Source organism: Leptinotarsa decemlineata, unplaced genomic scaffold, assembly GCF_025532065.1.
Source record: "Leptinotarsa decemlineata unplaced genomic scaffold, Ldec_3_MD MMD2_tig00000882_RagTag_RagTag, whole genome shotgun sequence".
NCBI classification, from domain to species: Eukaryota; Metazoa; Arthropoda; class Insecta; order Coleoptera; family Chrysomelidae; genus Leptinotarsa; species Leptinotarsa decemlineata.
The window spans coordinates 22175417-22247505 of NW_027412556.1; the positions used below are offsets into that span (position 1 = coordinate 22175417).

A 72089-nucleotide genomic window follows, 5' to 3' on the forward strand; every position below is an offset into this window, starting at 1 on the left:
CATTCGAAACGTCGTGAAGTAACTTGGCTTGAAATCTTTCAATTTTTCATTTGATTTTAATAGTTCAATTTTCAATTGTCTTGTATTTTATTTCATTGTGATTCCATCCAAGGTTTTATGCTTAATATAATTGTTATTTTCAGCTATTTATTTTAATTTTCATTTTTATTTGTTCTTTCAGGGATTTCAAATCATTTTATATCATATTAGACAGTAGAAGTCCGAACTGGTGAAATTCACAAAGAAGCATTGTGAAACACCTTCAAACACACATTAATTTCGATAAAACTTACTCGATAGTTGAAAGGAACTAACTTTATAGAAATATGGAATTGTTACGCATCTCTTAACATCTCCTCCTGCCGAGAAAATTGAATTTTTTTCAGAAAATCAAATTTCTATCAATTTGTTAACATAAAGTATAGTATTTGTAATTTAAGTTAGTAAACTTACGTTAAAATTGAAAACTGATGGATACCATAACAATCTGAAACATATTAAATAATTACATGGAATGACTTCATTTCTAAAAGATCTTGAAGAGTTTTATATTTTATTGATTTAAATTTTTACCAACTATTGATTATAATCGATTCCTTACTTGACCAAAAGGTTCACACGCACTATTCACGGGAAAACAAGAGAGACAGTTTTAATTCACAGAAATCAAATAAATGTAATTCTTCAAGCAATGCTAACAACTTCGACTTATATGTGTCTGGATCCTTCCTCTCTTGGCACTGTTACACGACACTACTGAATATGTTATAATACATCATACCTACTCATGTACTCCTAAAATGTAAAAATGGACGGCTAACCGCCAAAACAAAACAGCATTGACACCCATTCGACTTGAAATATAAATGGGGCCTACAACGATTTTTTCAGGATATATGTGTTTAGTGAATAATTACCCTGAGTAAAATAACACTGGTGATGATAATAATAGAAATGATTATTGATCATCATTTAATTATTATGGTCAGATATGATTTTATGGAAAACATTTCAGAACCAACATATCAAAATTATGTGTTTATACATAAAATCATTTGTTTGAAGGTGATTGACAATGTTTCGTGATGAATTTCACTAGTTCGGACTTCCATTGTCTACTATATAAAATGATTTGAAATCCCTGAAACAAGTAAAAAAGAATAGTATAAAAAGAATAGTTGAAAATAACAATTATATTAAGCAACAATAAACCTGAAATGAAATGATAGTTAAATAACCTACAAGTAAAAAAAAAAAAAATAAGGGATTTCAAATCATTTTATATAGTAGACAATGGAAGTCCGAACTAGTGAAATTCACATAAAATCATACTGTAACAGAAGTCAAATAATAAAACACTTGTACAAAGAGTCCGGAACGGTCAAAAATTATTGTTTATATATTTGATTGATTCGTAAAATTTTCATAAAATCTATCGATGTTGTGGCATTGGCCGCGGTGGTGGTGTGTCCGACTCACGATCGGAAGGTCGTGTGTTCGATCCCGCCTCGACCAGATATTTTTCTCGAGATAATTTATCTGGTTGAAGCTGGAATGATTCTGCAACCGTTTTAGGAATCACACGTTAAAAGGTAAGACCTCGTTAGTCCTTAGCTCGCACAAGTTTCTCAACTTCTGAGAGTTGTCGTTCGTATGGGGTGGCAGCTGATCAACGGAAAAACAGATTTGAAACAGATTTTTTTTTAAACATGATCGGCACATGTGTTTCAACAGCTAACAGGTTGTTGAAATTGATTTTCGCAAATTAAGTTAATTAATTGTTCATTGACAAATTCATACTTCGAAGTTTATAAAGTGATTTTTTGGTACCATGTCCGACGAATGCTGAAGTGGCTGATTTGGTTTTTGCATCTCCAACGCGTGACTCTTTTGCAGGGTCATTTGCGAATCTTTTCCGGCGACTTTCCGAAACTGGAAGCTTTGAAAGAAATTTTGCAGCAGGACGGCCACGGACAACAAGAATTGTGGAATCGGAGGAGGTGGTTCTCGAAGAAATTAGTGAATATTCAAAGACAAGTACAAAAAAAATTAGTCAAACTTCAAATATGAGTCACATGACCGTTTACAGAATTTAAAGGGCAATTATATATCCTTATCATATTGAGCGTATCCAGGCACTTACGTTACGTGATTTCCAACCACGTATCGAATTTCTTCAATGGCTCTTCAGAAAAATCGAACAACATCCCCAAATTTAATCGAAAATCCTCTTCACAGATGAGGCTAATTTTTCAAGAAATGGAAATCACCCACATGCGACAACGCAAATTCATTTCCATAACATATTATCTTTTAATGTATGGGTAGGCATACTTGGGGATTATTGAATTGGGCCCTATTTTCTTCCCTCACGTTTAAATGGAGTTGCTTGCCTAAAGTTTTTGGATTGCGAGCTTTCCCAGCTTATGGAAGATGTTTCCATTGGCCTCCGAAATCACTCTTGATTTATGTACGATGGAGCCTCTGCTCATTTTAATGTGATAGCAAAAAATGTCTCAGACGTAGCATATCCCCAAAGATGAATAGGAAGAGGAGGCACTCGGTATTGGCCCCCGAGGTCTAGGGTTCTCAATGCCGCCGATTTTTTTGGGGGACACCTCAAAATACTAATTTATGCCAGTACCATTGAAAACAAGGAAATGTTGAGGGATCGCATATCGCATCATAGCTCACTACGAGACGATAAGAAACACTCCCGGCATTTTCCAACGGGTACGGAATTATTTGATGAAGAGAGCACCAGCTTGTTTTGCTGTTGGGGGGTCGTCACTTTGAACAGTTGTTGTCATAGTTATTTCGTTTAATTTTCATATGTTTATTTGCCTAATAAATAACACAGGACTTCTCTGAATTGTTATTTTCACAAACTCAGAAATGAAGCACTTTCTAATAGAATAATTAAATTTGAAGTTTTTTTCAGTTTGGATTGATTAGGCAGTTCAATAATGATCAGTTCAGAAAAAATCTGTCTTGGTATACTGCCTATAAACTTATGACGAAAACTAAACAAATGATTTTTCGATAAACATTTTATAGGAAAAAGTTGTTTATTTTGACGAGATACAACACAAACTCATAGTTTTTGTAATATTCTCAGCAATTTCACTAAGCTCCTTAGGAGCTGAGTAATATGCATTGATATAGAAAATTGTAAATATTTAGAAAACGATCACCTCCAGCGTTGTTGAGGAAGTGTACCTTTTTCACTTGGAAGAAGTTGGGTTTTTTCAATAAAAGAACCGAAAGTCAAAAAAGTTGAAGCGATTTGAAATGAATATTACTGGAGTTTTTTCCCAACACCAAATCGTTAGTTTTAACACTTCGACACGTGTTTCGATCACCAAGTGATCATCTTCAAAGAGGAAGATTTAACTGCCAGTTTTAATCTTCCTCTTTGAAGATGATCACTTGGTGATCAAAACACGTGTCGAAGTGTTGAAAATAACGATTTGGTGTTGGGAAAAAACTCCAGGAATATTCATTACTACACCAAAGGTTCCAGACAGTGCATCATAAATTTGAAATAAATAATGTGCCCAAACGTGTGATCCCTAACACGCGTTGAAAGATATGTTTACATAAAACAATACACTAATAATAATGCATTTATTTTCCATCACCAGAAAGTTATTGATCAGAAATGGGGAGATATCTAGGTCTTTCAAGAAAATCAGAATTGTTAGGATGGTAAAGTTTAAAAAAAATTATTACAATCCAATGGATGGAACACAAATTGTTTTATCAACAATGATAGAAATCAGGATCGAAAGATTTTCAATACAAAAAAAATTAACTGTGATTACGATTCCAACTTGCGACTGAAGTCAAGACCCCCAAGCTATCGCAATGTACGAACGATTGATGTTGAAAATTCATATTCAAAACACTCATTCGAGGCTAAACTTCCATTCATCGTATCCATTTTCTCAAATGATTGTTAGTGATAACAAAATTCAAATATTGTCGCCAATCAAATTCGCGATGGTTTATATAAACGCATGAATCAGTGGAAATTCCCTAGAATTCATAAATGTTCATTTGTTTCGAGTGAGAACCGTATATCTATTCATATGAGTATACATGATTCAATTGACACCGAAAATCATTAGTGATTAACCACTTATATAACTAACTTTCACTAACTCACATTTCTGTACTAAAAATTACACTATCACAACTCTGATTATCGCATTGCGATCAATAAGTGCAATGAAATATACTTTTTTGCAATCTAAAAATTGTAATGAAAACATTAGTAGAATGTTTATTACTCCATAGTATTTTCCATTCTAACAATTATTTATAATTTTACAAAAAAATCAAAGAAAATAATTCTTAAAATAAAATTTGTGAATTTAAAAAACGTTTTGTGGAAAATTGACTAACGGCTTAGTGTAATTACAATACGTTTGAGAAAGATGAAAATTTTTGGTGAAATCACAAAGCACTATATAATTAGCAAACGAAAGTTGTTGAAATTCTGAAAGTATTTGTAAAATTTTAATGACTTCATAGTAATTCCAGTTGAAAAAATAGTTTATCAATTTACTAAAAATTGAAGTGGAAAACTTACAAATAATATTTGTGAATTTGAAGAAATTTTTATGAAAGATTCAATAACGGTTCAGTATAATTACAATAAGTGTAATGAAAATGAAAAATTTTTGTCAAATTACAAAGCACTATATTATTTGCAAACAAAAGTTGTTAAAATACTGAAAGTATTTGTAAAATTTTGATGACTTCATAGTTATTCCAGTTACAAAATTATTTTACTAATACGACTAATTACCAGTCCGTGCAAAGCTTATTGTTAAATCATCTGAAAATGGAATTTTTAGCAGGTGATGATCAACTGTATTGTCAAACATGCGCCAAACTAACTGACTGTTATAAGGAAACAAGTATAGCTGAGGCACCAGTCAATCTAATAATAACACTGATGATTTTCAAACAAGACTCAACCTCTAACGGAAGCAAGAAACTCTTTGGAAGGTTCGAAATAGATGAACATATCAACCTAGCAGACCACTATTATAATATCCATGCAGTCATTGTTCACTGTGGTTCTGGCGTTGAATTTGGTCATTATTACGACTTGGTCAAAGACGAAACGGACTGGTTTGAGTTTGACGATAGTCGTGTCACGAAGTGTTCTGGCGATGCATTGAATTTATTGGAGCCTCTGGAGACACCCTACATTTTGTTTTATGAGAGAGGGGACATTGTTGGATCAAGATCTTCAGATGATGTGGTGCTGCAGGTTTTTCCGGGTTTTCCTGCAGCTGAAAAAGCAAATGCGCCACTGGAATCAATGAAGTCGCCCCGGAGCGCCAATTAATTTTTATTGTTGTATTTATTTTATTTTTATCGTTGTTTTACCACATTGTAATAATTTTATATATAATTATTAATTAAATATATTAATTATATATATTATAATATATAATATAATATATTATAATATATAATATATATAATATATTATAATATATAATAATTATATATATTATATATATATTAATTATATATATTAATTAATATATTAATTAAATATATTATACCCCATATTTACAAAAAATGTAAGTGATTTAATTTTCGAATGATACCTATTTGTACATTTCGAAATCTCTTTGTGAAATATTTAATAACGCTTGAGTTTAATTACAATACGTGTGAGAAAAATGAAAATTATTAGCCAAATTACAAAGCACTATATAATTTGCAAACAAAAGTTGTTAAAATACTGAAAGTATTTGTAAAATTTTGATAACTTCATAGTTATTCCAGTTACAAAAATATTTCATTAATTCACAAAAAAATTAAGTGATTTAATTTACAAATAATATTTGTACATTCCGAAAAGATATATTTACATTGCTCCTAGGATTGGTCTAGCTTCCAAAAATCTAATTTATTTTCAAATAGATACTCTCATAGATATACAGTGCGTTCCATTTGAAACGAGCCACCCTGATTAACTTTCGGTACAGAAAAAATAAAAAATGACGTCAACCATAGTATACACGGGAACACATTTTGACATATTCACATTTGATTTTACTTTCCCTATCGCATCCCCAGAGCATGTCACCAAATTTTTTTTGGATCACCCTATATTGTTTCGCATTATCAGATACTCCATGATGGGTAGATTTCAACAAAGTATAAAACATATGGTCTGAAGCTTATGGTTCGGGAACTACAAATTATTTGAGTTGAAAGTGAGCCACCCTGAATAACTTTTGGAACAATGATTTTCAGGAAAAATAAAAAAATACGTTTCGGAATTATTGAACAAATTCATGAAAACTGGATCTGTTAACAATAAAAAGCATAACCGTTCAGGAGTTGTCAACGATGAAGCTATTTGTACTGCAGTTTTAGGGCACGTCGCACTAATGGAAAATTCGCAATATCTTACTAAGTTGATTTGAAAGGGTTATATTTTTAGGAGTGATTAATTTTTGGGAAAGAAAGTTTTTGGCTTTCTACTACTCCATCTGATACAAATAGGTGAATGAATGTCATTACGATGTCATCGATGACATGAGCAGATCAAGCTTATACCGTGACATTCAAAATCGTAATTCATGAATGAAGTGTGTGTATTTTCTATAATGTTATCCAATTTGGTACTGAAGAGCCTTAGGGCAAGTGTTTTAAGGCGAAACACGGTGTATACCAGTTAGGGTGACAGTGTTCCATGTGAGTACAATTTATTACCATTCATTAAAAGTAGAACTCATGTGAATGATATCTGATTCTTATTCCTCAACAAATGTTCGATATACAAACTGAATAGAGAAAAGTATCTTCTGTATAATTCAGTGTTCATATAGAAGTATTTGTTTCGAAAGAATTTTTTTCTTTCGTGTAATTCAATGTTTATATGAAAGTAGCTGTTTCAGGAGGATTTCTTTCAGTTTGTGTCTGAAAGTTACTTCTTTGCATGATCTACACATCCATGTATAGAGTTACTTATTTTCAAATTGATTACTTCCTTCCTTTCTTTGGAAGATTGTCTCATCCATTTTTTTGTATCAGATGGAGTAGTAGAAAGCCAAAAACTTACTAAGTTATTTCGATAATCAGGAATCAGTCGTACAAATGTTTTCAGGATCCTTAATGAGTATTGGATATTTGGATATGTTAGAGAATCGAATAATACCGTATATCAATAGGGCAATTGAGGAATATAAATTTTATCGAAAACGGAATAGTTTTTAGCAGGATGGTGCATCTCCCCATTATGCAGCTCCAGTGCGACAATTTTTGTATGATCATTTTTCTGGTCGCTGGATTGGCGTAAGAGGACTTGCACTAAGGTTTCCGGATCTAACTCCTGTAGATTTCTTTCTATGTGCTCATTTGAAGTCATTTGAAGTCATTTGAGAATATCATGAAGCATTACAGAGAAGTTTTCGAACATTCACTATAGACATTTTCCATTCCCATTGTCCAGTCATCAGATTTTGATTTAAGAATTACCAAAAAATCTCTTTTTCTGATTTCTTGCTTTCATATTTGTCTCTAGAACGAATATTTGTAGCTCCCGAACCATAAGCTTCAGACCGTATGTTTTATACTTTGTTGAAATCTGCTCATCATGGAGCATCTGATAATACGAAACAATCCCAACCAGCAAAGTTGTTTTATAATTCCATGGTATTGCAAGAGTTTTATTTTATTAGTATTTTATAATTACTTCCAAAATGCTAATTGATTGTATTAGATGATCGGTGAACACAATACAGTTGTAGGCAATAAAAGTGTTTTATAAATTTGTCATGGAAACGTTTATGAAATGAAATTGAAAAACCATTATAAAATAGTCAGGAAATTATCACAGAAACATTTTTACAACTAGCTTATGAAACTTATTTTTCTATAAAAGTGAATTGTTATGTAGCAGTTTTATAACACTTTTCTGCGAGATTTTTATGATAGTTATAAAACTATTTTAAGCTCATTTTATAACTGTTTCCTGTAGCTTTAATGAAATTATTTTATTTAAATGCTTTCAGACACAATTTTATTTTCATTACCATATTGTCACTTCAATGATAATTTCCCAACTATTTTATAGTATGGTATATTCACTACAATTCCAAAACACTGACATAACTGTTATAAAATCAAATTGCTTTTGCTAATATATATTTGCTGCCACCAAGAATAAAATGCAGCGTTTAAGAACAACCAGCTGGCATCGATTCCTAATCACAGCTTTGAAAATTCTTCAAAATTTTAGTTGTACTCAATAAGAATATTTTTGTTAAGTTATTCAAGTGGAGCACCATCGATGTCGTGGTGGAAATTAGTTCTTCAGCAACTTATAAATATTTGATTTTTATTGAATATAGGTACCCCATAAGTAAATTCAATATTTTCAAGGCATTGGGTTTATTATTCACAATTTGGAAGACTTTAAAATACAAAGGGTTTGCACTTTCAAGTTTCAATTTTTAGTTATCTATTTAGGAAACCTGGATATTTTGTTCTGAGTGAAGCAGTTTCGTGTTACAACACTTTAAATGATGACAAATTCAGGTACAGCAAGGTATGCTTCACAGACAGTATTCAGAAGTAACTCCTCGAATAACTAATAACTACTGTCATATAGACGGTGTCCCATAAAAGATACATAACTCTGGCTTTTTCACACTTTTTGTGACAACTTGTTTGGATGAAAAGACCCCGCTTGCTTTTTGGGTTGCAAAGAATTGATAATTTTTTCTTGTTCTGTATCGTCATTCTTCAGCATTCGTTCTAATAGTTCTACTTCAGCAATTTGGTAGGTCATCAAATGACTTTGTTTTAGTTTATACATCATTGTAAACCAACTGGCTTCGGGCATAGAATTGTGGTTTCGTATTAGCTTATCAGCATCAATTTTTGGCCTGAGAGTTGGTTATTATTTACCCATGACGACGGAACTATGGTGAACATATATACCTAAAATGTAGATAAAATGAGTCTAATCCAGCTTCAAAAAGAAACAACTATCAACTGAAAATATAGGCCTGAATTATCAAATAACTGGTCAATTATTGAAGCTAATTAAAAGATATATTCTGACATCAAAAACTTACCCGTCATTTCCACCAAACGCACGACAAATTAAATATCAACAATATTTAATCCGCGTTCATATAGGTTATGTCTAATATAACATGTATTTAGCATTAGACAACGAATATTCATCATAAAAAAGGTAATATGTGATGAATATAAGTAATTTATATTATAAGAGTCACCAAAGTGTCATTTATTAGCAAAAATGTTGCCAACTAACTTATAAACAATCATAATAGTTGTGTACCGACAGCAGAGCCACAGCGGAGCAGAAAGGCAAACAAATATAAATAGGGCCGTATTCTTAGTATTCTGTGTAAAAATACAATCAAAATAACGGGATGCTTAGTTGTGTTTCGAAAAAATATTTCATATAGAAATGAGTTGTTAGGGTTGGATGGGAGTTTAGTTTTAGCAGCTAAACTATACAAGGTGATTCACGGAATTTAATTCATTTGGGAGTATCTAGGTTTCCGATAATTTTGTGATTTGAGTGTATGCATTAGCGTTCAAATTCAATTGCTACCCGCTTTCTATAATTTATTCGTGACAGTGTTCGTATCCATAGGTATTCGTTAGTGTAAATGGCTTTGATGTTGTGATGTTGATTAACTGACGTATGATTAATTTTTGTGGTGAGTTCGAATACTCTATTTGTAACAAATATTTTTTTATAATTTTTTGTTCAGTGAAAAAAGGGATAATGATTGGTTTGGGTTAGTTTGGTTTTGTTTCAGTTATTTCAGGAAATCTCAATAATGGGTCTAGAACAGTTTGGTGGAGAAAACTCCAGTAATATGAGGTAACACTCTTGCAAAATACTTCCATATTTTTATTACATTGTAGCTTACGGCCAAAAAAATATTGAAAACTCATTTTTATAAATTATAGTTAATTCATACATTTTGTCAATAACTAATAATTAGTTTCTATTGTAACTGTATTCAATTCTAATTCATCCTTAATTTTAGACACTATGATATGCATATATTAGTGTATCAATTTATACTTTCAATTTGATAATAATTCCATTGTGTGGATACTGTAGTGAATTTTTCTGTTTGTATCCCGAATATATAAATAAAAATGAATAATAACTCGATGGCGGCCATTTTGAACATTTATTGGGGGGTATATAATAGTTTTAGATTCAGTTCAAGGTGCTTCAAATAGACGAAGAAATGACTTGATGTTCCATAAAAGAACTTTCTGGAAGCTTTTTCAGTCGCCCTGTATATTGGAAATACTAAAAAAACACTTTAAATTATCCCACCCAACCTAGTGCTTCAATTTTTTCTTGCGAAAATCAGGAAAATGTTATGATAATAGTTAAAACCCGTCGTTTAGCCTTTATAATCGATGAAAAAAACTTTTTAGCCAAAACATCAAAGACAGATAATATTTATCCAAACTATATGTGAGAAATCTTTTATTCATACTAGCACTTTTGTAGAAACCTAAAGCTTTAAAAGTAGTCCGACTCTGCCGCAATACCATCACTCCCAGAACTAAGTGTTTCTTAACAGTTTTATAGGGGTAACATAGTAGCTAAAATACGTTAAAATGCTTGCTACTGATATAGAACGACGCCATTTTCAATGATAGCGATCCGGGATACTGAAATTAGATGAGTTGAAAATATGAAATACCGCACATATAGTGATATTTACAGCTGAAAAGTACATAAATATTATAACATTATATTATTTAAAATAAAGTGAGTTTGCGACTATAAAATTATTACGTGGACAGAGTGAATTTTTGTATAATTAATAATTTTACCGAAAACATTTATAAATGAGTGGCGCGCTTAAATTTTGCTAATAATAGGCTATATATTTGTCAATAAAATTTCATTTGCAGTAAAAATATCAATCTTCGAAACATAAACAATGTCTTCAGCAGTTTTATGAGTGCAGAAGTGAAATTTGAAAATGGCTTCAACCTTTCTATTTGTTAGTTTTCAGTTGGTGACATATCTATTATATTTTCCTAGTGTCCAATACAAAATTACTTCTTGCGTCTTCAAGAAAACATTTTTAACACTTTTTTATTTTATTGTTTTCGGCTGTATTATATTTTATAACGCCTACTTGGAACTACTTAAAAACTCTTATAAAATTGTCTTCTGATTATTTTATAAGTATCGCTCAAATATGTTGCAAAAGTGCAGTAAGGGAAGTCTTTACAAAACTACTTTTTAAGAGCGTTAGACAAATTTTATAGTAACTGCTAAAATGTTTATAAAACTGTTTTGTAGTGTTTGTAAAAGGCCTTACAAAATATTGATAACAACTATAATGTTTTATAAAACGGTGCCAATTTCCTATTTATAGCAGTTTTATAAACATATTGAAAACATTTCTGGGAGAAATGCAGTTTTATAATTTGTTTCTTCGAAACGTTTCCGCAACTATTACAGAATACGAAATTGCTAGTTGGGAATATAGGGTGATCCATTAAAAAAAATCGGTGACATATGCTCTGGGGGTGCGATAGGGGAAGTAACATCAAATGTGAATATGTCAAAATATGTCCCCCTGTATTTTTCTTGAAAATCATGTACCAAAAGTTATTCAGGGTAACTCGTTTTAAATGGAATGCACCGAATATCCCATTTACTCTATAATTAAGTTTATGTAGTTGTGACTTGACACTAAAAAATTTGTATCATCATCATAATTGGTGATTTGAGAAGTTTTGCTGTCATTATTTACGATTTCTAAAATATCGTTCATGAAAATAATGAAAAGCATGGTACCGATTACACTTCCCTGTATTTCAATGTTTGAAGTACTCAAATAGCGAGTTGTTGAACGAAATATGTGATAGCGTGCAATGTCTTGCTGAAGAATATCTGAGAAAGCTACTTGTCTGTTTTTCTTGTTTCAACGAAGACTTTGGACAAAATAATGGTTTCTTTTTTTTCTGTTTCATTGGCATCAACTACTTTGGTCATTAGCCTCGAGTTCTGGTTAAGCAATGTTGAGAACTTTACGAGCCACCTAAAAAGCATCATGAGTATTTGCAGTCCTCAGTCATGTGACGTTCCAGAATCATTGTAACTTCAATTAATTACATTCTCTTTAAAAAAATATTTGGTCGAGGTGGGTGTTTGATATTCAAAATAGACTGTTCTACTTTACCTCCTAATTCTAAGCACTGTTGCCACCTGAACACTTTTTTCGAAAGTATAGGTGAACATTTGGCACGATGAACTTTTATTGGATTTAGCTCATTTCTAAACACTCAAACCATCACAGCTATAAAAAAAACAGAATCCGGATTGATATGCTGTAGTCGAATGGAATCTGAAGTACCCGAAGTTTCGTCTGTTACTGCGGAGGCGGAGGTTATATCTCGAAGTCTCACAGCGAGCTGACTCGTGAGGCTATGGTAGTGAGGCTATGGTGACTGAAGTTATGGCGCGGTGTCCACAAGAATGACAGCCTTCTACATTTGTTCGTCTAAGAATTCTGCCTCATTGCGGCAAGCCTGCATGATTTTGAGATTCGAGAGTAGGGGAAGAATTATTTCACCTAGGACTCCAATAATCAGAACAACCATCTTGACAGAGTGGCCTGGATAGAGTCTACAAAATTTAAAGAAAAAATTCCAAAGATTTATTCATTTTCTCTCCTCTATTCAGACGCTATTCGTCTCGCCAGAAGCTGAAAACTCGTCGATGAGGACTACATCAGGCCCGAGCTAACAGAGAAAATTAATTGTTCGAATAAATTTGGTACTTCTTGTTCTTCACAATGGATTTAAATTCCCCCTGGAGCGTAGGGCGAAACCTGTGTCTCGTCAATACCGTAGTTTGTAATGAAGTACTCTCAGGTCCGCGTTATGTCGAAGGATATAGGCTGAGACCGCATATGCTGGAAATACTGGCAGCAAGTGCATTAGGGTTTTATAATACCACAAATATATAAAATAATATTTCCTAATACCGAAAATTTCCAAGGAATGAACCAATTCAAAATTGATTTAACTTGTTTATGTCCTAGAAATCAAATATTTCTAGTGAAATTTGTTTACCAATGCCATAATAACTGCAATTGTTACACAAATACTTCATTTTGAAAAAGTGGAGCGATGAGATAAAACTCTCTCCAACGTTCCAATTCACAATTTGTTTCCCTAATTTCACTTGCAAAAGGATTGAAAGAAATCGAAAATAAATTAATCAAGCTGAGTAGGTACAGCAGCTTATGAATAATAAGGCAAAGCACTGAATACCAAACGTATACGGCACCTTACCATTCAGGAAAATATGACTTCATTTGTATTCGTGATGAAGTGCTAGCTCCGGATGCTTTTTTGGAGCGATTTACTTCACCAAATCAGAACGGAATTCAATGGTTTCTTGATCTACTTCCTTCAAGAAGAGTATAAAATGCTAGGGCATATACTTTTCAAGATCACTCTACATTTTCTTTCATGATGAAAATTTTTGGGACTTGTTTCTTACTTTGCATTATAGGCTCAGTATGTGCCTCTCCAGCAAAGGTGTCCTACCGGGAAGAGAAAAGTATAGATTTTGAAGATGACCCATTTGGGTATTTACAAGACCAGTTTGCCAGCTTTCTGAACAGGATTCTCGAAAAAGACAATTTTCAAGTAGGCTACGAATGCTTGCAAGTTACCACTTATCAATATCATTATTTTTTATAGGTATCCGAAGATACAGAAGTGAGTCGAAACGATATCAACGTCAATGATGGAAATATTGCCAGAAGTGGAGATGTTGAGGATAAAATTGAAAATTACATCAAAACGCACGATGTTACCATCAACTTACCAATTGTAGGTTCAGTAACATTAGGAGCAAAAAATCTGGATAATGAAGAATTGGACTTCAGTTTGAAGTTTGGTAACAGAGGTGTGGAGGAAGGTATGTTACCTTACTGATTTTTTTTTATTAAACATCGACTGAATATCTAAAATCCAATAGTTTGAGAAGAGGAACAACAAATGAAAAATTTGGAATCGATTGCAACCACCGTCTTTGGAAGTTTCATCCAGCATAATCAAAATGAAACAATTATCATGATTTCATATCTGGTGGAATGTTTTTCGAATGATCCATTCAGATAATCTTTTTCGATTATTCGTTATACCATTATTAACAGTTATTTGATAAATAAATTTTTCACTATATATTTCGAATAAAAATTATCAGTTATCATTGAGAGCATTTGTTAGAGATAACTTGAAGTAATTTTGCTATACGTAAATTGAAAGAGCAAGTTGAACACTCACTTCTCAAGAAATAATTCAACTATTATAACACAATTATTTTCAAGTTACCTATTGTCCTTACTTTCATATATATATGTTTGTAAAGATTGGAAAAATCGACAGAAAATGGTTGAATCATGAAATTTTTTAGGAAATTATGAATTTGTTTTCTCACCAAAACGAAATGATAGGTTTCAATTAATGGACGTTTTAACAAATCAAATCAAATGACTTTATCAATCCTGTAGAACTTATAGGATGGGACAAGTAGCATTTTGTATATACATAAAATAATACTTAAAATAAAATTGAGCCAAACATACATAAAAGATTGTCATATGCATACAATGATGGATGAACCATATCAACTTCATTCAACTCCAGCTTCATTAAATTTATGTAATAGAGAAATAAAATTACGGGCAGATTGAGAAATTTATCTATGGTATAAAAATTATGATCTACCTAATAAAAATATTTTGAGGGTGGTTTTTAAAACCTGAATTCTATCAGTAGTTTTCAATAATTCGGGCTATTAACTGTGAATCATAGTTGTATCAAAGTAAAATCTGACAAAATGAACTGAATCGTGTGTTCAGAGAACTTTGATATCAACTGCATCCAAAATGGAAATATATAACCGGATTTGAATTTTGAAACATGCACTTTATTATGTGGAATAGCCAAACTGAATAAATTCATTGTTTCATCAGACTAGAGGTTGTAATCCATGAATTTTCAAATCAAGAGTGACTATCTATTCAAAAATGATATTTTTGAACATTTCATTCAAGTTGCCTTGTAAAGAATAATGTGATGTATTCCTTTTGTATGTTTCAAACTGCATGTTTCCTCAGGATTAATGTTTTGAAATATACTTAACTATTTCGAGATTACTGTTGTTTTTAGAAGTACTTGAGTGCCACTTCTGTATGAAATAATACATATTGCATATTACAGTATTCTAATGCACAAATTTTTTCAGGTCGTAAGTCCAAACTGAAGAAGATCCTCATTCCAATTCTGGTGTTTGTCCTGCTGAAAGCCATTACCGTAGTACCTTTAGCATTAGGAGTTCTTATCTTGAAAGCATGGAATGCTTTACAACTTTCCTTCTTCTCCTTTGTTATATCCTCTGGTTTAGCGATTTTCCAATTGTGTAAGAAAATCGCAGAAAACAACGCACATGCTCAAGTTGCTGCCCATGGACCTTGGGAAGCTCCACCTGAGAATCAGCATTACGCTAGAGCTTTCGGATATGGTGAAGACGCTCAAAATTTGGCGTATTCTGCCTATTCTCAATAGACAACAAATTTAAAATAATTCATTCTTATTTATCTTTTCTGAATCTAGTCTGAAATATAATTTATTTATTGAATATTCTTGTTTCATTGACCCAAAAATCATTGACCCAAAAATGACCCAAAAATCATTGTTAACTCATTAACGGAATGAAAATCATTTAAGAACAGAAGTTTGCGTTAGTGTCAACGACATCGACTGTTATGGTCCTAGGAAATATTATGGCTATTCGGAGTCCTTGAAAGCCTTGAAATAGCAGAATCAAACCAATTTCAAGTATAAAAATTCTCTTGTGTAGAGTGTAAGATATAAGTTAGGTTTGAACATATGATTGGATCAGGATTTGGATTCACTAACAGTTGAATCAATGCACCACTGTATAGATATTCAATATTATTTGTAGACGTATTTTAGTTATTGGAATATTGGGTAAGAAAAACGGTTTCATGATTGAACAACAGGAGAAATAAACGAAAAATTTGAGAAATAAGTGAACAAGCCAATTCGAAACACATTAGGAATCAAACGATCACCTTCAGGAAAAGTACACCCATTTCAGTAAAAGCAACCACGAGATCATCACCAGGTAACACTATGAAGGCTTTAACTTTCGACATTCTATGGTTCCAGCACTTCGAAGTCAGGCACTGGAAATATACTCTATAATATTCCGGATAGTAGCCAAATTGATAATCATGAATCGTGGAATACCCTGGAAATGCATTATGGACAATAACGCTTAAAGTAAGAACCTCGAAAGATCACTTGCCATGTGGATTATATAAATATATTGTTTCTTATTGATTCTAATCTAATATTTAGGGAGACGATTTCGAGATCATTTTGAGAAAATCAACATGAACATGTGTCTTAAAGGTCTCTCGAACTAATTAAATATTTCCTATGATAACTTTGTGAGGGAAAAGTGTTTTCAATAGATGAATAAATTATGTTACTGTTACACATAATGTTTAGTGAGCGATGTTAAGTATTGAGTATTGAGTTAATTCTTGAAATGATATCTTCAATATGGCCTTAAAACAACTTTATTTACATTCACTAATAGTTTCATTGTAAAAATCATAAGAAAATGAATTATGAAATTTCACCAAATATTTTAGGCATGGAAAAAATAATATCCAATATCTCATGACGTTCACTAATACATAATTCATCATGAATAATAAAAATAATTACTCTCATGCATTTTTGACGTGAAATCACGTTATCTTGGATTACTATGCGTTTATGTTTCTATTTGGAATATGCGGAAATGAAACATGGTGTTCATGATATTTTTAATTCATTGGTATAAATACTTCTTAATTGATTGAAGGATATATTTTTCCATTAGCTTGAAGATAATGATCCGATACGAGACATATTTGTGATTTTCATTGAACTAAATAATTTTTTCTTGAGAAAAATGTATACATCCATGTATACATGTATATTCCATGATATCTCAATAAGATGATAATTTTGAGTACTTGACCAATGAGTGGTTTATATGATCATCTAATTACGAACCTAATTGCTTGGGACTGATTTGGTCAATCTGTTGGAAAAACCATCAAATAATCGATATTTTGCAAATATAAAGGGGACCATGAGAAAATATAAGAAGGAAAGCATTCTTAGCGGAATCCACTAGGTGTGGCAGGCATTTCATTCATGAAAATATTGAATAATTCCACATTTTCGTCTATTCTAAGAGGTGTAACGAGTCTTTGATATCTTATTGAGTGGTCTTGAGGCATTTCTATTCATTTGATCTTCAACACTTATTGTTCATTCACAAGAAACTGAAATGGGTTTGTGTTCTGATGAACCTAACAAAAAACAATATTGACAGCCGCATAGAAAAACCGATAATGAAACGAAAACACTTTTAGGAATGTTTGTAGAAATGTAAATGCATGAACTGCAAAGAAATACTGAAACTCAAATATGAAACTTGCGGTTGGAAGTTATCTCAATAATCTAATTACAGATAGTTACAAGCACATGCGGCATATGATAATGTTGGTAGTACCTGGGTGGTGTACGGAATTTTCATCTACTGGCAAAATAATTTAGTATATATGAACTTGCTTCTGTGGGTTTTTGTACAGTTGCCTGAACTCACCTCTGTTATCGCTAAACTATTACTGAAAGAACATAGGATGCATACACGGCGCTGAACGTGATAAAAATGATTGAAGACCAGCCGCTAATACAAAGCTTAGTAGGGTTCAATTCTGCTGCATGCTCATAATATTATATTATGGAAACGCGTAGATTTTCCTGGTAAGACTTTCTACTTTGTCACAAAGGTGTCCAAAGCATAACAGTTTTTAAAATTCTTGTTGTTATTCAATTATGAAAGCTATTTTTCAGCTTATATAGCTCATTATAAAGTTATTGTATAGCGAATCACGTGTTGCGGTTTTGTAAACTGTCTTGTGGAAATCTCACAGTGAAGTGTGACTTGAAAAGTTATGAATTTATGAAATATCGACCAATTCTATCACATATATTCGCACTTAATGAAAAATATTTTCAATGTTTTCCACAGTGTGGGTTATTTTTTTCTTTAACTACTGAGTATTTGTTAAAATTGCCTTCGGTGAATAAATTTTTGAGGAATTCAGGGTATTGGACAATAAAAACAGAAATCTACGTCGTTGCTGGACTTGATATAAAAATATTTAATGATTTTTTTTTCTCCTCTGAAAATTCGATTGAACTTTTTTTATCACTATATAAAATCAGATGGTTTCCTGGCCAATTCCATATTCTCCATACGCTGTCGTATACAAACATGACGTCTTTTCCGATAATCAAATGGTTAATAAAATCATTTACGAAAGGTAAAGAAATCAAGCGTTCAGGGCTGATCTTTGAGGTACTCCTAAATAAACTGTATTTTCATCAGAGAAATTTATATTTTTGTTTTTCAGGTGGGAATGTCCAAATAATCAACTTTATTCAGGATAAAATCATTGTCAGCCAGTCAAAAGCGTAGCCATTGTATATAAATTCCATTACCTAAATACGTATAAATGAGATTTTGTGAATTTTATGTGGCAAATTCTATCAATATTTTCTTCGCGAAATCATGTTGAGACCGCGATATCAATTTGAATTTTTCCACAAAACTGATGACTATATTGTATATACATCGTTCTGGGACTTTAAATATTCAGTATCTGATTTTAATTGGTTTTTTCTGTTTTTTGTTAAGTGAATATAGTAGAGGAATTTTTATCAGTTTTAAAAATTCACCATGGGTTGAAGAAAAATTTATTGAACTTCAGAAAAAATTAATAATATGGTCATGTACAATTTTTAAAACTCACGAGGAATTTTGCCTATTCCGATACAATTCTTATTTTTTTAATGACATAACATCGGATACATTCGCTCGAGTCAGATTTGGAACGAAAATATAAGTCACAGATGGCAGAACGTTCTCCAAAATAGTGGATTTTATTCTTACAGAATGCTTAGAAATGTATTTCAAAAAGGACGACCATCTATTATTAAACAATCATCATATTTAAGGCTTACTCAATCATTTTGTTGTTTGTTTCATTCAAATTTTCCTTGATTATTATACAGAAAAAAAACATCAACAAATGAATTTTATAAAATTCTCAACATCCTAACATAACTTTACTGCTGAAAAAACACTTCATTAACTTCGACCAACATTCCATTTTTCTAAAATGGTTGTTGAATAAAAGTCTATTTCACTCAAGTTTTTCAATTTTGATCGCAAATTTTCTATAATGACGAAAATATTTTCTAATCAGGATGTATCCACCATCCAAATCAATGAGACTTTTCAATTCAATACCGAATACACTTATACAATTAATATTCTGTCCGTATCCACTTTCAGCTGTGGAAGTATTAAAGCCAACGGTACCTAATTATTCCACTCATTCAGTTGTATCTTTTCGCCCGGAATACGCAATGGCGTTCAAGTTTATTTTTGGTCTTAGTTTAGTGGTTTTGGCTAGTGCACTGCCTTCCAAGCCCGCATTTTGGAAAGGCACCCCTTTGGAATCTCATATCGAAAAGATGAGGTCTGCATGTGCTGACGAAGACTCAATAGCGTGTTTCCAGTACAAGGCTTTTGCCTTTTTGGATACGATATTGCAGAAAGACTATTTCAAGGTTTGTGAATTTATCGCAGTTGTATGATTCGAAAATTTGTTATAACTATTCAATTAATTTAAAAAAATCAAATGACATTTCATGTAATCTTAGAATTCACCGGTTTTCTAAATACCCATTTATAAAAAAAACTTGATATTATAGTTCGACAAAATAAGCCTTCAATTCCATTTACTGGTAGGATATCATACATTCATATTCGAATTATTAGTAAGAGGTTACCCAAATAAAAATGGATAAAAATTACATGTATATTACGTCACATCAATTCTTAATTTAATCTTATACACAAATTTCCACCGAAACATTTTCCACCGTTCACAAATGTGTATTTTATTTTATTTATATATATTTACAAAAAATGAGCCGATCAATTGGTATGTAGAAATTATTATCTTATATGTAAAATTGTTCTCTTCTCGATTAAAATAGTAGGAATAGAAAAAAATGTTCAATAACTGCTCACTACTGAATCAATATAGATTGATTAGAAGTATTTTTGTTGTTTTTGAATATGTTGTATTCGATGATTTCACAGTTTTATTTTCGAAACATTTGGAAAGACACAATTTCCAAATCATTCATGAAATATTGGGTTAACTGAGACAGAAAAAAAAACAAAAACTCAGAAGAAGAATAGAAGAAATTTCTATACTGCTGAAAACACCAACTGATAAATTATTTTTAAAATATCTAGAGACTTCATTTCAAAATTATTCTGTTTCTCGATGATATATTATAGTTGATTCCAAAAGAAATACCAAAAATATTTTGAAAATATTTTTGTTCACTGAAAAAACAGCTTCTGTAATGAAATGTTATCATAATTCATTACAGATATTCATTACAGATATTCATAATATCATAAGTAGAAAACATAGATCGATTATAATGAATGAAAAAGTTCCATCTACCTACGTTCATACAAAATTTATTCAAAATATTCCTTTTTCATTAATAACATGAATGATCAAAATGATCATTATAGGTAGTATATTATTCAACGAGCGAAAAATGAACTTTGTCAATGGGTACCGATGGCGAACGTCATAAATCATTCTCAGGAGTAGAATAATACTTTTTCAATCACTCAAAAAAGGAGTTTGTAACGAACGGTAGCTATTTCCAATATTTCATTAAATTTCAAATAATTTGAATATTGAGTGTTTGGAAAAAATAAAAAAACTGCTGATGATGTGTTTTGAACAAACAATCACTGGTACTTAAACCTAGAGTTCAAACAACTACTGCACTACTGTCATATTGTTATCAAGTGACAAAATTATTAATGTCTTCATCACATTACAAACCACTGGTGAGGTATACTCGTTTTCATCGTCCGAATCCTTTTTATTCTTGTTTTTCATTAGAAATTATACTATATTTCGAAACGGACTGGCCACTACAATGATCAAGAGTGACTTTTACGAATATATTTTGTAAGGAGTTGTGTTCCAAAAATTACCACGAATGTGGTTTAGTGGTTCTAAAATCACCACTATTGTGGTACTACTTTCTGAAAGACCAATTTGATATAAAACACGTGAACCAAACGTCAAAATTCGAACTGATCATTTTGTTGTGGTGAAAGTGAAAACTGGCAGATGATGGGTTTAAATTTGGAATATTTGAACGGACGATTTTTGGAAGGTACCTCTGTTACTTTTCTGATGTTTCGGAAGAACAGAAAAAAATCTGAACCAACAAGTTTTAGTTATTGAATAGTTAAAATATGTGTTCTTATTTTTCACATATCTGAATGAATAGAATATGATTTTCTCATTAATATTCTCTGAACAAAAAATTGAAGTTTTAATGGCTCAGTTAGGTACTTTTTAGTACTAAACAATTTCGGTTTCCATCATGCACTTTATTCAGATGATAAAAATGAGTATCAAGAAAGATATTCAAAAGATATATAAAAAAACTATCAAACCTAAGGTGAAAAACTTGAAACTAACAATATTGAAAGACGACTTGTTCCTGTTCATCAAATTCAAATTACTTTATGTTCTATCGCTTATTTCTATCATTTAAAAAATATTATAGATAAAAACACACAAAATGAAAAACTGAGTTCCCTTTTCATACTAAAATGTGCATCTACCCTTAGATAACACAAAACTATTCGACTCAAAGCCTCAAAAATGACTCAGGTCCATTTCTACAATCACCAATCCATTTGTTTTGTCGAGTGTGAATGATAACAGACTGAACTGAAGGTATTTATCGTCAGGTTATGAAATCCGTCAGAACTGAAAGTAACTCTTGAAAAGAAGCGGCCAACTTCACTATTCATTTTAACTACAATGAGAATGATTTATTGGGAAATATATGGTCACAGTGTATGATTTCCAGTTTCCACTTCGACAATGATTTAGCTATTATCTCGACAATTGAATCAACCGTCCTGTTCCGAAAGTAACCAACAATAATATATTTTAGGTTACCACTGTCATAAACTTTGGTCGTGAGCTGTCAAGAAGTGGTCATTTTTGAAACATATCCTTAGTGAATTTTCAAGGTTTATTTGCAAATGACAATAATTCATAAACGTAAAGTAATGAATTTGCCTCTCTACGATTATCCTCGAAGATGTATCTAGTCAAATGTAATCAGGTAGAAGGTATAAAGATCATCGCCTACTAACTCAACAATAAATAATTATATAGTTGAAGCTTTCTGTCAATGGTCATTGAAAAATTATATTACCCATTTCGTATTGGAAAAATCAAAAAGAAGATAGAAATCGCCTTAAGGAAAAGAGCATATCAGGCATATTATGAATATATACGATTACATGTCACTTCGTTCAAGTACAATAACAAAGTGTGTTAGTACTGATGAGATAATTATTTTGTATGGAAAAAATGTTTTAATGGTCTGCAAATATATTGTGCTTTCATTCCGAATTCTTAATCCGGTCAACAATAAAATTTGACGGTAGAAAGTTCTGACTGGTAAGTATTGAATGATTCAACTGAATAGTCTTTTTTTTTCAAACAGACTAACTTTTAACTGCAGATTTTCACTGGGGAACAAAACATAATTTTCAATTGATAAAGTCTTTTCGATATGTAACCTGTACTACTCCATGAAAAACATGATTTTATCTCAGTAGTTGATAACTTCGATCAATTCTGGATACAGATACTCTTGAGAATCAGGACAGTCAGTTTTGAGGTGTTTTAATAAAAATTTTCTTTTCATTCATTTTATTTATCAGTCTAATTCAGCTGAGAACTGTGAGTTTTGATGACAAATTTGTAATTAATGCCTAAATATTGGTTTGTTTTGAATCAACCAACGAAAATAAAATTATTTTCAGAATGTTGATTGAAAAACCACCTAGTTCAAACTGAACCTAGTTCCAATCCTACTTATTGCCATTGCTATGCATAAAACTTGAGAAGCATGAGATGTATGAAACCACTAAAAACCATCTGAAGTGATAATTTTCAAAAAAAAGTCTTGGCCTCAAGATTGTAGTTGATGAATATTACTGGAGTTTTTTTCCAGCACCAAACTGTTATTTAACACCTCGACACGTGTTTCGATCACCAAGTGATCATCATCAAGAAGAAGATCGAACCAGTTATATTCATTAATACACCAAAAGTTCCAAACAGTGCATAACAAGTATTGTAGTTATTAATGAATAATAGAAGAACAAAAGGTATTATTTAATACCTTTAATTAATTTAATGTTGTCAAATAATATTATTTATATATGAATTGAGTCCAATAAAAATTCTTATGACTCCTTCGTGAGAGTATGTGAACTCCATAATTCAGAAATATCAGAAGAACGTGTTCAAAAATAATGAATCTTCCAAAATAAAGCCTTTGATGAGGTTATCTCAAATCTGAACAAGTTTTGTATCAGTTCTAGACATTACAATATTGAAATTATTATTTGCCTATTACATATACGACATATATTACATATCGGTATGTTCACCCATCATTTCCAGAATTTAAAAAATATCTTTGGAAAGCTTACAAATTTCAAAGTCACAAATTTTTGTGGAAAAGCATGAATTATAAGTTTTCAAAACTATAAAATGTTTCAGAATCCGACCAGTATCAATTTAATTCAAGGACAAAATATTTTTTGCACACCGGAATTATCAACTCAAATTGAAGATATTTATCATTTTGCCGTTTTCAGTTTGGTGAGATGGAAGTAAAACGTAATAGCTATTCTTCCAACGAAGTGTCATCCAGATCAGAAGGAAATTTTGAAGAAGGTGTAGAGGAATTCATCAAGACTCATGATGTGAAGTTCACAGTGCCAGTTATTGGTGACATAACTGTTGATTCCAAAGGATTGGACAACGATGAAATTGGATTGAAACTGAACTTCGGATCTGGAAGTGCAGTTGAAGGTAATCAAAAAAGTTACTTTATTGTAAATTGTTTTTCTCAAGTAGACATGGAATCTGAAAATCAAAAAAACTTTATTCATTCCTACTATTAACTTTCCCTCAAGTTGTGATAGGTCTAATTTTTTTGACATACGTCCTTCACAGAAAATGTCTCTCATAGAAAACTTAAGTTATGCCAATGTTACTCAGTAACTATTGAATTTAAATAGGTTTTAGATAACACTGCTCGGGAGTTTGAGATTGTAATCATTGTTGCTATATGCGACTTAAAGACACCATACACACATACATTGAAATGGGAAACGTATGTCGTCCATAATCGTAGCCAGGAATTACAATGAATAGAACTTTTTTTTTTCAGAGAGTTGATATCGAATGATGATTCATAAGATATATTATAATTATTCAAAAATATTTAATATTTCACATTTTTGATAATCGAATAACAACTCTTTATCAAAATCAGGCATAAAAATTCCATGAAAGATGTCTCCACCAATAACTTTGGGAATACGAAAAACTATGAAAGCAAGTTTCAGGTTGACCATTTACGAGAAAAATTTTTGTTTTTGAATAAATTTTTCCAGAAGTATATGTTTCATAATTCCCCAATATGATTTTTTCTAACTTTAGCTTTCTGTGTAATACATTTTAAAATATGAATTATTTTGAAATTCCAGCACGAAAGAAATCAAAACTCAAGAAGATTTTCATCCCAATTCTCGTCTTCCTTCTCCTCAAAGCCATTACTCTAGTTCCTCTCGCAATTGGAATCTTAGGACTTAAGGCCTGGAATGGTCTTCAACTTGCCTTCTTCTCCTTCATTATTTCCACTGGTTTGGCAATCTTCCAGCTCTGTCAAAAGTTGGCAGCTGACAGTGCTCATTCTACCGCTCATATCTCAGCTGCAGGACCATGGGAATCTGCAGCAGTCGGACCCTATGCTGCTAGGAGCCTGAATGAAGCACAGAACATGGCCTACTCAGCATATGTACAATAATCTCGAATGAATCACTTATTTATTTGTTAAGTTTCAATAAAAAATTATTTATTGTTTCTGCTTTTTTCAATAGGTATAATGGAAGGATAGTTTACAAAATCCCTGAAGTGGGGGTTGATGGGATAACATAGTATCCATCGCAAATCTACAACCTTCACGTGAATTGTATTGTTATCGATTATTTTTTGTGAAGAAACTTTTTGACTTCCTAAATCGGTAACTAGAAATTACAAAAAAAAAAGGTGAGATCAAATTCAAAGTTTTTAATGATAACTATAATGAATGTATACATTTATATACATTTAATCACATATCCATCCATACATGATGAAAAACTTTGATATACTAGAATGTTGAAGAAAAGTCGGTAGCTTATATTATTAACTTGTTGAATACTAAAAAAATATAATGAAGTACACATCGAACTATAGAAACTCATAACTACCTAACGTATTAAAAAAACACTTCATTGTGAGATTTTCACTGAACAGTTCTACAAAAACGCAACACATGTTTCGCCATACAACGGCTTCTTCAGGCGTGTCTTCGGGCGAGTAAAGACACGAATACGTTAGTTATGGATTTTCATCAAGTATCGGCCAATTCCATCATATCGAGTGGTCCAACGAAAAGTATGCACCTTGCTTTTCTCCTTTTTTTGTAACCCAACGCAAAAATGCTCGGACCTCGGACAGGTCAATTTTGCTATTGAGGGGGACACATTTTAGATGTATTTTTCTACCTGTACCTTCAACCCTCTAGCAAGGGTGAGTAACAACCCTAAAATTTTAAATGGAAAGAGGGGTCGAGTGATATATCATTTGAAAAAGCACAAAATTGTCTTTCCAATGATACCTAATTTGTTGTATTTACTTGAATAGTTATGAAAAAAGCAAGAACATTGACTCGATATTTTTGGTGTTGATGAACATGCGGAAAAACGGCATTTTTATCACTATTACATTCCTCAATTTCTCTCGTGCGTTTTTTGGTTCAAATAACAACAGCAGATAAGTGTACAAAAAGAATTTAGGCAAACGTTCATTGATTCAGTTCGGTTGCTTTTGAAATTATCTCAACTTTACTATAAAAATGGTTTATTCCATTCCTGAACGAGTTGAAATTGTTATACTTTATTATCAACATAAAAGTTGTGCTAGACTTACTGCTCGCCTCTTTAATAACAGTCATCGCGGGAAAACTGTGAATGATTCGTACGTTGCCAAGTTAGTCCAAAAGTTGTCGATACCGGATCTGTCTGTGATGTGAAACCCCAGCTACGGAAACCGATCAGAAATGAAGCAGTGGAAGTCGCTGTTTTAGGACATGTTGAATAGGATCATACTCAAATTACCCGTCAGCTTGCTGCAGCCTCAGGTGTCTCCCATTCGTCCATAATACGGATATTAAAAGCCTATAAATTTCATCCGTACCAAATTAAATTAGTACAGGAACTCAATGAAGATGATCCTGATAGAAGGCTGCAATTTTGTGGACAACTGAGCCAGCTACTAATTGATGATCCGCACCTATCATTCAACACGTGCTTTTCCGATGAGAATACATTTTTTTTGAATGGAGCTGTGAATAGGCCTAATTGCCGGTACTGGGATGACAGTAACCCACACTTATTCCGAGAGGTCCATACAGAAATAATTTAAAATAACCAAAATCATTATTATAATCGGCTTCATTTCCAGCAAGATGGAGCACCTCCTCACTATGTTGCTCCGGTAAGAGAGTTTTTAGATGACCGGTTTCCTGGACGGTGGATTGGTAGGAGAGGCCCCATCGAATGGCTTGCCAGGTCACCTGATTTATCGCCTTCAGACTTTTTCCTTTGGGGACACTTGAAAAATAAATGTTTTGCTACGCAGCCCGAGTCCATAGAAGATCTTCGCCAACGTATTACAGCAGAGTGCAGAAGTATAACACCTGATATGCTACAGAATGTTAGGAATAGCTTTGAACAAAATCTGTATATGGAAGCAAATGGGTCACATTTTCAGCACTTGCTGAAGTAGGATTTTACTAAGTCAATTACACATTTCAAAGTACTGGGTTGTAGTTGTTTTTCTTCATAATACCTACATGTTTGAGTGAAATACAACAAATTTGGTATTATTGGAAAGATAATTTTGTGTCCTTTCAAATGATATATCACTCGACCCCACTTTCCATTTAAAATTTTAGGGTTGTTACTCACCCTCGCTAGGGGGTTGAAGGCACAGGTAGAGAAATACATCTTAAATGTGTCCCCCTCAAAAGCAAAATTGACCTGTCCGAGCATTTTCGCGTTAAGTTACAAAAAAAGTAGAAAAGGTGCATACTTTTCGTTGGACCACTCTGTATATCATAACTAGCTAGTTCAAATCATCACGTATCAAACTTTTGGAAACCTTCGAGAACGTTCTTCGAACGAATATGGTGTACAATTATTAAATTCCACTGTTTACATATATTTTTTACCACTGCTCTTGCAATGTGATTAAATAAACATTAAAATTATTTGTCTTGCCTTCAATCAACAGATTTTATTTCTATTTTTTTTTTCAATTCACAATGATCTCATGAGGTGCTTTCGTGAGATATCTTCATAAGGTTAAAATAAAATATATCTGATGACTGTGTCAAGATGTACAGATAGATGTATTAGGAAAATTAATAGTTCAAATGAATTTTGAATATTTCACCTCTGGTGAATGCCTGCCGGAAAACAACTGTTTTCACTGTATAGCAGCAGCTTCTCGCCGAAATCAATTACGTAGCTCACCTTCAGACTGATTTCATGAGGTGATTCTATCTGTTCGAAAACGGTTCCAATTGAGTCATGTTCAGTACGTACCTACTCAGATTCTTTTAAAAATATTGCAGTAAAAGCTGCTTACTTTGGATGAACAAGGTTTTTTTCTTTCGATTCCATTGAGTCAGTGAAAATGCTTACCAAGGAAATTCTTGAAAAGAAGAAAACTTGCCATACTTTAGATCGCTGGTACTCCATGTTTTCATTAAGTATTGAAATAACATGTGGTATGCATGCACTCTGCATACATTCAATCATTTACCTAACCTAACTTAATCTTCATTAAGTCATCAGTCTGCCAAGTGATATTCTTACTTATGAAACTCATCGTTGAACAAAAAGTAATCAGTCAGTCGTTACTGAGACTTTGATATGCAACATTTATCCTCATAGTCATTGCAAATACCACTGATGATGTCTTCCGCAGTAGCAAACGAAACGTTCGATTATTCAGGTTCCAATCGACCATGGTTTACTCGACCGAATTTTGTTTCTCGTGATTCAAAAATATTTCGGTATTCTAGGTAATTCTTTGATCATAATTAAAGATGATTCAACTTCAATGAAATCAGTTCGGTTGAAGAATTGCAACTATCAGGCCCGGTTTCAAAATTGTTATATCTCATACCAGCATACCCGCCGAAATTCAATATTTGAAAATTCATGATCACTTCAATGAAATGAATGAAAACACTTCTGTCTAATTTCCACTAGTTATTTTATTTTCACGACCGGTTTCAGGTCTTATTCCATTATCAAGTAATTAGTTATCAGTTAGTTTCATACTTCATACCGTCTAACTCTACCTGTTATTAATCCTAACCAAAACTACATGTTTATTTAATACCTCTGATTTGTTACGTATTTCCTGTATTCTACTGACTATCCCCTACATTTTTTCTCTAATATTTATCTATTTTTATTTAGAATCATTACGTATGAGACCAAACAAAGGGCTGTTCGAAATGGGACCTTTGTCGCTATTCATAAAACTCATTCCACAATTTTCGATTTCCAAGTTTTCTAAGGCATCCAGGAACATGTTGCCATGTAACGGTCTCATCCATTTAAAACATTTCTCACTTATTCTGTGGTCGTTCTCTATGGCATGTTGAGCGACACTAGAATTCTCCGCTCTTTGAAACCGAACATGCGAAACATTGGTTTGACCAATATATTTCTTATCACAATCCTCGCAGCTTATTTCATAAATCCCAGACTTTTCTTTTTGCAACGTCTTGTCTTTCGGACTGCCCAACACTTGTTGAAGTGTACGCGCAGTTTTGAAAGTCACTCTTATATTAAATTTTTTGAATATTCGGACGAATCCATTGGTATATTTGCGTTCATATAGAAGCACTACGAATTTTGAATCTCCCTCTTTTCAAAAAGTCGAGGCATTATGAAGATTAACGAAGTATCTTGGTAAATTTAATCATAATGAACTTCTGAGGACGCTAACTTGATTAGCGCTTCGAAAAACCATAATTTTATTCCGCTGTTGGGAAAGTGTTTTCAATAGATGGATACAATTCAAAAATTGTTCACATAATTTCAAAGTCCAGTATAACTAATCTATACTGATTTACTGAAAAGTCACCTTGGAAAATGAAAATACGTACAGCTTGTCAAATCTAGCAAGAGACTTCTCTCTTTCTCTCGCTAATACCGACCTCTAACGAAAGCGCATCTAATGGAACCAAATGAATACTCTTTCTACATTTGACAAACTTCAGAATATAAGGTTTTGTGGATGATATGAAATATAAATGCGGACGGACATTGAGACATTGAGATTTCCAAAATCTAACAGTGTTCTCTTTTTTGACTTTTCAAAAATTACTGTCATATGATGAACATTAACAAACTTGATATCTACACAAACTTTCAATAAAAGTTCCTCTACAGCATTAATTGAAAATTATCTTGAAACTGCAAGTATTGAACCAACAGCTCTAATCACTACTATGCCTAGTGTATTTAATTTTTTATTCATTTGCAGTTTTGATGGAACTCAATAAAATATCCACCGATAAATTTTACAATACAAAAACATTTGGTATTCTAATAGTCAATAACGATATAGAACAAATACATAAATAACTGTTAACCTATTATTGCAAAACAAAAATTCAATAATTGAAAATAATTTTGGTAGTTTCATTGAAAGCAAATAAGGACATATCAATTTCTACTCAAATTTGTATTATAACTTCTACTAGCGAGTAAATATTTCACACTGAAATGAATAAATCGTAGCGGTATGTTAAGATTATATAAATATTAAAATATCATATCGAGAATGGATTTCACTCATTCATGTTAAAACTCACTTGAGAAAAATAACTTTTTTAAAATTAATATTTATTGAACACGGGAAACAGATCTGTATCCCCAGAGTTGAGTAGTAACAGTATGACAACTAGAATACAACTAACTCTATTACGCCACGCAGGACGTTTTTTATATGAAAAAATATCATGAAGTAAGCGTTTGGGTGAACAAAGAACAGTAAACGGCGCCTGGGATCTTTCTGGAACTGCGTAGGAGCCGGATGTTGATTCAGCTATGCTCTTGAGATGGTCACCTTGGAGATGAATGGTAGAGGTCAGCCATGGGCATATAACAACTCCCCTTTACCAAAAAAAGTTGGTTCCTTATGAAGCAACTTTTGGGCTGTAAAGTATAAAAAATATATTAGTAATCGTCTAATGTGATTTCCTCGTCCTCGGGAATCTCATCTTGAAGGCTAGGTCTTCTTCTTGGGAACATACTTGTAAAACGCTTAAAAGGCCTGAAGGGTCTTGGAGGCGGTGGTGGGTTGTTGACATCTGCAATTGCTAGGCTGCTGCGACGTCTTCTTCTGCATTTACAAAAGGTGTACAGAATTATTAGCACAATAATTAGCGTAATGGTGAAGTATGTAAACCAAGAAATATGTTTGGTTACATATGGTTGATTTATTAAATCATCCAAGGTTTTAGAATATGAATCAAGTTTGTGTTTGGCAATTTCCAAATCATCAACATTCAAATCGTTCAATTTCAATGGCTTCAGTTTTGGAATACTTGATTTGTCCGGTAGGTTATTGCAACATTCGTATGGTATGACTGGATGTGATCCATACGAGATATTTGAATATTCCGAAAATCTGGAATCAGCTTGAATTTTTGTTACTCCAATAAAGGTACTGCATTCCGTTTCAAGGGTTATGAGAGAGTTTTTATTTATTAATTCCGTTTTCACTTTCTTTTCGGGACAGTTTATAGTCACTTGTAAAGGTTCCGAGAGTATCACTAGCCATAGGTTCGTTTCAATTTTGTGCACCTTATAATTCTGACTGAAAAATAAGGAGCTCTGACAGTTGGTTGGAACGTTTTTCGTGTACTTGAAAATTTGGGCTTCACAAATTGAGTTTTGGTCAATCGGATATGCGAACATATTGTAACACAGTTTAGTTTGGAATGTCAATGTCTTACACGCACTCACATCCGTGATTGGTATGAACATCAAAGAGTCATCGTCTTTCGCGATATATTGTTGTGAAATTTGCAAAATATGATGTAGCCCTGTTCTATAATCAAATATTGGAATGGGGTACACATGATATAGGGTATAAATTGGAGGTTCCGTCAATGGGATTTTGAGTACAAATATTAGGTTGTGCTCAGTTTGAAAAGCTTCTAGTTCGATTATTTCGAGATATTGAGCTATTTTGTCCAATTTTGGTTGGAGAGGAAGGTTATTCCTTCTTAAATTTTGAGAAATTTCTAGTAGTGCATTTATTAATTGATCAGGTGTTATGATTGACGAGTGAATAATATTCAATCTTGCAAATGTGATTCAACGTTTTCTTGAATAAATAAAAAGCTTTCCATAAGTTTTTCACAAATTTCTATAAATTTCAATTTTGCTTCCACTTGTGCTATTCTGTCGTTCAGTTCTGTTATTGACTTTTCTATGACTCGAATGTCTTCATTAAATGTTTTTTCATCAATTTGCAGTTTTCTTATTGTTGTATTGAAATTTTGAATTACAGAAGTAGTAACGGATATTTGATTTTTTAATAAATTCTCTAATTGATGTTCATCGTTATTTAGCCTGTTTATTGAGTTTGTATAAAATTCGTCATCTGAAGCGTCAAGATTTCCAGTAACTGATTTAAAAATAGATCCAATGCCATTTATGAGACCACGTTTATTTCGTCTAGGGTGTTTTGCATCCATTGCAATTTCACGAAACTTATCTCTCAACGCTTGAGCTAGTTGTAAGATAAGCCCGGTGTGCGTTTTGACTTCAGAGCGAAATGTGCTCATGCTCTGACCGTAAATCGAGGTCATGCTGATTAATGAATCTGGAATCTTAACGTTGTTATCAAAGGCTTCTTTGATTTGGGGAATGTTTTTACTGACGAGTAGCGTCCATTTGTCGTTCGTAAGAATAATATTACCTTTTTCATGATAATATACGCCTACGGTATTGTTGATTGTTTCGATTTTGTATGGACTGGTTACAGGGAACGCTACTGTTCCGAGCAGTAGGAGTGACCTGAAAATAAATTTAATTTTCAGTATACGGTTTCATCCTATCAAAGTTCACTTTTGTTCTTTGATTTGTTTGCACATTTAGAAGTATTGCTGAGTTTTGAAAGAGTTGTTCAATTATGAATGGGCCGTTGAATTTATTTTGCAATTTGTCTTTTATTTGCGATTCCTTAACGTAAACTTTATCGCCTACTTTGTAATTGGGTTTTTCTCCAGAAATATTTCTGTCGAAACGGATTTTAGCTTTCTCCTTTTTCCTTTCGATTTTTTCTCGTGCGACTTTGTAATAATGAGAGAGTCTATTATTTAGGTCTCTCACGTATTTTGTAATAAGTTGTTCTTGATTATATAGTTTTTCTGGAGGCCTGCTTGCCGTGTGTCCGAAAACTAATTCATGGGGTGTAAATCCATGAGATTTGTTCTCAGAGTTATTATAACATATTACCGCGAATGGTAATACATTAAAAGGGTGATCATCTGGGTGTTCAGCCAGATGGGCTCTAATCATTTCTAATAATGTTGCATGGAATCTTTCCACAGATCCGTTGGATTGGGGATGATTGACACTAGAATATGTTAGCTTTATATCAAAAAGGGTACAAAGGTCTCTTAGAAGGGCATTATCGAATTCTCGACCGTAATCACAATGGATTCGTAATGGGGTTCCATAGTGCTGGAAAAATAAAAGTAGAGTATCTGAAATATTTTTTGCTGTTTTGTCTGGGATTGGATACACTTGTGTGAATTTTGTCAGTTCGTCGCGTATACTCAATGCGTAATTTTTCGTTGGGATTTCAACTACGTCGATGTTTATTCTTTCGAAAGCTGTTTTAGGCGTTTCGGTTATGACTAATGGGTTGTTTGAATTTTTTCGACAGATTTTTGTTTTTTGACAAACATCACAAGCTTTTATGAAATTTTCAACATCTTTGTTGAGTCCTTGCCAATTATATTTTTCACGTATTCTACGAATTGTTTCATTGATACCTCGATGTAAATTACTTTTTCCGTTATGATTTTGATCAATTATGATCGGGATTTGATCTTTATCCGGAGTGGTAATGATGTTATTGCATATTTTGAATTTTATATCCTTTTGAGCAAAAATGAAACATAGAATTTCTAAAATGGGAAGTTCAGGATTAGTTTCAATGCAATATACTTTAGAGGGATCTAAATCATTTTGACTTCTATACAGGGTGAGAAACAAGTGTTCAATCACCGATTCTGGATCATAAGTGAGAGGAACTATATAATATTTTCTGTTTTTTATTGTTTTGCTTAATACAATATTTATTTTGAGATTTCTGAATTCGTAATCTTCTTCGAGAATATCCTCAAAGATTTTATAGTGAAAGTCTTTCAATTCCTTTTGTCTAGGGAATATTACAATGTTTTTATTTTCTTTATCGAGAAATTGGCAATTGGAATACTCGACTTTTGAATAATCAATCAGAGATGTTGTTTTGTATAAATTTACGAATGTTGTGAACTCTTCGGTTATATGTTCTGGTGTATATTCTGATTGATCGCCTTCACGGTTTTCGAAGTTTTCAGGGTTTTCAATGTTTTCAGGGTTTTCAGGGTTTCCTTCGGATTCTTCTGGTTCTTGTACCGGATCTTGGATTATTTCAAGATCTAGTTCTTCATTTGTTGGCAAAATGAAGGTACCTGAAGGTATTAATTTTGTATTAAAAACGAGACAAGCTTTTGTGGAATCAACTTTGATTCTTGAAAGTGCGTCAGCGTTTTTATTTATTCTTCCGGGTTTATATATAATTTCATAGTCGTATTCTTCAAGCTTTAAACGCCATCTTGCGAGTCTACTTCCTGGATCTTTTATGGAAAATAGCCAAGTTAGGGGTCTATGGTCCGTGATTAGTTTAAATTTTCTACCGAAAAAGTAGGGCCTAAAATGCTTGACTGCCCATACTATTGCCAATAGCTCTCGTTCAATCGTGGAATACTTTGATTCTGCGGAACAGAGAGTTCGCGATGCGTATGCAATAGGTAGGTCCTTGCCAATAGGGCCTTGGGATAATACGGCTCCGATAGCGTATGCGCTTGCATCTGTAGTCAAAAGAAATGTGTCTTCGAAATTTGGGTATATTAGAATTGGGGTTGAAACAAGTGCTTGTTTTAATTCTTCGAATGATTTTCTACATTCATCATTAAAAATGAAAGGTGTGTCTTTTTGAAGTAGTTTCGTGAGGGGTTTTGATATTTTAGCAAAATTTGGGATAAATTTTCTATAATATCCGGCTAATCCGAGGAATGATTTTATACTTTTCTGGTTTTGAGGTTCTGGGAAATTTATTATACAATCGACTTTGTCGGGATTTGGTTTTACTCCGTCTTTGGTTATTACGTGTCCAAGATATGCTACTTCCTTTCTAAGAAATTCACATTTATCTGGTTGGATTTTGAGATTGGCTTGGCGGAGTCTTTTAAATACTTCTTTTAGTCTGGAAATGTGCTCATGAATGGTAGGGGAATAAATGATGATGTCGTCCATATAGACAAGACATCGCTCATTCTGGATTCCGAGAAGAATGTTATCCATCACCCTTTGAAATGTTGATGGAGCATTCTTGAGGCCAAAACTCATCCTAAGAAATTCGTAATGGCCATTTTCTACCGAAAATGCTGTTTTGGGAATGTCCTTGTCATCGATTTCGATCTGGTGGAAACCAGAAGCAAGGTCCAAGGTGGTGAAGTATTGACATTTGCCAAGTTGGTCCAGAAGGTCCGATATCATTGGAAGAGGGTATTTGTCATCTACAGTAAGCTCATTTAACTTCCTATAGTCGACAACTACACGCCATTTTTGTTTTCCTGATGCATCTATTTTCTTTGGTACAACCCACACTGGAGATGACCAGGGAGAAATAGAAGGACGTATAATTCCATCTTCTAGCATTTTGTTTATTTGTCGTTTCACTTCCTCTTTATGAATTTGAGGGTAGTGATATGATTTGGTAAAGACCGGTTTTGCATCTTTCGTGTCGATTGAATGTTTTATTTCATTTGTGAATGTGTGTCGATCACCTTCCAAATGAAAGATGTCTGAAAATTCCAAGCAAGTTTGCGTAATTATTTCGGATTCTTCTTCGTTCAAATGATCTAATCGTAATTGTTTTTTTATTTCAAATTCCCTATCTACATAATTTTTTTCGATTTTTGTTTCGTTTATGGGGTTCAAGGAAAAATTTTGAATTGGTTCAATATCCAGATTATAAAATTCTACTACTTTAGGTATAGCATTTGAATTTATAATTGAAGTGAAAAATTCTCTTTTTTCATTTACTTCTACTAAGGCGTTTGGCAAACGAACATTTTCTTTATTCTGAGCTACCAGTATAGCAAGTTATGTATATAAAACCCTCCTTTATGCTTATTCATCAAATGCTGACTAAGTTATAATAAACTTATAAAAGCTAGCCATCTTGAAAGAAGAGTCAGTTCTGTTAGTACGATTGTCAGAGTAACTTCTGTACAATAAAGTCTGTAAATCTAAATAAAGTCTTTTTAAAAAGTGGTTCCCGTGGCCCGAAACTATAATTGGCGCAGTCGGTAGGATAGTGGAAGAAAATCGATCCTGAATTTTCTTCAGTACCAACTGTTTGTCCACTACAAAAAACCAGCTTCGTCCACCAACCACCCACAAAAAGGACCGGATCGTCAGACTCAGCTACTACAGTCCTCCAGGAAAGAATACTGACACACCATCGAGGTAAGTCGAGTTTTCCTACCTGATTCCAAAATTTCCTTAAATCTTTATCGTAAATATTTGTGGAAGTTTCGGAAAAGTGATTATTATAATCAAAAAAAAACGAAAACAGACATCATTTTCTCTTATAGCAATTGAAATTGGTGACAGGACTATAGAAGTCACGTAGATTAAGAAAGACAATTTAAATACTGATTTAAATTGAAGCAATTAAGTGAAAAACGCCAAACAAAATTTCATACATTCAAATCATTTTTCTCTTTCCTCACTCATAGCAAACAATAAATGCATAGTGTTCACTAAATAGTAAAACAAAGAAGCTAAAGAATAACTTGCTGCTACTTATATCATATGCTTAATAGACAGAAAATAATCTATTTATATCATACGCTGATATAAAGAGAGTATCAATTTCACACACACACAACGACGCTTCAGAAATATTCTTGTGATAAACTTCGCAATATTATTACCGTGATTCTTTTCTGAATAAATGAAGAAAGCAAACTCTTATCTTGAATAGATTCGCTGAGTAATCTTTTCCGATAAGATCGCGACAATAATACATGACCGAACCTGAAATTGAAGATTTAGTACAGTCGCTTGTCTCTCTATCCGTTTCAAATATGTCCACCGAAATTAATTATACTTTATTTAAAATTTATTCTGACACCATACCTTTGTATGATGGATCTCCAGACACCCTCGAAATTTTTATAAATGCAATTGACAAATTTCATAATAAATATTATAGCGCTGACGATACACTAAATCAGTGTATCTTGAGTATTATTATTGGTAAACTCAGAGATAGAGCACAATTATTGATTGGTGCAAGAACGGAATTAAACACATGGATTTTAATAAGAAATGAATTAAGAAATACATTTGGTGATAGACAAAATTTAGATAACCTTGAACAACAACTTTTTACACTTGTCCCTAATAGAAACGAACACCCCCTCGATTTTGCGAAAAGAATACAAGTACTGAGAAGTAAATTAATCTTTAAAATTAATTCTATTGCCGCTATAGACCCACAGACTAAAGCGATATATATTCGTCAATATCAATCACAGTCTTTGAAAGTATTTATGAGAAATTTAACTATTAGATTACAAGATAAAGTAATTGTTCAAAAACCAGATAGTCTTGAAGAAGCAATGAATTTAGTTTTGGAAGATGAAAATTTTAGACAAACACAAAATATGGTTTTTCAGAACCGCTCAAGCACTAACGTTCAAAAACAACACCCACCAAAACAAATAAAACCAAATTATAGTAATTTCCCTGTACAAAATTATTCACACTTACAAAATTTTCAACAAACTAACTTTAGAAATCCTACACCTTCTACTAGTCAAATGCCAAATAGACCTTTTAATAATTATCAACAATTTAACCAAAAACCACAATTTCCAAGCCAACCCATAAATATCCAACCTAAACAAGTTCAACATAAATTTTTAACGAATAAACAAGTGTTTGGACCACCCCAAAATGTGTTTAAACCAACAAATAAACCTGATACTAGAATCATTCAACCAATGTCGACTACTTCTAGAAATCCTACGGTTAGTAGATCAAATATGCCTTACCACCCAGCAAATAACCGATCTTTTAGGCAACCCCCAAGACAAACCTTTATAAGTGAAGAACTTTACAACCATAATGATGACAATGAATACGACATGACACTAGGTTACCCCATTAACCAATACCCTGTCGAAGACCAATACCCAATTGAAGACCAACACCCTCCAGATCAATATCAATTAACTGATGAATTAAATGAATATTACTTTACTCCCCAAGAAACGACTGAAATAACTGACTCAAACACTGAATACGAAGACGAAAATTTTTACAAACCGCCTCCGATAAACAAGACGGTATAATAGAACTTTATTCAGGCTCTATAAATGGATTACCTTATATACAAATCCAAAATCCCCCTATTAAACTACTAATTGATACCGGATGTCATACTTCCATGTTAAGACCATCTATTGTAGAAAAATATTATCCAGACAGAATATTTAGAGAACCCTCTCAGTTAAAAACTTCATTAGGTGAAAAAGAAATTCAATATAAAGCTATTATCCCAGCTTTTGAAGAATTTCAAAGCAACTATGAAACGGAATATATTTTATTCCAATTTCATGAATTTTTTGATGGAATTTTAGGTTTAAAAGAACTTAAAAATCTTGACTTAAATATCGATTTTAGCAATCAAATCTTAAGAAATGAAAATGTACAAATCCCTTTCTACTATAGACAGCCTCACGAAACTTCTTTTACTATCGAAATACCACCATATGAAACTTTAATAAAGAAATACCCTGTCGATATCAGTGAAGGAGAAATAATAATTCCAGAGGGATTTATTGATAAACTATACGTACCTGAAACAATAACTTATGCCAAAAATTATCGCGCAACTTTCGAAATTTTTAATAAAACTAATAAAACTATCTCTATAACAATGAATGAACCGTTCCCATCCAACCAAATAAATAAAGAACAATTTGAATTTTATAATATTGAACAAGCCTTACCTGAAAATTATAATAATAATTCCATAACTGATATAACAAGTAAAATTAGGACCGACCATATGAACACGGAAGAAAAAAAACGCAATTTTAACAGTTTGCAAAGAATTCTTAGACATATTTCATGATGAGAATACTAAACTTTCTTTCACAAACAAAATAAAACATGAAATTAAAACGACAGACGAAATACCAGTACACACTAAATCCTATCGGTTTCCTCATTGCCATAAAGAAGAAGTAAATAAACAAATAGAAAAAATGTTGAATGACGGAATAATACGACCATCATCATCAGCTTGGAGTAGCCCTATTTGGATTGTACCGAAGAAAGCGGACGCCTCAGGAAAGAAAAAATGGAGAATTGTTGTTGATTATAGGAAATTGAACGAAAAAATGATTGATGACCGATACCCCATTCCTAATATCGAGGACATACTGGATAAACTAGGGAAATGTAACTACTTCACTACCCTAGATTTAACTTCAGGATTTCACCAAATAGAGATGGAAGAAAATTCTATTGACAAAACAGCCTTCAACGTAGAACACGGCCATTACGAATATGTCAGAATGCCGTTTGGATTAAAGAACGCTCCAGCGACGTTTCAACGCGTTATGGATTACGTTTTGAAAGACCTAAGAAACAAAATATGTCTCGTCTATATGGACGATATAATAATTTTTTCGACCTCCCTTCAGGAACACATCTCCAATCTAAAACAAGTCTTTAAAGTATTAAGAGAAGCTAAATTGAAAGTACAATTAGACAAATCGGAATTCTTAAAACAAAATGTAGAATTTTTAGGACATATTGTAACACCCCACGGTATAAAACCCAATCCGAATAAAATAAAAGCAATCCAAAATTTTCCCATACCAACTACTGCTAGAGATATTAAATCATTCCTCGGTTTGCTAGGATATTATAGAAAATTTATTAAAGATTTCGCGCAATTAACAAAACCGCTAACTCAATGTCTAAAAAAAGGAGAGAAAATCCTTCATTCTGCCGAATTCCTAGAAACCTTCGAAAAATGTAAACAAGTTTTAACTAATGAACCTCTTCTTCAACATCCCGATTTTAGTAAACCTTTTATCTTGACAACCGATGCTTCTAACGTAGCAATTGGAGCTGTGTTATCACAAGGCCCTCTAGGTAAAGATAAACCCATCGCGTATGCCTCAAGAACTTTAAATCCCGCAGAACAAAATTATTCAACTATAGAAAAGGAATTATTGGCAATTGTCAATTTTACCAAATACTTTAGACCTTACCTTTTTGGTAGAAAATTTACGATTGTTACCGATCATAAACCACTCCAATGGTTATTCAATTTAAAAGACCCCTCTTCAAAATTAGTAAGATGGCGCCTAAGATTAGAAGAGTATGAATATAACATCATACATAGAAAAGGAAAAAAGAATTCTGTTGCTGATGCCCTATCCAGAATTGAACTACATCCATTAGAAAATTATTCTTTACTAGGAAATTTCGATACGGAAGAAGATCGTTTAGAAGATTTCGCAGAATATTGCGTAGATGAAAACGATAACCCTGAGATTGATGAAATTGCCAAAATAGTGCAAGAAATAGATGAACTCGCCAATGAAGAAGTCGAAAAACATCAACCAAGAGAAGAACCCCAACCCGAAAATTACCACACAGGACATTTTCAACCAGCTAAAGAAAAACAAAAACTCCCAAAGGAAAAGAAGATTAAAATACTTTCAGACATAATAGTCGTACCAGCCCAACAAGAAGAACCGAAAATAAAACACTCAAATGAAACACAACATTCTTCGCAAGAAGACCCGATTTTAGAAATCCCAATATCTGAGCAACCATTAAATAAATTTAAAAATCAAATATTCTTAATTCAAAGTAACGACATAATTTCACCAAAAGTAAGCATAACAAAACCCTTTGATAAGACACGTTTAAAAATCGTAATATCTACTAGAAACATTGAAAACGATATAGTAAAAATCTTTTTAGAATATTTGAAACCTAATACTGTTTATGGTATAATATTTCAAGAGGAATTAAAGAATGTAATAATTCCGATAATCCAAAAACATTTTAGAAACTCAGCCTTTAAACTTGTTCAAAGTAATATACTATTGAAAGACATTTTGAAGAAAAATGAACAACAAGAAAAAATTAAATACCATCATGAAACAAAAACTACACATAGAGGCATAAATGAAACAAAACTGTCTCTATCAAAAGTATACTATTGGCCTAATATGATTCAAGATATAACAAACTACGTAAATACATGCGTAACATGTCAAAAATCAAAATACGAAAGGCACCCTAATGTCATAAAATTTAACCCAACACCAATTGGAGAATACCCGTTTGAACATATTTATGTTGATGTTCTATCACTTGATAGACTAAAATTCCTAACAATTATTGACAGCTTTTCGCGCTTTGCACAAGCATACCCCATACAACTAAATGCGACAGACATCTTAGATGGTTTATTAAAATTCATATCTCATTACGGTATTCCAAATAAAATAACCTGCGATTCTGGCACAGAATTTAAAAATAACTTGATTGAAGATTTTTGCAAACTTCATAAAATTATGTTGCATTACATTACCCCAAAAAACCCGAACAGTAATAGTCCGGTAGAACGTTTTCATTCTACTCTAATTGAAGAAATACGATCTTTAAAATTAGAATTTCCTAATCGACCAATAACAAAACAAATGTTGTATGCGATTCTAGGATATAATAATACTGTCCATTCCGCAACTAAATTCACACCCTTCCAAATTATTAAAGGTAATGTAGAACACCAGAGCCCTTATGATGTAACGTTAGAAAAGATAACCTCAAACTATATAGAAAAACATTCAAGAAATATGAAAATATTAAAAGAAATAGTAGAACAAAACAATGAAAAAGCTAAGAACCTATCTAAAGTAAATTCCAACAGAAATGATCCCCCAGAAATTGAAATTGATAAAAATACTTTTCTTAAAGAAACTCCTCGAAATAAATTATCACCCTTATATAAGGAAATTCAACCAAAAAAAGATAGTAACTTCAAAATTGAAACTTCTAAATCAAAATACCATAAAAGTAAGTTAAAGCCACAAAGAAAAATCATTAAGAAACAAATTGTTTCAGATGACAACGTTATACCTTCTACTTCTCGGAATCCTTGCGACGACAGGACAAGACATAATAATGACGAGGATAAATAACCCTATCCTTCCCTTTTCCCTTGGAAAAGCAAGATCCACTACACAAAAACATACGTTTATAAAATACATTGACTTAAAACAATTTGATTCTCCCCTAAACATCTTAAATAATAATACAAAAACAATCGCAGAATTTATCTTGATCAAAGACCCTTTATACCCACAACTACACCACATGTATAATCATCTGAATTATTTGCTAGACACAATCAAAGTGAAATTAATCAATATTAAACCTCAAGAAAATAATCGATCGAAAAGGGCACTTATTAATATAGTAGGCAGAACAAGTAAATGGCTCTTTGGTACTTTAGATGATGAAGATGCAGAAAAATATAATAAAGCAATTTTCACTTTGGAAAAGAATCAGAACATGCTTCACCATGATTTAGAAAATTACCTAACTATCACAAGAAAATTTATGAATGAAACTACGAATAGCTTACAGCAGATTGTTAAAAGCCAACAATTAATTGACGAACAAATAAAAAGTATTGTCTTAAATCTGAATAAGTTCACGCTATTCTTAAGACTTCAAAATTCTCTTGATACAATGATAATAGATTGTCAAATTATATTATCGATACTTAATAACATTGAAGATTCAATTTTATTTGCAGAATTAAACATTATTCATAGCACGATATTACCATTATCTGATATCGAAGAATTATTAAAAATAATGTCAAACCTTTACAAAGGCAGTTTACCAAACTTTAAAAACATTCAGTCGTATAATAAATTACTAAAAATTGAAATTAATTATAAAAATGGAATTATTATATTTGCAATTCATTTTCCGATACTTCTTGAAAATGTTTATGATTACTTCCATTTGTTCCCAATTCCAATACTCAACCAAGCTATCGTTCCTTTAAAACCCTATATAATTCTTAACTCGACTTACCATCATTATGAAGATGAACCCTGTACGAGAATTGAAAATACCTGCATATACCTTGTTGACAACCAAATTTCAAAAGAAGATTGTTTACCGAAATTACTAATTGGTAAAACCGATCATCAATGCCAGACGATTCAAATTCAATTAGACCAGGACATAATAGAACCTGTCAACGATGCCTACATGATTATTATCCCCATTGATAAGATCATGATTGAGAAAAATTGTAAGGAGCATGGATACGAAAATATCAGACAACCACAGTTGATCCATATCCCACATAAATGTAACCTCACTGTTAGAGGCGAAGTTTATTCCAACGACGCCACTTCCGTTCAAGGAAACCCTCTACAGTTACCCGAAATAGATACTATCCAGCTACATCCTGAGAATAACCCTATGAAAGTTCCTGAAAGAGTAAACCTCGACGAACTAACCCGACTTCAAGACCTTGCTGAAAAAACCCAATTACATCGACTAGAAGCCTTAGAAGAAGACAGCACTTCTTATACTTTAATGTATATTTGTATATTCATATTTATAATACTTCTTACATATTTTATTTTATATTCCAAATATAAGAACAAATTTAAATGTTTTAAAAGGAAAAATAAACAAGAAAATATTCATTTAGAAAATGTTGATGAAAATAATGTTAATGTATTATTTTCATCTTAGGGATGGAGGAGTTATGTATATAAAACCCTCCTTTATGCTTATTCATCAAATGCTGACTAAGTTATAATAAACTTATAAAAGCTAGCCATCTTGAAAGAAGAGTCAGTTCTGTTAGTACGATTGTCAGAGTAACTTCTGTACAATAAAGTCTGTAAATCTAAATAAAGTCTTTTTAAAAAGTGGTTCCCGTGGCCCGAAACTATTTAAGAGATGACATTTTAATTTAAAAATTCCTTCTGTCCGAGGTTCGATTTCTATAGTATTTGGAATTTCGTCTTTTAAATATTGGTAGTAGTCAAATTTACTTTCAAAAGCATAATTGTCAGGGTCGTATTCAAGAATATCGTCAAGTTCTGCGGTTGATGTTTCCGGGTCCAACGTAACTTGGTGTTTCTTTTCTGAATTTTGACAATTTTGGGAAGAATCTGGTACATTATTCGAGTCTATCACTTTGAAAAGGGGTATGGTTTTGAAATCAGTTATTAATTGTTTGTTTTGAAAATCAACAACACAATGATAGTGTTCCAAAAAATCAGCTCCGAGAAGTCCGTCAAAGTCTATGTCAAGATTGTGTATGTAGATTTTGTGGGGGTCAGTGTCTGAAAAGGGCACTATTACTGATTCGGTTATTTGAATTCTTTCGTTAGTAATACCTTGAATCATAACATTTTCTGGTGAGCGATTTCTATATTTTTCGACAGTTTTGGGTTTAAATACTAAAATTCCGGCTCCACTATCTATTAGAATTTTGAATGTTTTTGTGGCATCCATGATATAATATAAATTTTTTGAATTAAGCATAAATGATTTTTCTATACGAATTTCTGCTCTGGAAAATTCAGGTTGGGATCCAAATTCAATGTTTGTATTTGGGTCTGAATTTCTGACGTTGGGTCGATAGGAGGAGGGTCTGCTGCTGTTGAGCCAAATTGAAAATCCTGATTGAATTGATTTTGCGGGTAATCAACAGAGTCAACGTTCGGGTTTTCATGAAAATTCTGATATGTTGGAAAACTAGCTGCATAGTCTTCGTATTCGTAGGGGTTTTCAGAAAGTTCATTAAAATTTTCTTGATAACTATCTATGCCTTGATTGAGATAATGTGCTTTCTGAGTGTTTGTTCGATTAAAATAAGGATTGGGTTGTATAGCCGATGGTCTTTGTTGGTTTGGGTTTTGTTTAATTAACGATGGCCTATTTAGATTTTGATTTGATGCGGGTTGATTAGGTCTGACACCTTGCGTTTGAAAATTTGTTTTTTGAAAATTTTGTTGGCTCGATGGATTTTGTTGGAACATGGGTTTTTGAAAATTTTGTTGGGGAATCTGTCTGACTCTACACTCGGTTTGGAGGTGTCCCTGTCGTTTACAGAGATTACAAAATTTTTGTTGTGTAGGGTTTTGTGATTTTTTGTGTTGGTTGAGATTCATATTTTTATTGAGTTTCTGTTGTTGGAAGTAAGAGAGTTGTAATTCTCTCTTAATTCTCTGGACAGCTTCGAGCATTGAGGGTGGATTTCCTGCTTTTACTATTTGTCCGATTGTTGGCTCTAAACCTGCTAATAGCGAGTTTAGCGTCATGGTTTCGATAAGATTTTGTTGGGCTTGTTTTTCTTCTGCGGTGAGCGGTTGTTTTTGTATAGCTGCATGCATTTTTGCATTATGAGTTTGGAGTCTGTTAATAAAAACAAGAGGAGACTAATTTGGCATTTGGAAAATTCTCTGCAGGTCTTGAATTAAAGAGGCTAAATCTCGAGAATCACCAAATTTTGATTTCTTCCCAAGTTTCTGGGTTGCGAGAACTTATTAATTCTGCTGCTTCACCTCTGAGTTTGTTTTTGATATGTAAAATAAGTAAAATTCTTTGGTCTTGAATTGCCATGCGGTAAGCGGTATTACACGCACTTATGAACGTGTTAAGAAAAATTTGATCACCGTCATATTCTGGGACAATTGAAAAAATTTCACTCAATTTATAGGGTTCAAGTGGGGGTGCACTGGGTGAAGCATTTGTGTTGGGCATTTTTGAAAATAGAACAGTACACACAAGAATGGAAATATTCAATTATATTAAAAATCGAGATGATTCTTTGTTTGTTGCTTACCAAAGGATGTCCATGGAGGATGAAATCCGGCTTCACTAGCGTTGCTCCGGCGAAGTTAGTGTGCGCTTGTTCTTCTACCGTTGAAGAGACCATCCTGCTATGGTCCTGTGGCTTGGGGTTTGTTAGTTCTTCCTTGAAGGATTAGGATCCACCACTATCGGTTAGGCTGTTCCTTGTTTCGTATAGTGTTGAAGGATCCTACCGACTGCGCCAATTTTGTTATAACTCACTTGAGAAAAATAACTTTTTAAAAATTAATATTTATTGAACAGGGGAAACAGATCTGTATCCCCAGAGTTGAGTAGTAACAGTATGACAACTAGAATACAACTAACTCTATTACGCCACGCAGGACGTTTTTTATATGAAAAAATATCATGAAGTAAGCGTTTGGGTGAACAAAGAACAGTAAACGGCGCCTGGGATCTTTCTGGAACTGCGTAGGTGCCGGATGTTGATTCAGCTATGCTCTTGAGATGGTCACCTTGGAGATGAATGGTAGAGGTCAGCCATGGGCATATAACATTCATATAGTAAGATAATCTTTCGTTAATTTAAAGCAAAGAAATCTAACAAATTTGTTACAAGGTCTTTCTAGCCTTTACTTATCGAAATTATAATGTGGATTCCATAAAACGCTTCCAAAATTCAACTAATGAATGCATAATAAACAAAGTTTATTGCTGCTTCATCATTGAAGACTTTACATAGCCTACAGAAAAAACATAGTGCTTTGCTACACGAGTTTATGACGTAATCTATATGGTGTTGGTAAAAAATGGGTTCATAGTGAGATCATTCGTTCTAGTCTAGCTCCGAAGGATCTTTATATATTGCAAAAATTTTACCCAAACTTGGGCACTGCTTACGATGAGTCAAAAAAGAAACATATTGTATTTTAAATGCTGAAAATAATATGAAGGCCTCTTGGGAAGTAGTGACCTCGTTGACAGATAAACGAAGATTAAATACTTTTCTTTACATATTTTATTTATATTTTTATATTGAGTTGAACTTGAATGGAAATTTGAATAATGATTCTGATAAAGCTGCTGCGGAATTTAATAAATTTTTCATAGATGCGCTCAAGCAACTAACAGAAAATATATTTAGTGATGAATTTTCTCTACCCAAAAATGACTCCAATTGTTACATTATGTTTCTGAACCCTTTTCATTATGAGGAATTGTTCACTATATTGAATTCTCGATCGAAAAACGGAAAATCTGCTGGTTTGAATGAAGTTCTGAGATTTGTGATGTTGAGAGCACTAAAATTGACTATTGAGTCTTTAACAAGTTAAGTTAGTATGTTTTCCAAAATAGAACGTTTTTCACAAAGCATCACCTTTCTTCAAGACAGGTACTCTGTTAGAGAAATATCGCCCAGTAACTGTGCCATATAGTCCCGCGAAAGTTTTTGATTATGCATTCTTAGGTGGACTTCCAATCATTCATGTAAAAATAAGAAGGCATAATTTGTAATCAACAAGGTTTCTGCTATAACATGTCTACATCCACGTCAATGTATTCGTTCCATAAACCAATTTCCCAGTTTATCGATGCCGATGAAGGTCCTGTTGCAATATTCTGCAATTCGAGTAGGACCTTTGATCGTATGAACCATCATAAGTCAATGAAGATATTGTAGACTTATCATTGAAGTAGATTTAATCATTTTCAAAGAAGAGGAAATAAATTGTAATGCTCCGGAGTTTCAATACGATAGCCAAATTAAAACCATACCCTCGGATAGTAGGGAAATCGAAATAGGCGTTCCACAGAGATCGATCTTAGGTTCAATCCTATCCATTTTGTATGTAAACCATCTTGATGCGATCATTGGTACTGCTAATTATATTGGGTATGCAGACGATTTTCCATCGTTTCTGTCCTCTACGGATAATTGAAACAATTCATGCAGTTTCATACTTTTTCAATAGCAGAAACTTATTTTTTCAACATTCAGATATTAAGAGTTCACCATCGACAAAAAATATTGATGATATTGAAGTTAGAATTGGTGAAATTATTATGCAGAATACGCTTGCAGAGGTTAGGTTTTTGGAAGTATCTCTGGATGAACATTTATCTTGGAAATTCCACTGTTCAAACTAAATTCTTTGATTATTCCCTTTATCAATTTACGATCTGATCTAGAAGTGGAACAGATGGTGACTGTTTATCATATCCCTTACAACTGCATAATAGTAGGCACTGGATCTCAGAAATATTTTTGCATTAAAACGAAAACATTGTCAAGGATGTGATTCTATATATTTCATCATCATTCATTTCTCATCTATTTAGTATAATTTCCGTACGCAACTGAAAGAGACAGAATAAGACAAAAATGTTAAGTCATTCCTGAGAATTCAATGCAAGCACACCTTATTGTTTCTTTCAATTCATCAATAATGTCAGAAATTGAACCGAATACCTTTTTCTTCAATGGAGGTCCACAATAGAAAGTCCAGATAGGTCGGGTCAGGTGAATGTGGTGGCCTCTTATTAGGACCATAGTTTCCTTTTAATCGTCCTGATGTAGTCCTATTGCAAACATATCTATAAATGGTTCTACAATGTGGCAGAGCTCCATCATGTTGAAAATACTGATATTTTTCTCAGAATATCCAAAGACAAATGTCCCAACAACTCAACTAAAGCCTCCGACAAGCATTCCAAATATAATTCAGCCGTCATAGATGCCTCAAAAAGATAAGGACCTTTTATCTTAGTATCTAGCACACCAAGCCAAACATTCATTATCCTGACGATGTTTTCTGGGAAGCCATCTATAAAATATTTTCTCCTTTCATAACCCGTTAAACAAAAATGGTGATTTTTCTTGACATTATGAGGTCTAAATTTGTTCCTTCTCAAAAGTTTTTGAACTGTCGTAGTAGATATAGCATTATGATGTGCAATCTCCCTCAATTATACTTCTCGTTCTCAATTTTTTGGTATTTCACAAATCCTGTATGGAATAAATATGAACTTCACTATTACTGAGACTGTCTTCGTAATACTTTCACTCAAGGGTTTTTCAAATGAACCAACATTTCACGTATACGAAAAGCATATCATATTTCTCATCATTAGAAAAGTTAGTGGTTTTCCCCATACAATTCACCCAAATCAAATGATTCAATTCAATTCAATTTTATTCTTGATTCGATATAACAAGATACTAAGATGAACATACATCATCATAACAGTTATCCGTCATTATCCCAAGGGTTTTCCTATGCACGTACTTGACAGTAAATTTGACAATTATAGATATTCTGTTGATTCACGTTGGATTAATCAATTCATTTCATTTCAGTACCCTTCTCCACAATTTTCATTTGTCAGAAAACAACAGAAACAAATATTTATGTTTCATAAAAATTGGATAAAATTGGATTTTGAACTGTTCTAATATATTCAAACAAAACTGCTTGAATGCATGGGTGTTGGGGGTACTTGATAGTGTTCTTGAAGTTTTTCTAATATATTTGAAATCATAATCATTGCAAAGTATATCATAGGCAACATTATATTTTTTCAAATCAGGAGTAGAATCTTTTAAGTGTGTCTTGAAGTATAACACTTTACCGATTGGCCTAATATCTTCCATATTTAGAAATGTAGCTGTTATTAGATTGAAAAAATAATCACGGCCTTGTATTCTGTACAAAACTGTGAATGAAGTAGTGATAATAGAGTCATATATACTCAATCAACTCCGAGTACCATATTTGATTAACATCACGCATTAATCAATATTCAGTGTTTGTTCATCAAACGCATGCCAAAACCGATTTCAGTTACTTTTGATATAGACATACTGTCGAAGAAAGTACTTTCACATTTATTCTCATAATTCTACCACTCTTTATAGTGGTATAAATACTTAGGGCTCAAAAAATGGAGTCATTAATGATATCCAATTGATAATAGAAACAACAATATGGGAAGATGTGTATGGTTGTTGGTGTTCGCTGGGGTAGTTTTTGCAGAACCCTTACCGAAAATTGAAACGTCGGCATGGAATGAACTGCTCCAGGTGAGGAAGATGCAAGCAAATCTTATTGCGATCAGTTTTGTTATCAGTGTGATAGATTTTATAATTTTTTTCAAATCCCGTACTCAAAGTTCAGAACTTTTTTAAATCGGCTCGATAAAATATTTTTACATATGAAAACGATATATCTTTATATTTTATTATGGTATATTCTTCCTGTAAATCAGTTCTGTCGATTTTTAAAACAAAGTCCAGAAAGTTTATTTGATTTTTTCATTATTCAAAAACTTCTTCATACATGATAATTTCTCACATTAGTTCGTTATATCGATCGTAATGTGTATCGGTGTTTGTATATTTTCGCTTTACTTCTATCGTTTTTTTTATTTTAAGATTGGTGGTGACATTGAAGTGAAGAGTAATGATATACAGTCTGGTAGAAGTAGCAGTTCATTAGAGGATCGCGTGGAAAATTTCATGAAGAACCACGATGTTTCATTCGATCTTCCCATCATTGGATCGAAAGTGACCATGGATGCCAAAAATTTAGACAATACTGAAGTCAACTTAAAGATCAAGTTTGGAAGTGGAAGTGAAGTACAAGGTATTCTTATGGAAACAATATTCAGTTGATATTTCTCTGGAAGAATAACCTTACACTTTACTTGAATGGATATATTTTTTTTAACATAGAATTGAATATCTGTTGTTGATCAATGATTTTCTGTATTTTTTGTATCCTCTCCATTTGGTATTTTTTTCATCATGTCGTTTTGAAACGAACAGAAGAATAGATTTGAAGTTATTCCAGAATATTTTCCAACGGGTATTACAAACGTTTCTCTTTATGATACGAGTATGTCAAAGCCATTTCAATGAAGATTTCATTATTTGTCTTTCGAACAACAGTCATATAAAAAATATGAGTTTATTAAAAAATTTCATTTTCAGCCCGCAAGAAGTCTAAATTGAAGAAAATATTTGTTCCAATCCTCATCTTCATCCTGATCAAAGCAATGACTTTAATTCCACTTGCACTTGGTATTCTCGGAATCAAGACCTGGAATGCTATTCAGTTGTCATTCATTTCCTTTGTGTCAGCTTTAGCTATGGCGGTGTGGAAACTTTGTTCAAAGATTAGTCATCCACCTCCACAGATTATTCACAACGCCTGGGATCCTCATCTACATCATGATAGGTCAGACTTGGGACAGCAGATGGCTTACTCTGCGTATGCTTCACAGTAGTGATTTCATTCATGATTTTCTTCACACTTTTGTAGTGACGGGTTGTGATTTTTTTTAATTTATTAAATTTTCTGTTTTCATTATTCAAATATGCTTATTCATTATTACGACCACATACATAACAAAAGATTTCTTTAGAAAAATGCTAGTGGTAGCGAGTGCTATAACTGAAAATAAATTTGATCAATTCTACAAGAATTTAAAAAAAGAAGAAGTACTTAGCAAAGACAAAAACTCAAAGGTTTTGATTTATAATTAAAATATTATTATTTCAATGTTCATTAAATTTTTTTCAGATTAAGTTCGACTGAGATTTCAAATTTGTGTTTATATTGACGTTTTCAAAATTTTGAGCTATCATGGAAAAAAGACATATGTTGTTCGAATTGTAATCGAACAGAGAATTCGTTCAAAATTGAAAGCAGTTCATAGTATCTCGACAATATTATACGAATACAACAATTTTATTTTTACTTTCATCGCATCGTTCTATTGATTATTTGAAAAATACCTAAATGAAAATATTGCGACAGTTATTCTTGGAAAGACAGATTTCTATAAATCACACAAATTAGTGAAATTCAATGAATCATTTCTGTTGAAACTGAAAAAATCAGTGTTACGAAGGAACAATGGTTGTGTATTCATTGTATAATTTTTTTTCGACTTGATATTCTCAATTATATCTTCCAAACATATTTATAAATGAAAGCAGGAAAAAACAAATTATAATTTATTTCCTTGTGATGATATTATCACTGTTCTGGAAATCAATTGTGAAGTGAATGATTATATTTTCACGCTTTTTCGTGAGGTTATTTGGTGAGAGTTTTTGTTTCATTACATTTTATTGTATGGTCACCGATTGGTATAAAAATATGCTCTGCTATTCTAAATCCTGTAATTTTCACCCGTATCCTCGGGTTTTGTTCGTGTGAGAAGATATCTCCATGTATTGGTAGGTTTGAAAGTTCTTGGAAAAAAATGTTTTGGTATTCTACGTTCTATTTTTATTGAAATGTTTTGTGTTCTACTGAAGTTCTATATAATTGTTTTTCGAATGATTTGGTATACACTTTGTAAAAACATCAGAAAATATCTCAATTTATTGGTATTTTTTAACTTTTTTCTGACATCATATCTAAAACCGATTTGTCTCAATTTTATCAAATTGGAATGTCGGTAGAGGGAAAATCAAAAATTAAAAATAATAAATCGCGTAGATGAATATCGAACACTTTTGGAAATTATGTCAGTATCCTGTCTGCTGAAAAATGAATACCGAGTTAGAGATAGAGAGTATTTCGAAAATCATTATTGTTATCGCAATTCAATTTTTCAGAGTCGGATCAACCTTTGAATCAAAAAAAAAATTAGGTTGGGTTAGGTTAATTTCAATGTGTATGAATCTAGTCGACCCTATTGTAGCTAATATGTATTCAAACTCGACCAAATGAACCCAGCTTCTCGAAGAAACAGATTAGTTTTTTTGATGGGTGATCTAACAGGTCAGATGGCGGGAGTGAAATTATGTCACATATTGAAAACCAATTCATAATATAGCGGAGCAGGTACAAAATGTGATCTATTGTAATCATTCTTCAAACAGATATAGCATGCCGTATCTTTTGAGAGTTCAAGTCCCTTCAAATGACGTTTTAGAAAATAGTGGCTTATCCTTGCTGTAGCTTAACAATTGTTTAGTGACATTCTTCGAAGAATACGCTAATGCTTCAAATCAATTTCGACAGATTTTTCCTCAAGAAAATTCAACAGAAACTACAAGTAAGTAAAATATCAGATTAGAAAGAAAATGCTGGTCCCCACGACCAAAGTCGACTGAAGTTAGTTCGAAAGCAATATCACATTGCTATGAAAGCTATTTCCCGGATGTGTTTCAGAAAATATAATTCTGATTTAAATTTCTAAATATTGAATGATTAGGTTTTCTCATTCATTATGGAATTGATATTCCACATTTACACTTTTTTTGTCTAGGTTATTTTCAGTTATAATGAAGGATATGCATGCACTGAACTAATTGAATACAAATATTCAGTTTGAAGTGTTAGTCAGATATATCTCTTCATGAAATATATTTTGTTCAATCTTACAGTGTAGTCTAATAGTAGAGGTATATAGTACTTCTTCAGAAGAGTAAGGAAGAATTGATCTGTAGACCTAACACATTTCTTTTTGTTTGCCACAATGTATCCTTGAGAAAATAGACTGACTCTCTTCCATTAATTTTTCATGTATCCATAATAGCAGACAATAAATTGTTGTGTCATTATTATTATCATTATATGCTCAAACATAAGGGATATTGTATGTTATCAATTAATTGAACATTCAAAATAAAGATATATTTTTATGATCACTATTCAGAATGCTCAATGATAACCACCTTTTCTGGCAAAAATATTAGAGATTATTTATGACTTGAAATCTCACGAGCGGTTGAACATAAAATTACTACTAAGTGTTCACAATTTTATTTGCCAACTTTTCGGCGATTGATATAATTACTTTCCTCAGAGCTACAAAATATGTTGAACAACAAAAATTTACATAAAAAATATGTTTTCAGAAATATTTTGTTTATTGTCATCCTCTGAGTGTACTTACCTAATTGTTTTGGCGAGTAGTCGTGTCAGTGTTTCTAATGAATTTGGATTTTTCAATGGAAAATCGCCAAGTCGTTTGCGTTTAAAAGAATATGACATAGTATAAAAATAGTGAATGATCACTGGGGGACATATGAAACAATCACAACTGAAAATACACATTTAAAATAAATCAGGACATTTGTGAAATTGTATCTTTTAGATTCTTGATTAGTACCTATATATTCAGTATCTCCCACATATTTATTGAAAGAAATTGGGGCAATGAGTTGTCAAAAAGTTCATATGAATATTGTTCAAGCTTTTCATTCCATTCTCAAGTTGACACACTTATTATCTCTGGCGATATGAGAATCTCAAAAAAAATATTTTTGGCAGAATCTCTTCTCTGTCTTTTTTAGGTCGACCTAGAAATTGTTCCAAATAGAGAAACGAACTATGAAATTCAAAATTCAAAATTATATACTATCATTATATAAAAATACAACAAATTAAAATCAAAGAGCATTCAAAAATCAGGTGGGGAATTTCGAAATTTTCAAAATCAAATCGGGATTATCTTTGAAGCATCCTGTGTAAACAGAGTGAAACCAAACTCAGTATTCGAGATAACAACTGACCAATAGAATTCGGGAATTTTCAATCGGTGAATGTGAGAAATTGTCAATAAGAATACAGCGAAAAAGAATAGTACTTAACACATTCAGTCGAGAGACACCGAGGTAGCAACATCAAAATGAGAGTTTGGAGTTTTACCTAAGTGAAAGCGATAAGAATATTATCCAGAGTGATCTACCAATAACGTTTAGTGCTACGAATATACAAAGCACTGAGACATTAGTTCTTTTCAGAACTGAGTGTGCGAAAGTACACATAAAAAAGAATTCGAGTTATTTTCTCTTTTAGGTTTTTCTTTTAGGGCCCCACAATGGAGGAATGGGAGGAAAAACTAGTACACTTAGAGAGAGAGAACCACAGGCTTCGTCAACAAAGAGACAAACTGACAAGGCTAGTCAAGCAATTGAACGACAGGCTGAACCATGTAGAGGCGATACTCGTCCAAAGAACTAGGACGAATACAGAACCGTCCAAGGCGCATTCAGGAAAAAAGACCGAGGAAACCGAAAAAAAACAGCCAGATCAACTCAAGCGAACCAAAAAACGGACGCAGAAAGACAACACCCCTGAACAAGGAAAAAAAGAAAGCAACAAGAGCGAAAATAAGACTACCGAAAAAATCCCTGAAGAAGGGAATGAAAAAAAGAAGAGCAAGGAGAGAGCTCCCAAGAGACAAGCCGAGCAAACCGAGTCCGACTCGGAAGACGGAAGAAGACGGATTTAAAAAAGTTGAGCCTAAACGCAACCGCCGCACCAGACGACGCCTGGAGAAGAAAAAAACTCAGGCAGAGAAAAACAAAACAGAGAACGAGGCACAATCAGACATGGACACGATGACAGAGGAAGCGGCAGCCATTAAAGAAATGGTACCAACCCCCGAAAACGAAAATAGAATCCAAGACCAAGCGGTAGTATGGCCAACTGTAGGAACGACAGTGAGGCAAACCACTGAAGAAGTGGCACCAACCTCTAAACCAAAAGAAGTGGTACCAACCACAGAGCCAGGAAAACCAGCTCCAATAGTCATGCATGACTCAGAGGTGGAACGAAGTGTCGAAGGAGCTGGAAAAGAGGCGAATCCAGTATAACAGGGCACGATTAACAAGAGACGGCATGTATATCCACACCAATAATTAATTGGAATGGAAAAAATGCACCAAGTTCATGGAGGAATTCCGCCTGGAATTCCATACATATACTCTAAAGAAAGAAATCTCGCTCTATGCGGTCATCCGGGGGATACCGGAGAACGTGGAGGAAGCAGACGTGGCGGATGACCTGAGAAAACAGGGATTCAAGGTAATGGAATGTCACAGGATGACATCCAGGAAGACAAGGAAAACACTACCGCTATTCTTGGTGAAAGAACCAAGAGACAATCTTCGCACTAAGAACGTGCGTAAACCTAATCGTGCGGGCGGAGCCGCAAAGATAAGCAAAGGGACAATACGACAGTGCCACCGATGTCAATACTTCGGGCACGCTCAAAGATGCTGTCACGCAACCGCACGTTGCGTAAAATGCGGAGAACAGCACGAGACAAGGGACTGCCAAAAACAAAGAGAAGCGCCAGCCAAATGCGCAAACTGTCTGGGTGCGCACCCGGCTAGCTACAGGGGATGCAGGATGTTCCCCAAACCAAGACACATACAAACAGCAGGAAACAGGCCTCGACAAGAGGAGAGTCAGAGGCCTCGACAGCAGCCAGCTCAAAGGAAACCAGCACCGAAGGTGCAACAAGCCGAAGGAAACGAGCTGGTCCAAATTCTATGGAGCCTAACGACTGAGCAGCAAAAGATCGCGCAAGCGGTCTTAGCCGCTTTAATAGCACCCGGACGACAGTAATGCCTGCACGAGTCCCGTATAGACTACTATTAGGATCATGGAACATAAACGGGTCCACAGAAAAACGGAACGAGCTACTGGAGCTGCTGTCGCGTCTAGACATAGACGTCATGGCACTGCAGGAAACAAGATTGAGGAGCGAAAAAAACTACCGTATCCCAGGATATAACATATATAGGACAGACAGGCCAGGCGGGCGCCGCGCCGCCCTGGGGGCGGCGCTACTAGTAAAAACTGACCTAACACAAAGCGAAGACAAATAACCAGAAATCCAACTCGGAGAAGCGGTAGCGGTCAAAATCAAAATGAGACGCAACGAGCAGCTGAGAATATCGTCGGTATACCTGCCTCCGCAAGGTATAAGACTAAAAAGAACCGACATGGCAGAAATGTTCCCAGACAGTTGCCATTGGCGACTTCAACGCAAAGTCGCGTGACTGGAACTGTAAGAATGGAAACAGGAGAGGCAGAGAACTAGGCAGAATCCTAGAAGAATTCGAGGACATCGCGGTAGTAGCACCAAACACCCCAACATACTACGCGCACGAAGATCAAGTCCCGGACTGGTAAGATTAATTCAGTCTTTTTCAGCTGACAGGCGATGCCGATGCAGAGTAGGAGACGAACTATCAACAATTCGACTTCTGGAAGCAGGGGTCCTGCAGGGAGCAGTACTTTCGCCGCACCTCTTCTCCTTATACACAGCGGACGTGCCCAAGCCGGAGAACAACTTCAACAAGTTGGCGCTCTACGCAGACGACACGGCCCTGCTGGCGAGATCCACGAGCCAAGCGCATGTTACAAGATACTTGCAGCAACAGGCAGACAGATTAGAGGAGTGGGCCAACCTGTGGAAGATCAGTATAAACTCTGACAAGAGTCAGGCGATACTGTTCACCCGCAGGTTGGTACAACCGGAAGGCAACGTCACCTTCAACGGACAAGAGATTCCGTGGACCAACAAAGCGACATACTTGGGGGTCATCTTAGACAGGAGATTAACATTTCAGTCTCATGTACGGCAGAGAATTGGAATGGCTAGATACGCCAGACAACGACTGGCACCTATTATAGGACGCAGAAGCAACATGGGGTGGACCACTTCCAAGTGAAATTGCTGATGATCAAAACCGTCCTCATGCCCATAATACTGTATGCCTGCACTGCCTGGGCCCAGTGCGCACAGACATACAAGAAGCAGATACAGTCGTTTATGAACGCGAGCGTAAGGGCCGCCGTAAACGCGCCGTACTATATCGCGTAGCGCTGGGTTGTTGTGCGATCTGATTCTATCGAACACGCTTTCTGCGTGTTCTTCTCATATACACGTCCACATTGCATGTCCAGGTCTAAGTCTTTGTATATATATATATATATATATATATATATATATATATATATATATATATATATATATATATACAGAGACTTAGACATGGACACGCAATATGTGGACGTGTGTATGAGAGAACACACAGAAAGCAAACATCCAAGGCCGACAAAGCAGAACCAAAGACCGCCCCCACGAGTCGCTGTCAGGCGACTCCGGTAAGTACACTAATCAGATCTTCTTTCAGCAAGTTCACCGCAGAACAACTCGACCGCGATCCAATTATCCTTAGATTCACTAAGGAACGCCCGACGTTAATAGCAATAGCCGCCGGTTAGTTTTTGGGGGTCCAATGCAAAAATTCAGTTAGGAATAGTCAGACAAAACACTTTTTACCGATCGCGAAAGAATAGCACCTAAAGGCTGACTTTCGACCAAAAGAGGTCAGATGTCAATTTTGCTGAAGTGCCCATCAGTGAGTTGAGGACCGCTCGGTGAGCGGGGGTGGATGCAGTGGGGTAGTAGGTTCTCCTCGCTAAATAGCTGGGGGGGAAGCTTCTACTTCAGGGCACTCAACCCCGGGGGGGCATGGGGGATAGTACTTAACAACAATATAAAAATTAGCAAGAATTAACTAACAAAAACATTGATGAAGTTTGACATTCAATTATTTCGGGACATGAAATGATGCTTCGAAAATTTTAACATGAAAGAAAATATTAAAGACTGAATTGGTAAATAAAATAAGTATCTTGAAATTTCAAGCTTTATAGAGGTGTCAATAGTTTTGTCTAAGATTCAATAGTTATTTTGTAATAAATTGTCAAACATCAGTGAATAAGAAATTCCCAATATTGTTGCTGTGAAACTCAGAATTTCTATTTATCAACAAGGGCTCAAAAAAAGTTTTAAAAAAGGGATGTTGTGAAAATTGAATGGAAAGAATTTTGATTTATAAATCCATTCATTTGTCGATAATTATAGTGAAAGTATCATGATAATTACCAAGTGCCATTCAAAAGTAAAGAAAAACAATTAGCTAATATATATCCCTGAAATACATTCTATAGTGGATTATATATATATATATATATATATATATATATATATATATATATATATATATATATATATATATATAAATACGAAGGTTATCGAGTGTCTTGATATAGATAAAGGAGTTTTTTAATCGGACATAGCACCCAAGGAAGTGGCAAACCATAGACACGTGTTTCGGGCTTTTGGCCCATCATCAGTATGGTGCAGCCAAGTGTAAGGATGGGCAACACTTGGTTACCAGAAGAAATAAATACAAATGCACGGAGCCACCAGCAGAAGCCAGCCGCACATTTGTGGTTTCACTAAATAGATCTTGTGTTTACAAGAAAACTATCAAAATCACCACGGAGGCAGCTATAGCTACCTGCGTGACATCCGGGTCCTGGAAATAATATAAATACGAAGGTTATCGAGTGTCTTGATATAGATAAAGGACTTTTTTAATCCGACATAGCACTCAAGGAAGTGGCAAACCATAGACAAGTGTTTCGGGCTTTTGACCCATCATCAGTATGGTGCAGCCAAGTGTAAGGATGGGCAACACTTGGTTACCAGAAGAAATAAATACAAATGCACGGAGCCACCAGCAGGAGCCAGCCGCACATTTGTGGTTTCACTTAATAGATCTTGTGTTTACAAAACTCCTTTATCTATATCAAGACACTCGATAACCTTCGTATTTATATTATTTCCAGGACCCGGATGTCACGCAGGTAGCTATAGCTGCCTCCGTGGTGATTTTGATAGTTTTCTTGTAAACACAAGATCTATTAAGTGAAACCACAAATGTGCGGCTGGCTCCTGCTGGTGGCTCCGTGCATTTGTATTTACTTCTTCTGGTAACCAAGTGTTGCCCATCCTTACACTTGGCTGCACCATACTGATGATGGGCCAAAAGCCCGAAACACGTGTCTATGGTTTGCCACTTCCTTGAGTGCTATGTCCGATTAAAAAACTCCTTTATCTATATATATATATATATATATATATATATATATATATATATATATATATATATATATATATATATATATATATATATATATATATATATATATATATATATATATATATATATATATATTTTAAATGTCAAGTACTAAAAGGTCTACCTTGGGACAAAATTTGAAATGTTTATTGAAGTTTCAGGGCATACTACGATATTTTTTCTTAGTCGAAAATCGGGATTTCTTATTATTAACAAAGTTATGACAAATCAAAAATTCAAAAACTCACACAGCTAATTTACAAGAGACAGCAGGTTCACAGATAATCCCCCTGAGAGGCAAAGGAATGCTCCATTTATAATAAAGGTACAGTATACACTTTGCATAAGAGTCTGAAAATTACAAAAATGATCAATAATAATGATAAAATTCACAAACTCATAATAATGAGAACCCTGAAATTTCAATACATCTAATCAAAACTATCAAAAACATTGATAATAATATTGTTGTATTGTTGTTTATCGTTCCTTTGGGTTTGAAATTATTGAATTCTATAATTTTATTTACAAGAGATAGTTGGTACCCAGATAATCCCCCTGAGAGACAAAGAAATGCTCCATTGATGATAAAAGTAGACTATACACTTTGCATAAACCTGTTAAAAAAAATCTGTTTAAAATCTGTGTTTCCGTTAATCAGCTGTCGTCCCTATACGAACGACAACTCTCAGAAGTCGAGAAACTTGTGCGAGCTAGGTCTAACCTTTCAACGTATGATTCCTAACACGGTTGTAGAATCATTCCAGCTTCAACCAGATAAATTCTCTCGAGAAAAATATCTGGTCGAGGCTGGAATCGAACCGACGGTCTTCCGATCATGAGTCGGGCGCACTGCCACCTCGGCCAATTCCACAACGTAAGAGTCTGAAAATTACAAAAATAATTCAAATAAATAAAAAAATTCACAAACTTATAATAAAATAATTATAAACACCAGTATAGAGTAACATTATGGTACCTCAGTATCTTGAATATGTCTTTCATTATATATATCATTTATGTTTTCATCTCTAGAATGATTATACTAGGTGTGCAAAGCAGGGTTTCATTTCTTGAATAGGTCAAAAGCGAGTGGTTCTATTTAATCTTCCATTGTGACCCGAGAAGAATCAGTGTGAATATTTAAGTACTATCAAGGACGGCATTTTGTTCTACTCTCATACAAATAATGAAATTTCCTCTTTGGTCTTTGGTTAGAAAGAGACAGAGACATCAATGAATGATTTCGAACTCATTTAGGACATAGAGTTCATTTCTACAATGCAATAATTGAACTTATTTGGTCGACTGCAATATAATTGAACAGAAATATAAAGAAAAATCAATTTGCCCCATCCTCAACACTCATGAAATAACCAAATAATATTTTCATGTCCGTTGAAAATCATTTTGAGGTCGCTAAGATTTCCTTTTCAATTTCCGTTGACACCAATTTTATACATTGATGACATTTTTCATCCTTTTCAGGCTACTGATTTTGATCTGATTTCACTCTCCTATTGTCCAAATATTTTACCACTCCTTGTCCGCGCAGTACTTGATATAAATAATTAATGTGGTGGTCGCTATAAATCACTAGTCGACAATAACTAACGGTCAACAGAGCCACTGAAACCATGAGACAATTGATTTGGGTTTTACTTGTATTAGTGGCGACTGTGTCTGCTGTACCACCCCCTGCAGAAGAAACATTCCTTGAAAACTTCCAACAGGTGAGTTTTAACAATTTCCATGTAGTATCTTCATTCGTTAAAATCAGATCATTAGATAAATAAAAATATTCAAAAACAAAATAATTTTTTTTCGTTTGATTTTCTTTGTGATTGAATCTTTCAGAGTCTTTCAATTTCAATGAAGGAAATGCACAGATCAATGTCGAAGGTAATAATGAGTAATTTTTGTTACAGATTGTGAAAGAAGTGAAATTGAAAAATGAGAATAACGAAAATGTTATTGACCCAAGGAGTGGAAAATCTCTAGAGGATATAATTGAAGAGTATGTGAAAGAAAATGAAATATCGTTTGAACTACCATTGATTGGATCCAAAGTAACAATGGAAGCAAGAAATTTGGATAATGATGAAATCAGTATGAAACTTGATTTCGGATCGGGAAGTGAAGTTCAGGGTAAAAAGTTCAATGAATAAATTAGAGTAATTACGATCATTGATATTGAACTGACAATTGTGATATTTTTTTTTGTGACTGGCAAATTGAGGAAACACTTTGACTGACAATTATGGGAAGATATGCTATGATAAATTTCTCCAGATAATAGTTCCCAGTAGTAGAAATCGAAAATGGTGACAAAAGGGCACTAAACCGTTTCTTTGTTAATAATAGTCAGATCGTGACGTGCAGCACATCAAATGAAAGAGAAAGGGATGCAGAATTTACTGTATTAGTAGTACTAGTATTAACAAAAATACGGCTTGCCACCTCATTCAATTTTTACGACTAAAGACTATTATTTGGAGAAATTTAAGATCTTTTCGATTTTGTGACAAAATCAACAAGTTAGATTTGATTGTCATACTTTCAATATATGAATTTGGGGTCAAATCTAGTGGCTTTTACAGGGAATCTAGTGACTTTTCGAAGGAGTCTATTGAGTTTTTGTACAAATCTAGTGAATTTTTGGTGAATATAGAGACTTTTTGGGGAAATCTAGTAACAAAAACAGTATGTTTTACCTACTTTTTTCTTGTAGAGATTTATATGGCGAAATAAGTATTTTGGTGCCCATACTCTCATAGCATAAATTCTATGAACTAGTTGATTATTCTTCCATTTTTTCAGCTCGTAAGAAGAAATCCAAGATTAAGAAAGCCTTCATCCCCATTCTTGTCTTCATTCTCATTAAAGCCATCATTCTCATCCCGTTAGCTTTAGCCATCCTAGGATTCAAAACCTGGAATGCTATCCAGTTGTCTTTCGTATCGTTTGTGACTGCAGCAGCGTTAGCAATCTGGAAGTTTTGCAGTAAAATAAATCACGACCATCATCCTGCTATCGTTCATAATGCTTGGGATCCACATCTTGATAGGACCGACGCGCAGCAAATTGCTTACAGTGGTTACGCTCCTCTTCAATAACTGAAAATTGTCTGTGATTTATTTATTTATTATTTACTGTTTTCAATAAAAAACTTGACTCTCAATAGTATTCCTTACTGATATCAAACTCAATTCAACCCATTTCAACATTTTCATCAGTAATATGTCATTTTAGGATTAGAAAAACCTCAAAAAGCCTATGTATAATAATTCATACCATACTCAATAAGTGGCCTCGCGGTATATTTGTATAATATTTCCAATTTTCGATGCTTAGTTATTACTGAATTTTAAGTGTTTGAATTCAAATAGTTTTGGTTTTTCGAAAGTTTCTAAATGTTTCGAATACTGATCACAATGCTTGAATTCCTTCATAACAGAGGAAACTTCAGATGGACATGAAAAACGGACGTGTTCGAGTTGCCAGGAAAAAAATGCATAAAGACTCTATCAATCCAAAAGTTTTCCCGTATTTTAGTTATTCATTTCAAAAGATTCTCTCTAACAGAAAACTTTAGTGTCAAGTTAAATGTTGCCATCGAGTTTCCTCTAAATGGATTGGATATGAACAATTATGTAGCAGACAATGTGACCCCTTCCGTTTTAATCTATATGCACTTTCGAATCACAGTGGGATTACTTACAGCGAACATTATACAGCATACTGTGGACATCCATATGTCACTAATTTCACCAAAATCGCTTGTAAGTGGAGATGTATACATCCTCTTTCATGAACAGGAGGAAACGAATTCGCACCTTCAAGCGTTTCAAAATGTTATTTTTGAACTGTTAATTTTAATGTTTCAGTTTCCTTTTTTTACTCTGTGGTCATTTTCATTTCATACCTTGATCATTTTATTCATTTTATTTCATCTTCATTTCACGTTTTCTTGTTTAATATAACTGATATTTTTGCTATTCATTTTAATTATATTTGTTCTTTCATAGATTTTGAATCATAGTAGAATCATAATAAATAATGAAAGTCCAAACTGATAAAATTCATCACAAAACAGCGTCAACCACCTGCGAACAAATACTTTTATATGAACACTGAATTATACAGTTTGTATTGACGCACTTCGGGGCTCATCTTCGAGGCTACATTCTTTGGAACAAAATTTCGCAAACCAACGTCGAATAGGGCGTTCATCAACACTACAAGTATCATTGCCAAATGCATGGTTAATTTTTCGGGTTGTTTCGGCAGTGCTTTGGTTCAATTTGAATTTGTAGAAAAAATTTGGATTAGCATCAATGTATATAGTATCAAATTTTCAACCGATCAGTATACACCACGACACAGTGGGATGAATATTTATTAAGATATGGAGTCACAAAAACACATGATATCAAGACGGACAACACTTTTGAAGCAACCTAATAAATCTTGTGTCTACAAGAATACTACTGAAATCACCACGGAAGCAGCTATAGCTACCTGCGTGTCATCCGGGTCCAGAAAATCATAGAGATGCAGAATATCGAGTTTCTTGATATGAATTGAAGATATGACTTTATTGGAAACAAAACTCAAAAGAAGGCAAACTCATAGACATGTGTTTCGTGACACCTCACTGGATTCAAAGAAGAATATTGAATTGAAATTTACTAAAAATCGTTATTTGTTTTGAAATTATGGATTACCGGTAAAAGCCATGTGGTTGAAGAACCTGGTTCTTCAACCACAGTGATGTGTCAACTTCTTTTAATTTAATGACTTGTTTATTGTATTGACATGTTTCAATTGCTTGAATGTAACATTCTTTTCGACACGGCCAACCTCACTAACACTTTTCCTTGAAGATGATAATAAATGTTATCGAAATATTGGAATAACTTGTGTTATGAGAGTATACTACACTACTAAGAGTACACACACATATATATATATATATATATATATATATATATATATATATATATATATATATATATATATATATATATATACAGAGATATAGATATTATTGAGTGTGTATGATATAAATCAAAAGGAGGAAATCGTGGACATGACACTCAAGAAATATGGAGGCAAACCGCGGACACGTGTTTCTGGCTATTGGCCTCATCAGCGCGGTGCAGCCAATTGCAAAGGTGGACAACAACTGGTTACCAAAAATGGAAAAAAAAACATCACATATACACGGTGTCACCAACAGGAGCCAACCGCACATTTGTGGTTTCAATTAGAAGACCCAGCATTCCCAGGCATCATCTAACATCACCACGTAGGCAGCTATAGCTACCTGCGTGACTTCCGGGTCCAGGATATAGATACAGAGATATAGATATTATTGAGTGTGTATGATATAAATCAAAAGGAGGAAATCGTGGACATGACACTCAAGAAATATGGAGGCAAACCGCGGACACGTGTTTCTGGCTATTGGCCTCATCAGCGCGGTGCAGCCAATTGCAAAGGTGGACAACAACTGGTTACCAAAAATGGAAAAAAAAAACATCACATATACACGGTGTCACCAACAGGAGCCAACCGCACATTTGTGGTTTCAATTAGAAGACCCAGCATTCCCAGGCATCATCTAACATCACCACGTAGGCAGCTATAGCTACCTGCGTGACTTCCGGGTCCAGGATATAGATACAGAGATATAGATATTATTGAGTGTGTATGATATAAATCAAAAGGAGGAAATCGTGGACATGACACTCAAGAAATATGGAGGCAAACCGCGGACACGTGTTTCTGGCTATTGGCCTCATCAGCGCGGTGCAGCCAATTGCAAAGGTGGACAACAACTGGTTACCAAAAATGGAAAAAAAAAACATCACATATACACGGTGTCACTAACAGGAGCCAACCGCACATTTGTGGTTTCAATTAGAAGACCCAGCATTCCCAGGCATCATCTAACATCACCACGTAAGCAGCTATAGCTACCTGCGTGACTTCCGGGTCCAGGATATAGATACAGAGATATAGATATTATTGAGTGTGTATGATATAAATCAAAAGGAGGAAATCGTGGACATGACACTCAAGAAATATGGAGGCAAACCGCGGACACGTGTTTCTGGCTATTGGCCTCATCAGATGATGCCTGGGAATGCTGGGTCTTCTAATTGAAACCACAAATGTGCGGTTGGCTCCTGTTGGTGACACCGTGTATATGTGATGTTTTTTTTTTCCATTTTTGGTAACCAGTTGTTGTCCACCTTTGCAATTGGCTGCACCGCGCTGATGAGGCCAATAGCCAGAAACACGTGTCCGCGGTTTGCCTCCATATTTCTTGAGTGTCATGTCCACGATTTCCTCCTTTTGATTTATATATATATATATATATATATATATATATATATATATATATATATATATATATATATATATATATATATATATCAGTTGAACTGATAGGTGCATTCTCATATGGGAATATTAATAATCGAGTAAAATAATCGAAATTCCGAAACCGAAATTATTTGAACTCTTTCATCATTCCACCATTCATTGTGTGCTTGAAAAATTATTCACTTCGGCAATATATTGCGGATTTTCTACCATTTTACCAACTTTTTTTGCAGATATGTTGTGAGCCCGCAGACCTACTGAATGGATTTACCTCGAGATTTATTTTTTAATAAAATGTTCCATCCAAACGATTTTCAAAGACAATTACGAATAGTTGGCAAAACTGAACTCCGAATGTTTTATCGAATTATCTTCTCTCACTGGGTAAAAATCCAAGTTTTATCGATTAACCAAAATACCATTACTTGTTTCAACCTTAGCCATCTACAATGTTTCCTGGGCATATCTATTATAGTTTTGTTAGATAACTGTACCGATATTCTCGAGTTCTTCAGCCACTGGTTGAATAGTTTTAGAATACATTCACGTGACTTATAACAATCTTTGATCCACCTAAGCAATGAGGATTACTTTATTCATTGACAACAATAAATTTGTTAGGGGGCTGTGGAAATGAAATGAGATTCGTATGACACTTCCAAGTTAACGTAGCTGTCAGAAAGTGTTTGATTTTGTATTTCGTATAATAAAAATTTATGGAAAATCGGGACGAAATGGAAGGTTGGCACAAAGAATGTATCGTGAAAATTTTCCTGGAAGAAATAGAATTCCTAATATGAAAACGTTCGAAAACGTGGACAGAAGACTCAGGGAAACAGGAAGTTTTTTAATTACCAGAAGGAATGCAGGTATACAGAGAACTGTAAGAAATTATATCACAGAAGAGGAGATATTGAACTATGCTGCTGAACATCCGTCTGAAAGTAGTAGATCTATAGCTAGAGTGCTGCATGTGTCTTCATCATCTGTTTGGAGGACTTTGCATGAACAGCAGTTATACCCATATCGACTGAGAAAAGTTCAGGCACTGAAACCAGAGGACTATCCAGATCGAATTGAATTTTCTCGATGGTTTTTAAGTATGTGGAGAAATAATCCGGAAATTATCAAGCAAGTGTTATACACTGATGAGGCAAAATTCACAAGGGAAGGTATTTTCAATTCTCGCAATAGCCATATTTGGGCCGAGGAAAATCCTTTTGCTATTCATCCTCATGGCCATCAAACAAAATTTTCATTGAACGTTTGGGCAGGAATAGTAGAAAACCGTTTAGTTGGTCCTTATCTTTTACCAGATAAGTTGAATGGGGACAATTATAGCACTTTCTTGGGAGAAGTATTGCCTGAATTGTTAGAAGATGTTCCTCTGAATATCCGGAATGAAATGTGGTTTCAGCACGACGGTGCTTCTGTTCATTTTTCGTTAGCTGCTAGAGAGTACCTAAATCGGAAATTAGGTGACAATTGGATTGGTCGAGGTGGACCCCACAAATGGCCTGCCAGATCACCAGATTTGAATCCTGTTGACTATTTTCTTTGGGGTCATATGAAGTCACTGGTTTATGAAACAGAACCAAAAAGCCAAGAAGAATTAGTCGCCCGCATTCAAGCTGCATCGATAACGATTGCCGAAAATTTAGAATCATTTGAAAAAGTGTGATTTTCTATGTTGCGCCGTTGCAGATCGTGTATAAGTGTTGACGGAAAAAATTTCGAACAATTACCCTATTGATTATTCATCAGATGTTCTCATTATTATTCAAAAGCACATTTGAATTTTCAATGTAAATTTCAAAAAGAAATTCGTGTTTATGACTCACTGTTCTAGAATTTCAACAGTATTGTTTCTTGTCACATTATCTAAAATATGTGTAGAGAAGGTATATTTTGAACATGATATTTCTACTCAAAGATGAATTATGAGTACCGACATCCAACTAAGAGTTATGTAATTAGCTGTAAATAGACAACTTCCATTTCTTCATTTATTTAAAAAACTTCATTTACTGACTAGAGTTAGCGAAGATCTTATCAGATGGTTATTCAAATAAATTGACTTCTTCCAAATACATTTCTTTTTTTCAAGCGTATAATTAGAGTCTACTGGTAAAATTTTGTTTTTCGGCTTCATCTGTAAAAATTTGAAAACACTGTATACTTTGAGAATGTTTTTCATTTTCTTATTAATGAATATTCTTCAAGATATTTACGATTCTACAAAGAGAAGTGTGATTTCACGAATGGGAAAGACAGGATAATTGTGAACAAAAAATAATTTTCCTAAAATCCAGAATGATGGTGTTATTTTAGGATTATTGGAGCCTAACTCAGTCGAGATTCCGAATGATCGCAAATTTTATTTGGGGTCACTTTTTTTCAGATCACAAAGTCACTCGAAGATCTGAGAACAATGAAAACATTTCAACAATGAAATCTATTGGCAAGCACGAAAATAAGCCTCAAGAGTTATGATTTGTCATTACAATATGCTAAACATAACAAAAATTGGTACGATGATAGAAAACCCACAATAATTACCATCACTTGCAAGCGCTAAATTAATGGTAAAATCATAAAAGAGTTCAAATTTTGGTTTTGGAATTTCGATTATTTTAATCGATTATTCCCATATAAGAATGCACGTATCAGTTCAACTCAATTTTTCTCGAAAACTACTGGTTTTTTCATAGTGAATGTTTATTTGGTTTTTACGTAAAATTGATCAAGGTATTCAAAAAAAAGACGGTTGTGGATATAAAATCAGTGGCGTAAAAAATAAGGGGGGAAATATAAGCTATTACCCCGCTGGAACGCCACTGGCTACTGATACTGAAGCAAACATACCACTGGAGGAAGCACATTCTAGCTCGTAATCGATTTGCTGAGTTTCATTAATTTATTCCTTTTAGTCCGGGAGCTACGACGAAAGGGGTCTTTTTATTTTGCAACTTCAACGCCCTGTATTTCTGAAACGGCTCATTTCCGGACACACATGTCCTACCTCATTTTTCATCATTTTGCAAGAGGAATGACGTGGTATAAGTTTGTCCGTCGAATTCTGAAACACCCTGTATATATACATGTATATAAAATCTAGAAAGGTTAATGCAGTCAAGCTGCTCGAAAATGATTCCAATAGGTGGTTCCACTTATGTTTCGCTTGCGTTTACGCAGCTATTTTTATCAAGTTCTTTCTTGTTTTTTCCCCTTTTGTCTTCAATCGAGGACCGCCTGTCCGGTACTGACGATGCCCAATAAGCTGAAACAGCTGTATACCGGTGGCTCTTAAATTGAAATCAATATGGGAATGATCAAAGAGTACTTATCTATTTATTTTATATATATATATATATATATATATATATATATATATATATATATATATATATATATAATATATTAGATATTAATTTTATTTCATCTGACATTTATTTATAACCTATATCGGTTATCTATTTTTCGTATTCAATGAATTTTTGTGTACAAATCTTGATATTTAAATTTCCCACTCTTTCGTACTTGTTTTCTGTCGAGTCTGTGGGTTTCAATACATGTACAGGGTGTCCTCGCTGTATTTCTGTATCTGAATTTTTCTGTGATATTTTGAAAATCTCCCTACATTGTGATTTTCGTGCTATCATCATCAAACTTTGTTTGAGTAGAGCCTAGATGATGATAGCACGAAATGTGAGCACGTATGTGAGATTTTGAGGTTTTTCTTATTTATTTTTTAGTTTGTTTCTTGTAGATGTTCATACTTAGAAGATTTTTTGTCTACACCGACGTGTTCACGGAGTCTTACTTCGAACTTTCTCCCAGTCTGACCTGCATATACTGCAGAGCATTCACTACATTATAATCTATATATGCCAGATTTCTTCATTCTGTCACGTCTAGGTTTTGCATTAAATATGATTTTGCCTAAATAAGCCATAAGTAATAATATATATAAATATATATATATATATATATATATATATATATATATATATATATATATATATTCTATATTACCTACTCTAGGATATATATACTCAGATATTTCTCTTAGGTCAGTAGTGTTAAAATACTTGAGAATAGTGTAAAAATCGAAACCTTGGTAGTATTAACATCAATACATTAGGTGAGTGGAAATTAGACCAAGTATTTTATCTATATCATTTAGTTGAAGCGTTTATTTTGTTTATATTGCATTTATATTGTATATTATCCAATGTTTTTCAGAATATGCGACTTTCAAAATTTTTATTTTTTTATTTATGGTAGGACTCTAGATATTTTTATCAATCTTCTAGCTTATATTTTGATTTCATGCACTTGACTTGTTTTTTCTTCCTCAAAATGTTCACCAAAGCTTTGTCAATAAGAACTTTTCTTCGGACAATATATATATATATATATATATATATATATATATATATATATATATATATATATATATATATATATATATAACCTAGAAAGGTTATTGCAGTCAAGCTGCTGGAAAATAATTCCATGAAATTTAAAAAATAAATAGATGAGTACATTTTGATCATTCCCATATTGATTTCAATTTAAGAGCCACCGGTAGACAGCTGTTTCAGCCTATTGGGCATCGTCAGTACCGGGCGAGCGGTCCTCAATTGAAGACAAAATGAGAAAAACCAAGAAAGTACTTGATAAAAATAGCTGCGTAAACGCAAGCGAAACATAAGTGGAACCACCTATTGGTGTGACACCCAAGTCAGTGTTGGTGGTTTGATTGGTATATATATATATATATATATATATATATATATATATATATATATATATATATATATATATATACCATATATATATATATATATATATATATATATATATATATATATATATATATATATATATATATATATATATATATATATATATAAAGTTGCCTTTTTAATGATGCAAGATAATGGAATTCTCAGATCAACAAAATCACCAACAAACTGGTTGAGGCTTTCGCGGCCGAGATTTTCAGTAAGGGTTTGAAGGCCGTCGTAGTTTGGAACTGCTTTCCAACGTTTCGCCAGCACAAGTGGCTGGCTTCTTCAGAGGTTTATTCATCTTAATGATTCACCGATGACTGGTGATTTCTAGTTCGTAGGTTATATTTATTATGACGCAACATTGCATTGCGCTGTTGCCACTTCAGCAACTTTCAGTATGGGATTTCAATTCCGGTTAGGCGTTACCGCCTCCTCTTTTCTGTTGTAATTTTCCGTATACTTATGGATTTCTATGGCTTCCCGTACAAGCCGACTGTAGTATCTATGATCGGGGGCCAGTAGTTTCACATCTTCAAACAGTATCGTGTGATCTCTTTCACTAAGTGCGTGTTCTGCTACTGCTGATTTGTCTATTTGACCTAATTTATAGTTTCTCCGATGTTCATTCAGCCTTGTACCCATGGATCTTTTGGTGGTACCAATATAAACATTTCCGCAGATGCATAGTATACGATATACCCAGCAGCTGATATGGGATCTCTTTTGTCTTTCGCAGAACTCAGGTTTTCATGTATTTTCCTGGTGGGCTTGAATACTGTTTTTATTTTATGCTTCCCTAAGATTTTTCCGAAAATGTCTGTAACCCTAGGGATCAACAAGAGAGGCGGACTACCTGAGTCAACATAAATACAACCTACGAACTAGAAATCACCAGTCAGTAAATCATCAAGATGAATAAACCTCTAAAGAAGCCAAACACTCGTGCTGGCGAAACTTTAGGGTGCAGTTCCAAACTACGATGGCGTTCAAATCCGAATGGAGATAGTAACACCATTTCTGAGATATTTGCAAAAAACTGAAAATGACAGATTTTGTTTTTATTTTTTGCTCAACCGCCTCCATTTCAAATGACTCAAAAACTTTTTGGTTTATTCCATATTTTATACAATCTGGTTCAACACATTTGCCAATGCGATATTTCTTTCATTGAAATCCATCATCAATATATTTTTAAATATGAATATGTATACTTTTTATACATTTCAAAAGTCAATGACAATTCAATGACATATCACATTATATGTATTCCTCGACGTTTCTTCCGAAAAACACTTCATCGAAATTACATCATTTAACTTGTTTTCAATGAGATATCAAATTTCTAAAAATGGTTGCAAAATGAACATCATAACGGAATGCCCCACGTTACATTTTTCAAGTTACCGTCTCACGCGATATTCCATTAAATGTTCAA

The 72089-nt window shown here is 33.5% G+C and overlaps 4 protein-coding genes and 1 long non-coding RNA gene across 5 annotated transcripts in view; 4 read left to right on the forward strand and 1 right to left on the reverse strand.

Moving 5' to 3' along the window:
- The window catches only part of LOC141482265 (uncharacterized), a 4276-nt gene extending 3536 nt beyond the window's left edge, over positions 1-740 (reverse strand). The window contains exons 1-2 of the long non-coding RNA XR_012465427.1: positions 602-740; positions 454-487 (exon numbers count right to left, since the gene is read on the reverse strand). This is a non-coding gene — a long non-coding RNA (uncharacterized lncRNA). The remainder of the gene's footprint in view (positions 1-453; positions 488-601) is intronic.
- A 12781-nt stretch (positions 741-13521) lies between these two features.
- LOC111515126 (uncharacterized) lies at positions 13522-15721 on the forward strand. Its single transcript, XM_023171361.2, has 3 exons — positions 13522-13722; positions 13777-13996; positions 15329-15721. The coding sequence occupies exons 1-3, from the start codon at positions 13543-13545 to the stop codon at positions 15646-15648; spliced, it is 720 nt and encodes a 239-aa protein (XP_023027129.2). The 5' UTR covers positions 13522-13542; the 3' UTR covers positions 15649-15721.
- A 3835-nt stretch (positions 15722-19556) lies between these two features.
- On the forward strand, positions 19557-25253 carry LOC111515125 (uncharacterized). The gene is made up of 3 exons (XM_023171360.2): positions 19557-19809; positions 23981-24197; positions 24878-25253. The coding sequence occupies exons 1-3, from the start codon at positions 19606-19608 to the stop codon at positions 25195-25197; spliced, it is 741 nt and encodes a 246-aa protein (XP_023027128.2). The 5' UTR covers positions 19557-19605; the 3' UTR covers positions 25198-25253.
- A 24381-nt stretch (positions 25254-49634) lies between these two features.
- LOC111515498 (uncharacterized) lies at positions 49635-51084 on the forward strand. The gene is made up of 3 exons (XM_023171723.2): positions 49635-49790; positions 50142-50352; positions 50700-51084. The coding sequence occupies exons 1-3, from the start codon at positions 49695-49697 to the stop codon at positions 50993-50995; spliced, it is 603 nt and encodes a 200-aa protein (XP_023027491.2). The 5' UTR covers positions 49635-49694; the 3' UTR covers positions 50996-51084.
- Positions 51085-61042: 9958 nt separating this feature from the next.
- LOC111515497 (uncharacterized) lies at positions 61043-62643 on the forward strand. The gene is made up of 3 exons (XM_023171722.2): positions 61043-61195; positions 61391-61610; positions 62283-62643. Exons 1-3 carry the CDS (start codon positions 61100-61102, stop codon positions 62576-62578), a joined length of 612 nt encoding a protein of 203 aa, XP_023027490.2. The 5' UTR covers positions 61043-61099; the 3' UTR covers positions 62579-62643.
- The last annotated feature ends 9446 nt before the right edge of the window (positions 62644-72089 follow it).

Excerpts from the sequence above, each read along its gene's own strand:
- LOC111515126 (XM_023171361.2), top strand. The coding sequence starts at position 13,543 with ATGATGAAAATTTTTGGGACTTGTTTCTTACTTTGCATTATAGGCTCA. Across the intron at positions 13,723-13,776 it reads TCGAAAAAGACAATTTTCAA|GTATCCGAAGATACAGAAGT; the intron begins GTAGGCTACGAA and ends TATTTTTTATAG. Across the intron at positions 13,997-15,328 it reads TAACAGAGGTGTGGAGGAAG|GTCGTAAGTCCAAACTGAAG; the intron begins GTATGTTACCTT and ends AAATTTTTTCAG.
- LOC111515498 (XM_023171723.2), top strand. The coding sequence starts at position 49,695 with ATGGGAAGATGTGTATGGTTGTTGGTGTTCGCTGGGGTAGTTTTTGCA. Across the intron at positions 49,791-50,141 it reads CATGGAATGAACTGCTCCAG|ATTGGTGGTGACATTGAAGT; the intron begins GTGAGGAAGATG and ends TTTTATTTTAAG. Across the intron at positions 50,353-50,699 it reads AAGTGGAAGTGAAGTACAAG|CCCGCAAGAAGTCTAAATTG; the intron begins GTATTCTTATGG and ends TTTCATTTTCAG.
- LOC111515497 (XM_023171722.2), top strand. The coding sequence starts at position 61,100 with ATGAGACAATTGATTTGGGTTTTACTTGTATTAGTGGCGACTGTGTCT. Across the intron at positions 61,196-61,390 it reads TCCTTGAAAACTTCCAACAG|ATTGTGAAAGAAGTGAAATT; the intron begins GTGAGTTTTAAC and ends TTTTTGTTACAG. Across the intron at positions 61,611-62,282 it reads ATCGGGAAGTGAAGTTCAGG|CTCGTAAGAAGAAATCCAAG; the intron begins GTAAAAAGTTCA and ends CCATTTTTTCAG.
- LOC111515125 (XM_023171360.2), top strand. The coding sequence starts at position 19,606 with ATGGCGTTCAAGTTTATTTTTGGTCTTAGTTTAGTGGTTTTGGCTAGT. Across the intron at positions 19,810-23,980 it reads TGCAGAAAGACTATTTCAAG|TTTGGTGAGATGGAAGTAAA; the intron begins GTTTGTGAATTT and ends TGCCGTTTTCAG. Across the intron at positions 24,198-24,877 it reads ATCTGGAAGTGCAGTTGAAG|CACGAAAGAAATCAAAACTC; the intron begins GTAATCAAAAAA and ends TTGAAATTCCAG.